This window comes from Grampus griseus, assembly GCF_964374135.1.
Source record: "Grampus griseus genome assembly, chromosome: 1".
NCBI classification, from domain to species: domain Eukaryota; kingdom Metazoa; phylum Chordata; class Mammalia; order Artiodactyla; family Delphinidae; genus Grampus; species Grampus griseus.
The window spans coordinates 50,730,263-50,802,351 of record NC_139017.1 but is presented as its reverse complement, the minus strand read 5'-3'; the positions used below and the strand labels follow the sequence as shown (position 1 = coordinate 50,802,351).

The window sequence follows — 72,089 nt, the reverse complement described above, 5'->3', positions numbered from 1 at the left end:
GTTAGTATTTGAGAGAGCTTTGGAGGCAAGATTAGACATCTCCAAGGGCCAGCATTATACTATCATAAGAATTAATAAATTTAGAGATTATCATACTAAGTGAAGTAAGTCAGACAAAGAAAGACAAATATCATATGATATCACTCGTATGTGGAATCAGAAGAAAAAAATGATACAAATGAACCTAAAAAACAGAAACAGACTCACAGACTTTGAAAACAAACTTATGGTTTGTTTTCAAACCATAAGTGGAAACATGGTGGGGAGAGATAAATTAGGAGTTCGGGATTAACATATACATACCACTATATGTAAAATAGATAATCAACAAGGACCTCCTGCATAGCACAGGGAACTCTACTCAATATTCTGCAATAACCTATATGGGAAAAGTGTCTGAGAAAGAATAGGTATATGTATATGTATAACTGAATCACTTAGCTGTACACCTAAAACTAACATAACACTGTAAACCAACTATACTCCAATATAAAATAAAAATTAAATTTAAAAAAAACAACTTGAAAAAAAACAGAATTAATAAATTAAGTTTAAGCATGGCCAGTGCATTGCACTTAATCATTTGGTTCACATTTCCAGGCAGAAGAAGACCTAGGTTTGGGGACAATTAGGGACAAGTAAGACAGAAGTGCAGCCCTTGTCAAGTGGTAGATTTGTAACAAGTCAGTGTAATAAAATGCTATCTGTGTTGTCACATAAATATATATGGGATAGACAGAGCCCATATAAAGGAGGAGGTCATTGATTCTGGAGGGGAAAAGGGAATTAAGAGAAGTCTCATGGAAGAGGTGACTTCTGAGTCAGGTCTTGACAAATGAGCAAGTACCCATCAAAGGGGGGGCGCAGACGGGGTAGCATCCCAGGCACAGAAAACAGCCCAAGCAAAGCACAAGGACGTTTGGAGAAATCCAAGTTCAGCCTGGCTGAGGAGAACGACTCGAAGAGTCTGTCCTGTATGCACGCTGAGGGTTTTGGACTTCACCCGTTGAGAGGGAATGGGAAGCCACTAAGGGGGCTAAGCAAGGCTATAAATGAATGGCTCCACAGCTCTGTGGAAAATGGCCTGGCGAGGGTCCATAAAAGAGGCAGAGAAGCCCACCAAGGAACTCCTGTAGTGAGCAGTGATAGAGACCAGAGCTAAAAGCAGCTCAGATGTCACCTTCTACGGGAAGCCCTCCGGTCTCCCCAGGTCACGTCAGACCAGCTCACTTGCACTTCCCTGAGCATTGCTCTCCCCATACCCTATTATATTATCAGTTTATATGTCTGTCTGCCTGGCCAACCAGTGAGCTCCATCACAGCAGGAACCAAACCCTGCTCGTCCTTGAATCCTCAGAGCCCAGCACAGGGTGTGAGCATGTGAGTCAATCAGCAAGGGGCAGCAGCAGTAAGACTAGAGCAATGGAGAGGGCAGTGTGGTAAACTTTGAAGAAATCATTCAACTCTTCCGTGCCATGTAAAACCACAATGGTAGTACAGTTCCTGCCTTCTCCAGTGGTACTTCAAGGATGAACTAAGATATAAAAATATGTTGAAGTTAAAAAAGAAAAAATATATATATGTTGAAGTTTGGAGGGTTTTTTGTTTGTTTGGTTTTTTTTGCAGTACATGGGCCTCTCACTGTTGTGGCCTCTCCCATTGCGGAGCACAGGCTCCGGACGCGCATGGCTCACGGGCCCAGCCGCTCCGCGGCATGTGGGATCTTCCCAGACCGGGGCACGAACCCACGTCCCCTGCATCGGCAGGCAGACTCTCAACCACTGCGCCACCAGGGAAGCCGGAAAGTGATGTATTTTAACTACTTCTTTTCTCTCCAAATCCTTAAAACTATGGAAGCATCCTCTTTCACCTCCCTCCAAACACAACGCACATCCATTTTCCCATCTAATAATTGGCTAAGGTTAGATTTAAAAAACTGTTACCTCCCAAGAGATGCGATGTTGCCAAAGGTGTAAAACACTGCGAAGAGGTATAGTCCCTTCCTGGGCACCCAGAGCAGAAGAGTTCCCTGAAAGATAAGGCACAGCGTATCCGCACGTGCGGAACACCCCACCACAGCCACCGAACCAGGAGTGCACAGAGGAACCTTTTCCCCTCCGCGCCCCCCTTACCTCCCTCACCAGTTCCCTTTCCTCCCCCTCCTCTTATCCATGCATTTCAGTGAAGAGCAGAAGAGAAAAGGAGGTAGATGAAAGTGGAAAGATAGCGGGAAGGAACGCAGGGGGAAAAGATGGCGGAGGGGTGGGCGGTCTTACCAGCAGTGAGCAGAGAATTCCTGCAGCAAAACAGGCAATGAAGCCTTTTATTCTGGTGCTCGAGCTTAATGAAGCTGCCTCCACAACCTGAAATATTTAAAAAACTAATTACATACATGTATATGCATATTTAATCACCAAAAACAAAGGACACATACTTAAATTTAGAATTTGTACAGAGAAAGGCAGCAACACAGAATCCTAGTTGTGCATAGCTACAGGAGCCCTCATGATCACTGAATCCGGCCATGAATCTCTTCTCCAGCAGCTGATTAGAGGCTACCGATCCTCTGGTTGGACATCTCCAGAGGTGGAAACTCTGTCTCAAGCACAATGCACTTCACAAACAGTGAAGTGGATTGAAGAGATGGGCTGGTGGGACCCGAGCTGTGTCCCACAGCTATGCTGTGTCTCATCCAGGAGCCCAAAGTTCACGAACCGGTTCGAATTGCCTATGACAGGCCTCGGGGTCGTCCCGTGTCCAAGAAGAAGAAACGCCAGGACTTTGATTTCGCCCAGCAGAAACTGACCGACAAGAACCTGGGGGTCCAGATGCTACAGAAGATGGGCTGGAAGGAGGGCCACGGCCTGGGCTCCTGTGGGAAGGGCATCAGGGAGCCCGTCAGCGTGGGAACTGCCTCGGAAGGGGAGGGGTTGGGTGCCGACAGGCAGGAGCACAAAGAAGACACGTTTGACGTGTTCCGTCAGAGGATGATGCAGATGTACAGACACAAACGGGCCAACAAATAGTTCCAGGGTCTCTTCCATGAGGACGACAGGCATCCGGAAAGGGCTAACTCACCACTTTGGGTGCCTACTGTCTCTGCCTTGTTTCCATCACTGGAAATCATATAGAGAAATTTAGCATTTTTGGTTCTTGGTAAAATCTGTGGCACAAACGGAAGTCCCTTAACTTTATCTTGACAATGTATAGGTATTATCTACTTTCCTACTCCATAATGAACTGCAAAATCGTCCATGGAAATTTAAAGATAACTTCTGGTTTCTTACTCCGTAGGGAATTATAAAATTATCCAACAGATGCTATTGAGTTCGAAAGAGGAGTTAAAGAAAACTGGAAAAATAGTGAATGGAATGATCACTGGGTTCTTTCTTTTGAGTGCACTGTTCTTTATATTACAAAATTTTTAAAGTTTTATTGCTTTAAAGATATGTGCCTTTGTAATAGATTTAGATCTTAGAAAAATTATATTTGAAAAACACATGCATTCCATTTTTCCTAAAGAGTGTTTATTATAAAAAAATCTATCTAGTGCTGTACTGTGTCATGTATGCTATATGTACTTTCTCTTGTTTTTACCACAAAATGATTTGACCACGTTTATGACGAAATCACGGTACTTAGAATAAGATACCGTTAAACCACAAGTCAAATTATGCCAAGGTTGACCTCAGAGACTGTTCCAGAATATTATCCTATGCATAAATGCTCCACCATGTTCTGTTTATTATAAGTAAAATCATCTTCAAATATCTTTGACATTAAGTAAGGACAAACATATTAGTATGGGATATTATGTAGCATGAGACAGTTATATTTCAATTTAGATGATTCAAATTCCATGAGAAGAATGGTCACTTATTACTGTTTTAATAATAGTAAAATATCTTCTTTTTTTTTTTTTTTCCGGTACGCGGGCCTCTCACTGCTGTGGCCTCTCCCGCTGCGGAGCACAGGCTCCGGACGCGCAGGCTCAGCGGCCATGGCTCACGGGCCCCGCCACTCCGCGGCATGTGGGATCTTCCTCGACCAGGGCACGAACCCACGTCCCCTGCATCGGCAGGCGGACTCCCAACCACCGCGCCACCAGGGAAGCCCAGTAAAATATCTTTTGATAACATTTCCACTCTCTCTGATGTGGAAAGATATTAGGTGTGTGAGTACAAATATGGCCATTTTCTCTTGGTCATTTATTAAATTATGTATACTATTTGTTGTTATATATGAAGTAGATATTCAAATACAGAAGCAGAATTAAAGGATCCAGACCAACATAAAGAGCTGACAGAAACCATACATGTGAAAAAAATACAGAAACCTGGAAACGCTGAAATCTAAAAAGGACCCATATTTAAGAAATTTTTGGCTACGCATATGTCAAAGACTGTTACGTCCAATTTTCTGCTGGTTTCACAGCTATTTAGAAGTGTATCGTTTACTGTCCTTAGAATAAGATGTACTTTATTATAATCACCACTCCCCTTTAATTAATTTAATTAGTCTTACATTGTAAATGAGCTTGTTTCCTCAAATTTTAGGTAGATACAATTACTCAGTCTTTGAGTATAGCATGATTGTTTTTTAAAAACTGTAGTTGATTTACAATGTTGTGTTAGTTTCAGTTGTACAGCAAAGTGATTCAGTTATACATGTACGTATTCTTTTTCAGATTCTTTTCCATTATAGGTTGTTATAAGATATTCACTATAGTTCCCTATCCTATACAGTAAGTCCTTGTTGTTTATCTATTTTATATATAGTAGTGTGTATCTGTTAATCCCAAACTCCTAATTTTATCCCTTCCTTCTCCCCCTTTCCCCTTTGGTAACCATAAATTTGTTTTCTATGTCTGAGTCTGTTTCTGTTTTGTAAATAAGTTCATTTGTATCACTTTTTTAGATTCCACATATAAGTGATATCATATATTTGTCTTTGATTACTTCATATGATAATCTCCACATCCATCCATATTGCTGCAAATGGCATTATTTCATTCACTTTTATGGCTAATATTCCATTATATATAATTAATATGTATATTAATATATATATTCCATATAAAATGGAATATATGTGTGTGTGTATATATATATATATATATATATACACACACACATACACCACATCTTCTTTATCCATTCCTCTGTCAATGGACACTTAGGTTACTTCCATATTTTGGCTATTGTAAATAGTGCTGCTATGAACATTGGGGTACATGTACCTTTTCAAACTACAGTTTTCATCTTTTCTGGATACATGCCCAGGAGTGGGATTGCTGGATCATATGATAACTGTATTTTTACTCTTAAAGGAACCTCCATACTGTTCTCCATAGTGGCTGCACCAATTTACACTCCCATCAACAGTGTAGGAAGTTTCCCTTTTCTCCATACCCTCTCCAATGTTTACTGTTTGTAGACTTTTTGATGATGGCCATTCACGCTCTAGGCACGTGGACTTCAGTAGTTGCAGCATGTGGGCTCAGCAGTTGCAGCACACAGGGCCTACAGCACACGGGCTTCAGTAGTTGTGGCATACAGGCTCAGTAGTTGTGGCCTGCGGGCTCTAGAGCGCAGGCTCAGTAGTTGTGGCGCATGGGCTTAGTTGTTCTGCAGCATGTGGGATCTTCCTGGAGCAGGGCTCGAACCCATGTCCCCATGGACACGGCACCCCACGTCTGCAAGACAGCAGACCCTAGAGCAGCCTCAGCCTTTACGGCAGCCTAGGCAGGATAAGGACCACAACTGGAAAGCTGTGAGCTCCCCCAGGCAGGGCCCAGGGAAAGGGGAAAAGACAGGGGTGGCACTCGCGCAGCTGGATCCAAGGGGCACCGTCTCCTAAGTCAACCAGCCAAGCTTCAGGACTCACTGCTCCTGCTGGCCTTTCTGGGACCCGGGAGGGCTCAGGCTCTCATCCTAATCAGGACTCTCAGCCGAGTCTATTCACTCTTGGTGCAGAAGTTGTTCTTCAAGGTGCCAGCATCAGTCAAGTCACCCACATGTGAGACGGATCCTAGTTAAGTAATGACTGCCCTACTCATCCCTCTGTCACCACGCTTAATCCTTCCCAAGAGCAAAGTTCAGAGGAGGCCAAGATTTCCAGAAAAGCCCCACTAAAGCAAGGGAGCCTGTGAGTAACTCCTGAGGATTTCTTCCCCATGTCAAAGATGACAGTCACGTGTCTGCACCAGAGACCTTCCTAGTCTGTCAACCTCATGCAGTGGCCACAGCTGCTCCAAGCTGCACAGGCAGCTGCCAGGGAGACCAAAGGCCTTTCCTCCTGCCCAGCCAAGGCAGGGCAGCCAGGCCCCCTGCATATTCATTCACCCAGGGCTCACCTCAAGTGGCCAGCACAGTCCCCATCTGGCAATGTGGTGACCACACGTGCCCCCAGCTGATGGAGGAAGGCAGTGGTGGCAGAGGTCCCCAGGGTCACTAAACCGGCAACTCCCTCAGCCTTGACTGCTCCCAGCTCAGGGGCCTATTCTCAACCCTGTCTCTAAACTTCCTGTCAAACTAGAAGCTGGAAGACCAGAGGCTTCCTCAGGCGTGGCAGGCTTCACTACAGCATGGCTTCCTCCCCACTCATGAGACAGGTATTCAGGGCAGGTGATCTGCCCCATATGTTCACACATATTGAAAGTGGGGCTCATCACACACACACAGCACTTGCAGAAACATATGGCAACATATGACCCTACACAGAATGGCACGCTCAGGATGGTGACACTCCGGGGGAGTAGGGTGTTAGGAGCTGACAGAGGGGCCACCTGGTCCCACGTTAGGAACCTCTCCCCCAAAATGAGCCCTGTGATGCTCTGTTACCAGTCTTCACTGGCACCCCAGACACTCGGGTTAGACCCCTTCTGACTCACCTGTTCAACCTCCCACAAGGACAGGAGAAAATCGAAAGCCACCACTCTTCCTACTCATGCAAGCACCGAAGAACTTACCTTGCCAAGGTGGAAAACTGAACAGAGCTACGTGGAAGAAGAAAATTGTGGTAGTGGGATTGGACTGGATTCAATCCAATGCTTGCCTGAGCATTACTTGGCATCAACAGAGACATTTTAAAAGATTCACCCGTTTGTTTGATTGTTTTTTGCGGTACGCGGGCCTCTCACTGTCGTGGCCTCTCCCGCTGCGGAGCACAGGCTCCGGACGCGCAGGCTCAGCGGCCATGGCTCACGGGCCCAGCCGCTCCGCGGCATGTGGGATCCTCCCGGACCGGGGCACGAACCCGTGTCCCCTGCATCGGCAGGCGGACTCCCAACCACTGCGCCACCAGGGAAGCCCTCACCCATTTTTTTACAGGATAAGCCACAAGGTTAAGTATCAATTTGACATGGCCTTGGTATCTAGAGCACAAAACAGTCTCAACAGGACAGTGAGATGCCAGCTCTTGTAAAAATTAAAATCACTCGTGATAGGAAGCAGTTCTGGTTTCTGCTTTAAAAAGGAAAGTAACACGCTGGTTCTACATGTCTCTCAAGCTGACTCCCATCCAAATGTCACCCTATTTGCCAAAATGAGGGAGGGGGCGATAACTTTTCATCTACGTGGTTGCAAGTTCTCTCACTAAGTATGCTTAGTCACAGGCCAGAGGAAGATGTTGCTCCACTTCCAGCCGGATCCAGTGAAAGCTAAACACTTCTTTGTGCCAATGTGTGAAAATCAACTCCATTGATGTAAAATAACTCCTTAAATTCATGGTTTCTGGAAACTGTGCTAGCGCACTTTTGGGAAATTAGAGTAGCTGGAATAGCACCTGGATAGAATCTGTAGGCAAAGAGCTCACAGGCTGTCTGACGGGCAGTTATGCACAAGGGTCCCTTTGACTCTGGGATGTGGAGAGAAGAGGGGCTCTTGCCAAAAGAAGAAAAGCTGAGAACTGTTCGGGGAAACAGAGTTGGTAACAGGAAGAAGGTGAGAAAGGAACACTGCCTCATTCCTGTGCTTTCAAACCAGGTACAATTCAGACCCTCCGTGTCCCTGCAATCCTGTAGAGAAAACATAAAGCCCGTAGTTTCAGAAAGAAGCCCATAGAAACTGAATTGAAGATTGAAGGTGGGTTTATGAAGACCAGGTATCAATCACAAAACTCATCAAGAGGCCATCTGTGATTAGACATCACCAGGCAAGTTTTATAATTCCCCAGTTTCATATGTAGGAGAAACAGAACTAGTCATATTTTTATTTTTTGCATTAAAAGAATAATAATTTTTTAACGTCTTTATTGGAATATAATTGCTTTACAGTGTTGTGTTAGCTTCTGCTGTATAACAAAGTGAATCAGCTACATGCATACGTGTAACCCCATATCCCCTCCCTCTTGTGTCTCCCTCCCACCCTCCCTAGCCCACCCCTCTAGGTGGTTGCAAAGCACCCAGCTGACCTCCCTGTGCTATGCAGCTGCTTCCCACTAGCTAACAGGATAACAGTTTTTTAAAGCACTCACTTATGGTGACGTCTGACTGTTTTTATAACTGAATGTGAAGAGACTTTAAGGCCACCAAGTCCAATATCCCCCACAAAACAGAAATTTCACCAGCATCCTCCAGCCTTGCCAGCCTCAAAACCATGGGAAATGTGAGACAATCAAGTCAGTACCAACATTTTCAAGGAGGCCCTGCCCTAATAAGTAAAAACGGAGCCAAAAACAACCCTGAGAGTGAATTCAGCTGGACGCAAAATGCTTCCTGGTTAGTTGCGGACTCAGGAAGTGCCACACAATGATGTAAACAGGAATCTCACACTCAGAGAGAGGACACTGACAGCAGTGTTTTAGAACCAGACAGAAGCACCTAGTCTTTCTAAAATAGGTTCTACATGCCTGAGCTTACAACTCTTTAAAGCCCTTCATTGTGTCCAACACAGGCATTCACTATTTTAGGTAAAAACTAACTCAGCATTTTATGTTTTCAATCTGCACTACATCGTTCACTCCTGAGTGTCTGTCCACTTCATGATGATTTTCTAAATCAAAATATCTGCATCATCCCCGCTCTCCCCACAAGAGTCCACAGGAAGAGAAAGCAACGACCTCTTGAACCCCAGCTGCTCTAAAACCTTATTGACAGTCCGTGCAACAGAAAGCTTTAGATAAGCATGACTGTCAACCACATAAGTTTTCTTAGGCCCAGTCTGAGGTTTGGCTTGTGAGTTCATACAAGAAGCCAGATATCAAAAAACGAGGAACTCATGAAATTATTAGCGAGCCTTGACCAATTAATAAAGGCAACAGATTTAAAAGAAGCCACAGGCTGTTTGGAAATGTCAAAAAAAAGTTAAACTCCAATTTCTAAAACACTCAATGTCTGTAGTGTTGCTTCTTCAAGGTGAAGATTCAGAGAGCAACTTTTAGGGTTCCAAGATTTCATGGTGGGCGTGGAGGTATCAGGGTCACACAAAAGTCAGAATAAAATCAACAACCACAAAAGCGAGTGAAAACAGCATGCTGAGATAGCCACGTGAGACACTGATGACAATCAGAGGAAAAACTTAGGCTCCAACTTGAAAGAAGCCATATTATCTTGTGCAAGAGCTTCATTTTACAGATGAGGAAACTGAGGCCCACGGAATATGCCAAAAAATAAAGAGAAATCTTATTTTATCATTCACGGAGAAAAAAAATAACAAAACTCTAAGCACTAGAAATAGGAAATAAACATCCTGTGTGGCTCTAGAAGATAGGGCATTAATGCCCAAGTTTCAGCTCGACCAAACCTTTCTAAAAAAAACAAACAAGTGTGCAGGCGGCCTCATGAGGTCCTGGGCGCCTACGGAGTCTACGTGAAGTGTGTGCACAGAGAAACAAGATGTGGTCCCAGCCGTCCAGGAGTTCACGGTTTTCCTGGGGGTAGTTTACAGCAAGAGTGCGCACAAGGTCGGGTGCGAGTGTCACACCCCACAGCCTAAACTGGGCAGGAACGCAGCCGGGAGCACCTGGGCACGGCCACCAGCCCCGCCTCGCGGTGGGCAGCGAGGAGGGGCGGTCACCCAGGCCCCCGGCGCAGGCGATCTACCCTAGAGGCCCCAGCCTAGCTCGGCCCTAAAGCCCTTTCCCTGGCCTGCAGGGATGGGGCCGCCGAACGGGAATATCCGCCCTCCCCTTCGCAGATGTTTCTAGGTTTTGCTCCAGCTCGGCCCTCCCTTTGTGGGGGGATGGGACGCGGAAGGCTGAAGGGTGCAGGACAAAAAAGTAAACAGGTGCCGACTGTCCTGTGCAGAGTGTCTGGGCCCTGGTACCTGAGGTGGGGAGTGGGGGGAGCGCGGGGGTCCGGAGCTCTGGAGAGGAGGGGGAAGGAGCAGGGGCAGAGCTGCTTTCCACGAAATCCTGGAAGTCCTGCTTGCCTTTCCTACCAGCCAGCAACAGGCGCCGGCGGAGCTGGGGGCGGGGCTCCGGTGTCACCCGGACCCCCGAGCCCCGGCGCGCTCCCAGGCCCCCCGCCGACCCTCCACCGAGGCGGGGGCGCAGCAGCCTCGGGGCGGAGAGGGCGCGGCCAGGCGGCTGGGCGCCGCGGCGCACTCACCTCTGACAGGCCGCCCCGGTCCTCGGTGTCCTGCCCGCTCAGCACCTTCTTCAGCTTGTCCATGGCGGGCCCGGTCCACCCCGGTTCCAGCCCCCGGCCAGCCGTCTGTTGCTCTGGCTGAGTCGCGGGCTCTTCCGAGTGCTCGGCCCCCGCCGCAGCCAACCACGGCGCGCCCCGCCCAGCTACCTGCCCACCTGGCGGCTGCCTGCGCAGGCGCCCGGCGATCCCGCACCCGCCTCTAGCCTGCGCCTAGCCCGCGTTTAAGGGCTGGTTTTGGTCCGGGAAGGAGGGGCGGGCAGGAAGAGGTTTAAGGTCGACCGAGCGTGGCTAAACCTCAGTTCTGCGTCCGGCGCAGCGTTCCACACCCTAGCCGGCTCCCCTCCCTCCCGGGGCCCTCGCAGGTTCAGTCGACAAACGCAGAGTCCCTAGCACATGCGAGGCACTGCAGAAACAAAGACGGTGAAGCCTGGACCCCCCTCTCCCCGTATCCTACACTCCCTCTGGTGTGGTTGCAGACTTGTAAACAAATGCTGTGGGGAATCCGCGTTCTGATTGTAGTTATACTGGAAACAACTGTTTAAAAATCCCTTGAGGCCAACTGGAGCAAATTCAATCTCTAACAAGCTTTGTGGAAACATTAACAAGAAAAACACTACTGTAGTTCCAACTGAAAATGCATCGAGAGGAATGATTTGGGCAAAAACTTGAGAAACGGGTAGAACTTGGGTTAGGGAGTGGGGAAAGGTATACCAGATCGTTTTGTGTTTCTTGGATGGTTTGTTTTACTGACCTCAAACTGGACTCCAGCGCTAATGATTCTATGTTGGAGAATCCATGTAACCCCCAGGATGGTGCCAGAGACAGGACGTGGGCTCACATCTCAAACTGCTTGCTGGAGAATGTCTGGAATACTAACTTGGAGATTAAATAGGCTTAGAAAAAACAAATCCAAGAGAGGTTACCAGGAACAGCCACTAGAGAATCTTCCTGCACCCTCCTGCACCCCCATACACACACACACACACACACACACACACACACACACACACACACGCGCGCGCGCACAGGAGAATATTTATGAAAGAGTAGGAATCTGTGTCTGAATGGAGAGAATTTAGATGTTACCAAGAACTTGTTAGAAGGTATTATAAATCAACCAAGCAAAGGGATTTGCAAAGGACCCTATACAAGTCAGTCAAATGGCTGTAATTACACCCCTATGTGATTTCATCTTTATGGAAGGCAAATATGCTATGCTTTATAATTTTAATTTACACCTGAAATCTTGAATAACAAATGCCGGTGCTCTTGCCTGGGTGCTCTTTACCCTCTTGTTTCACTCAAGTAAATTCCTACACATCTTTCAAGGCTCTTGAAATATCAGCACAGAGTGGAAAGTCCATCCATAGTGGAGTTAGGAAGATCTGGGAGTTACAACTCTGACACCACCACATACTAGATGTGGGGTATTGAGTTACTTAACCTTTCTGGTCCTCAATTTTCTCATCTGTAAGATGGACATAAATGACCACCTCTGAAAGTTATTGTGGGAAGTAAACATGACAGTATATGTAGAGAGCCTGGAACATGGCAGGCATTCAGTTAGCAACTAATGGAAGCTAGTATTACTCTGCCATGTCCTCTGACGCCTTCTCTAAGCCAACCCACACTGATGTTGCAGTTGCTCTTTCCTCTGTGTTCCCAAAGCACCTTAAACACACCTGTAAGTACTCACCTCACAGTGTTACCTTTATTCATGGTCAAGTCTGTCTCCTCTACGTTGTGAGACCCACCTCACAGTGTCATTCAGTTCTTTACTCCCTGAACCCAGAAAAACACCCACAAAACAGGTGCTCAGAAAATCCACATTGAGTGAGTGAATGAATGAATGAGAAACTTTGTATCTGTCTTTTGCAATTCAGTGAATTGTAGCAGCCAGATTGGCAGATAGGGCAACACTTAAATGACTATGCTACCCAAGTCAGCCGGGAAAGCCTATTTTTGTCAGCAAAGTGAGAACGTTGGGCCGCCCTCCACCTCCACCTCCACTCTGCATTCCTCACAGAAAATGAGATTTTGATCAGAAAGATCATATACCTGTAATCTCACCCCATGCGTAAAATCAGTATTTCTCTTAGGGCTGCGTAGGGATAGACTCCGCTCCTGGCCCATGCTTGCAGGGAAGCCTGCCAATCACAAACACACACAAATGCGTTAAAGAACACACGACTCTTTGGTTACTTGGGACCTGACACTCAGCACCGCGACACCCCCTCTCGTGGATAACACTGCTCAGGTCCCAGGGAACTGCTTCTTCATGTTTCCTGCCCAATGTCCTTGACACAAAAGGTGACAACATCTGAATGCTGTGAAGCTCCTGGGTTGTGCCACTACCTGTGCACACAGAGACTGTTTCAGAGCCAGTAGGATATGAAACAATGCAAGAGCTTAGGTAACAGGAAAAAGACAAGTGCACTTGTCAGATCCCTCCACTAAGATGCCTTGGATGCGATAGATTCTTGTATGAGAAAATACCACCTCCCAGTAGCACCAAGTATACATTTTCTTGTTTCTCTACATGCTCTAATTTAAGGTCCCAGAGGTACGCACAGATTAATGCAGTATCTGCAACATATCACATGGAGGCTGATGAGTATTTTGCAAAATTAAACACTTCACATTACTCTTAAATGTATATATGTAGGTCTAGGCATAACGTATGTGAAACGTGACACTGACTTGACACTGAACACTAGAATCATCAGTAGCTTTTGATAAAAATATTTAATAAGATTTTATTGCATTTTCAAAAAGTCAAGTAAAAAGTTTCAACTTTATTTAAATACTTGGTTTAATTTTTAACATTTGTTAATTATAAATTATATTTCTTCCCTTTAACTTTGAATATTTTAGAAAAATAATTCTTGAAAACATAAAAAGTGACAATTTTATTTGACAATTGAATTTATGTTGTCATGATAATATATTCCAATTTTGTAATAATAATTGGATTCAGTCATCTTTGATATTTTGCCAATTTTCAGTCATATGAAAACTACAGAGAATTCCCTGGCGGTCCAGTGGTTAGAACTGGGAGCTTTCACTGCCAAGGGCACAGGTTCAATCCCTGGTTGGGGAACTAAGATCAACGACAAAAAGAAAACTATAGCTCTACGTGTATTTGTCAATGTAGGAGGATCAAACATAATTTAACAATTGTTTAGCTTGATTTATAGCTTTAAAATATTTAGACAGGGGCTTCCCTGGTGGCACAGTGGTTGGGAGTCCGCCTGCCGATGCAGAGGACGTGGGTTCATGACCCGGTCCGGGAAGATCCCACATGCCGCGGAGCGGCTGGGCCCGTGAGCCATGGCCGCTGAGCCTGTGCGTCCGGAGCCTGTGCTCCGCAACGGGAGAGGCTACAGCAGTGAGAGGCCCGCGTACCGCAAAAAAAAAAAAAAAAAAAAAAAAAAAAATATATATATATATATATATATATATATAAATTTAGACATATGGACTTCCATTTGTACTATTTCCCAGACCCTACAAATCTTAGGGGCACACTTGCCTGTAAGTGGTCCAGTCAAAGGATTTGGGTTGCCTGAGGGGAAATGCTAGATGCGTTCAGATGTAAAAGGACAAGGATTTTCTGTTTTAAATTAGGAGAAAAACAAGCCTGCTATCAAAGTATCAGTGTACAAGCTTTATGTTCAAGCAGTGATGAAATTACCTGAAGCAGGGGATTATAAGTCTTATAACCCAGACAGCCCCACCTACAGCAAAACTCTTAACAGAATTTCAGCCTGAGGAAGACGGGTGAGGTATCTGCATCCAGCAGGATTGGAGCATGGGATCTTACCCCAGGGAAAACCTGGTCAGTCTCCTTTCCCTCCAAGGTCTCTCTACTTTCTCCAAGGCAGCCTCCCTGTCCCCCATTGACTTAACCTCACAGAGTCCTTCAGTCCTTTCACATTTATTGAGCACCTACTACATACCATACACAAGGCCAGGTGCTTGATGTACAAATACAAAACTAAAGAGACATTATCCCTGACTTCAAAGAACTTTAGAGACCAACCTCCTCTCCTGCTGGAAAGAGGAAGGAAGCACTTTGAGTTAATTGCAGGACCCATAAGAAAGAGGGAAGGAGGCAGAATATTAGAATCTGCGCTGGAGCCCAATATAACTAGTTATATCACTATGCAAGTAGTTATGTAATGCTTGAGGAACATTATCTTAAAATATAAGGTATCTTAAAATATCTTAAAACTAACTTCCTCCCCCCTCCTTGTTCTCAAGGTTGCTGATTCATTTTTTTAATTGGTCTGTTATTCAGTTAAAAAACATTTATTGAGTGCTATGTGCCAACGAAGAAATATGCAGTTCCTATTTTCAAAGAGGATAAAGTTACAAATGATGACTTTTTGACCATTTTAGCAGGGAAATGAGGTTTTGACCATTTTAGCAGGGAAATTTTAGCAGGGAAATGAAAAAAGACAAAAGAGAACCCACAGGACATATGTCAGCGCTTATGAAATATTTACTATGCAGTATAGGACAATGTGTCATGTGTATGTGGTGGTATAATCTCCACACTTCTTGGGAAGAATTGTTCTTTTTTCTGTAATTACTGTTGATTTTCTGAAGTGATAATGATAGAAAAAGGCAGGTGTTTTTAAAATATTCTTAGCAGGATTAAATATTTGTGGTCTTCCACAACTCTGTTCATAGCGCCTTGACCTGACGCTTATGTGAGTTATATACGTGATATTACGGTAAAATGGTCAAGATATCAGTTGTCATACTGTGAAAACCATGTCTATGAAATCTGTACGTCTGAGAACCACTGGTCTCATGGATCCCCATCTATAACTAGTTCTTCTCTACCTTCATTTCTTTTTCCCAACCATAAAATAGGTGTTGCCTGCTCTCTGTTTTCTCTCTTTACACATTCACCTTTGGAAAGTTTATTCCTTTCAGGGTTTCAACAACACGTTTCTACAGTGCTTTACAATTTATAAAGATCTTTTACAGCATAAAGTAGTCCCTGGTGTCGGAAGGATATGGGTTTAAATCTAGTTCCTCCTTTTATTAGTTTTGTGACCATGTGTAACCAAACTCAGGTTTGGCTGTTTGCCACTTGAAAGCCGATGCTCAAGAGAAAAGTGTTGGTTGGAAAGGAAAGGTTGCTTTATTCAGGAGGCTGACAACCTGGGGAGAAGGTGGACTCATGTCCAAGAACCAACTTCGAAGATTCTGCTTAACCATGAAAGTTTTTAAAGGGAGAAAGTGGAAGTTAATCACAGTTAATCATTTGGGGAGGGGGTCAGCATCTTCATTATCTTCCACTGTGTGCAGACTTTCTTCTGATTGGTTGGTGGTGAAGTAAGAGGGCAGGGCTCCAGGAATCTGGTGCTCAGCCTGAAGTTAGCATCATCCACCTGGGTGGGGGCCTCAGTTCCTGCAGAAGAACTCAGAGGTATATTTTATGTGTATTCCTTGAGGAGGAACTAGGATCCTTCTTTATCACTGCATTATTGTTTCTTGAGTGCTCCTCCTTTGTTTCTGCATTCCCTCACTTTTCTGATCAACAACTGTTTGAATCTGCCCTTTGGAATTCAGGGAAGGTCTAGGAGGCTGAAGTCTTTTTCCTACAAACAAGAAATGGGGGGACACAGAGAGGATTTGTACCCAGGACAGCCCCACAGAGTCCTGCTTGGTTTCACATGGTCAAGTTATTTCATCTTTCTAAGACTTGATTTCTTCATCTGTAAAAAGAGATAAAAATAATACCTGCTCCCAGGGTTTTATGGGATGTGAATGAGATAATCAGTATAAAATGCTCACCATCTCTTTTCAACAAAAGGTGCCAGGACTACTAGATATTGACATACAAAAGAATGAATTTGAACCCTTTCCTCAAGTCATATATGAAAATCAAGTGAAAATGAATCATAAGCTTAAATTTAAGAGGCAAAACTGCAAGCCCTCACCCCAATTTTGCCTATAAAACTCTTCCCTGAAACCCAACAGGGAGTTCAGGTTTCTTGAGCACAAGACACCCATTATCCTTGCTTGACCTACAGTAAACCTCTCTCTGCTCCACACTCCTCTGTTTTCGTTCGTTTGGCCTCACTGTGCATTGGGCACATGAATTTGCATTTGACAACAAAAGTATACAACTCTTGGGAGAAAATATAGGAATAAATCTTCATGACTTTGGGTTAGGCAAAATCTTTTCTAGATTTGACATCTAAAGCACAAATGACAAAAGAAAAAAAATAGAAAAATTGGACTTGATCAGAATTAATAGCCTTTGTGCTCAACGGACACCAAGAAAGTGGGAAAAAACAAGCCATAGAATGGGAGAAAGGATTTGCAAATCATCTATCTAATAAGGGACTTTTATCTAAGAGGTGTAAAGAACTATTACAACTCAATAATAAAAGGACAACCCAATTTTTTAAATGGGAAAAGGCTCTGTATAGACATTTCTCCCAAAAAGATACACAAATGGCCAATGAGCACATGAAAAGATGTTCAACATCATTAGTCATCAGAGAAATGCAAATCAAAACCACAATGAGATAAAATTTCACATCCACTAGGATAGGTATGATGAGAAAGACGGATAATGATAACAAGTGTCATTGAAGATGTGGACAAATTGGAACCCTCATACACAGGTGGTAGGAATACAAAATAGGGCAGCCACCTTGGAAAACAATTTGGCAATTCCTCAAAAGTTTAAAAATAGAGTTACCACATGACCTAGCAATTCTACTCCCAGGCATATCCTCAAAAAAAGTGAAACCATATGTTTACACAGAAACTTGTACACAAATGTCCACAGCAGCATTATTCATAGTTACAAAAAAGTGGAAACAACCCAAATAAATAAATAAATAAAATGTGATCGATCCATACAATGGAATATTATTCTGCAATAAAAAAGGAATGAAATAATGATACGTGCTACAAAATGGATGAACCTTGAAAACACGCTAAGTGAAAGAAGCCAGACATATAAGATCACATATTACGAAAAGACAGTCCTCGGAATGGGAGAAAATATTTGCAAACAAATCAGCAGACAAAGGATTAATCTCCAAAATATATAAACAGCTCATGTATCTCAATATTAAAAAAAACAAAAAACCCAATCAAACAATGGGCAGAAGACCTAAATAAATATTTCTCCAAAGAAGACATACAGATGGCCAAGAGGTACATGAAAAACTACTCAACATCACTAATCATAAGAGAAATGCAAATCAAAACTACAATGAGGTATCACCTCACACCGGTTAGAATGGGCATCATCAGAAAATCTACAAACAGCAAATGCTTGTCCATTGACAGATGAATGGATAAAGATGTGGTCTATATATACAATGGTATATTACTCAGCCATAAAAAGAAACGAAATTGGATCATTTGTAGAAACGTGGATGGACCTAGAAACTGTCATACAGAGTGAAGTAAGTCAGAAAGAGAAAAACAAATATCGTCTATTAAAGCATATGTGTGGAATCTAGAAAGATGGTACAAATGAACCGTTTACAAGGCAGAAATAGAGATATAGATGTAGAGAACAAATGTATGGACACCAAGAGGGGGGAAAGCTGGGGGGAGGGGGGAATAGGATGAATTGGGAGATTGGGATTGACATGTATACACTAATATGTATAAAATAGATAACTAATAAGAACTTGCTGTATAAAAAATGGATAAACAAAATAAAATTTTTTAAAAAAAGATCACATATTATATGATCTCATTCATATGAAATGTCCAGAATGGGCAAATCCAAAGAGACAAAAAGTAGATAGTAGATTAGTGGTTGCCAGGAGTTGGGGCAGAAGGGAATAGAGAGTGACGGCTAATAGGTACAGAGGTCTTTTGAGGGTGGAAATGTTCTAAAATCAGTTGTGGTGATGGTTGCACAAACTGTGAATATACTAAAATTTAAAAGCTATTGAAGTGTACTCTGAGTGAATTTTGTGGGATATGAATTATATTGCAATAAAGCTGCTTAAAAAATGCTTAGTACAGTGCCTAGTACGTTTCCCAATCCATGAATGTTATTTATTGTACAATGTAGCAGGTGTCCATCCTTATCTCACCCTAAATGTGTCCAAGTTTGAACCCTGAGTATTAGACTCTTAATTTATCTGTGGATACGTGCACATGCGCAAACTGGCCTGTGTACAAGGCAATTCATCCTGGCATTGTCTATAATAGCAAAAGATTGGAAACAACCTAAAAGTCCATCAGTGGGGGGAATAGTTAAATAAATTATGATATACTCAGTCACAAGAATACAAAATAGTCATTAAAGGACTACTAAAAAAAGAATGAGAGGGCTTCCCTGGTGGCGCAGTGGTTGAGAGTCCGCCTGCCGATGCAGGGGACACGGGTTCGTGCCCCAGTCCGGGAAGATCCTACATGCCACGGAGCGGCTAGGCCCGTGAGCCATGGCCGCTGAGTCTGCGCGTCCGGAGCCTGTGCTCCGCAACGGGAGAGGCCACAACAGTGACAGGCCCGCGTACCGCAAAAAAAATAAATAAATAAATAAATAAAAAGAATGAGGGAGTCTTAATATACTGATAATGAAACTCTTTCCAAGATATACTGTTAGGAGAAAAAAATCAAGTCTAAACAGTGTAGGAGAAGATAGATAGATGATGAATACATAGATAGATGATAGACATATGTGTGTATATATATGTATATTTGCTTTTTTTCCTTTGTCTTAGTTTTAATTAACTCTACAATAAATGTATAATCCGACAAAACACAATAAATTTTAATTTTAAGAAAAGATGGTGGGTTTAGAGTCAGATAACAGAATTCCTATATAGACCTGGTGAAAATATTCATCTTAACTCAAGTGATGGCATTCCATCATACTTATAATAAAGAATGGTAGATTAAAGAAGATATATATTTATATATGCATATTTGCTTTTATATGCATGAAATATACCTGGAAGGGCAGAAAAACAAAAACAATAATAAACAAAAGATACTGAGGTTACTCCTTACCTCCAGGGAAGGAATTAAGCGACCATGGGGCAGAGAACCTATCACTATCTTTCACTGACTTTTCAATTATGAAACTTGTGAATGTGCTGCTACTCAATAATAAATATAGACACAAAAGGTCACATATTGTATGATTCCATTTATATGAAATATCCAGAAGAGATAGAGCCATAGAAACAGAAAGCAGATTGGTGGTTGCTAGGAACCGTGGGTGGGGGGGGTGGGAGGCGGGATGGAGAGAAACTGGTTCCTGGGTAAGGGGCTTTACTTGAGAGTGATGAAAATGTTTGGAAACTCAATAGCGGAGGTGGTTGCACAATACTGTGAATGTACTCAATGCAACTGAGCTGTTCACTTTGAAATTGTTAATTTTATGTTATGCAGATTTCACCTCAATCATTTTTTTAAAAAAGAAAGAAAAATGGAGAGGTAGGGGAAAGAGAGAAAGAGAGAGAAAAAAGGAAGGAGGGAGGAAGGGAAGTATGCAGAATTTCCATCTGAGGCAGCTGGCTTGGAGGGGTTTTGTGCAAACAGCCTCTCATGGAGTAGCCTGTTGCTAAGAAAGGAAACGAGGGCGGAAACAATTGACACAGCGACCAGGGAGGTACCGGTGAGAGGACCAGGCACTGGGATCGGCGCCAGAGCACAGCGACGCATGCGTCCTTCTGTCTTCTGGGCCCTCCGCTGTGATGTTCAGTGTGTGTCCTTTAACTACCCGCACAACAGCTGGAATCGGCCGCGGCCTCGACCTCCCACCCTCGAGAGGACTCAGAACACTACACACTCCTTCTTCCCACCCCCTCCTCAGAACCACTCTCCTCCGGCCCCTCTGCGCTTAGGACCACTCCCATCCGGTTGCCTAGTTGGCGGTGGCCCCCATCATGGCCAGGCAACTCCTGCTTTTAAAATTTAACACAAACGGCTGATTCTCCCAGGAGAGTAGGGGTAGCTCCTGCTCCTCTCCAGGGCCTCCCAGAACTTCCCCTCTGCACAAACCTCATTTTGTCATCCTCAGCAGTGACCCACCCTTCCCAAGGTGAGCAAGCCAGCTCTGACACCTCCCCACGAGGGCAAGCAGAAACTCTCAGTGGCTCCCACCCCACGGTTGTCACTCTGCCTGCCTACCAATCTCTCTTGATCCTACCCTTGTACTGTTACTACTCTACCACCTGTCGTTTGAACCTACCCTTATCAGCTCTAATTTATTGGAAGGAAGATTTCCTTCAAGTTTTCTTCTCCCCTCCATTCCCCCTGCTTCCCTCCCAGTCGGGTCCCAGTCACCTCACATGTGGGAAACTGCACTAGCTTCCTAAGTGGCCTCCCTGTCTCTTCCTTGCTTCTACCCCAGATCCCTCCTGCCACCAATGCACGTTTTATCACCTTCAGTTACCGTTTTCATCAGGTCATGCCTCTGACTCCAAAGCCTGCACCTGCTTCCCCCTGTCTTCACCATCAAGTCTGAAGGTCTTACCTGCCACTCAAGGCCCCTTTAAACTTCCCCAAACTGACTTTCCAGTCTGTTCCCCAAGCATAATATTCTGTTGCCCAAACCGTTATGTTCCCCAAACATAATGATTTAAGCATCATGCTCTGCACAATATATAGTGATTGACTTTAAACACTACACATTAAAATTAAAAATGTGGGCTTCCCTGGTGGCGCAGTGGTTGAGAGTCCACCTGCCGATGCAGGGGACACGGGTTCGTGCCCCGGTCCGGGAGGATCCCACATGCCGCGGAGCGGCTGGGCCCGTGAGCCATGGCCGCTGAGCCTGCGCGTCCGGAGCCTGTGCTCTGCAACGGGAGAGGCAAGCACTATTCCTGCTAAGCATTTATCAATTGTACGGTGTCAAGTCATGAGCAGGCTCTGATAGTCTAAGAGAACAATATTACTTGTAGGTGATTTCTGCATTGAAATGTAGCTAAACCATCCCACTAAGAGCCAGGAATTCTTTCAGTGCTGCGCATAAACAATATCTATCTTTTCGTGGACTGGTTCAACAAGTTGATCAGAGGGCACTGGGTGAAATGTGCTCCATCTGATGGTTTTCCAGCCACCTCTGCTCAGGAACCTGATTCCAGAACATTAGTCATCACCAGAATGTGCTTTGTTGAGTCCTACTCATGTGCCAATCAATGTATCATATTTAGTTTACTCCTCTCAACAACCCCAAAAGGTAGATACTATTATCATAATCCAGCTTTCACAGATGAGGAACTTGAGGCTTAGAAAGGGGAATTCACTTGCTCTGGGTTTCTGAGTTCCACATTAATCCGTCTAACTCCTAAGCCCCTCTTCTAACCAAGGCTGCTACCCAGGGTGGGTACAGTGAATTTGCTGTAACTTCCTTCAATCCACTGTTCCACCATGCTATTTCATGTTAGGTTTGATAAATGTCTTCAGAGGGTTCTTTCTGACTGGGTCACTCCACTCCCTGTAGGATCTTTGTAAACCTAAGTGTTGCCCTGCTTAAAATCTCCCACAATGTGGTAAACTGAAAAATGTCCCCTACAAGATATCCATGTCCGAATCACTGGAATCTGGGGATGTCATCTTACATGGCGAAAAAAACTGTGTGTGTGGCAGGGCATGGGGGGATTATGCAGATGTGATTACTTTAAGAATCTTGAGATAGATTATCCTGGTTTATCCAGGTGGGTCCTAAATGCAATCCTTTGTATCCCTAGAAGAAGGAGGCAGAAGATTTGACACAGACAGAAGAGGAGAAGGCAACGTGACCAGAGACTGGAGGGACACAGCCACAAGTCAAGGAATGCCAGAGGCCACCAGAAGCTGGAAGAGGAAAAGAAAGGATTCTCCCCTAGAGCCTCCAGAGGGACGCAGCCCTGCCAACACCTCGATCGGTGCCTTTCTGGCCTCCAGAAGTGTGAGCGAACAAATTTCTGGTGTTTTAAGCCATCAGATTTGTAGTAATTTGTTACAGCGTTCCTAGGAAACGAATGCACATGAGTCCCCACTACCTACAGATAAACTGTGGCTGACTCAGCAGCACATACTTTCCTTTGTGAACTCATTTCTCCCCTTTCTCTGACATGCCTGGGCCCCAAACATAAGAGAAAGTAGTTCCTGAACTCATTGTGTTCCCCACCTTGTCCTCCGGGAAAACACCTGCTCTCTTACCATGCTTGACCCCTTCTCTCTCCCAGCACACAGTACTCCCAAGTCACCTGATTCTTACCTCTATTTTAACACTTAGCACAAAATGCTCTAGTTGTTCGCATGCTGTTTCTTCCATTCACAAAAAGGTCCCTACATGGCATGGACCCTGTCTTATTTGCCTTTGCATCTCCAGCACCAGCACAGCGCAGGAACACGTAGTAAGTGCTCAATGAATGAATAAGTTTAGCACCATAGTAGGTGTTAAGTAACCTACTGCATCATTGCTACTAGCCATTCTTCTCACTCACTGTGCAATGCAGAGGCAACCAGCTCCTCCAGGCTGTGTGATGCACTCCTGCAGAGCCTCTCTGTACGTCTGTCTTGCCGGGGCGGACAAGCAGGCAGCTTTTAGTTGAAATTTCATGTGTGCCTTGTCGAATTGCATCCTCAGCAAGAGCTAAAAGGAAAACAGCTTTTAGAGAGTCTCTAAGAAATCTGTATTCAGGGCACTTTACGGAGGTAGCCCCGAGGGAAGAGAAAACAAGACAGACCTCTGATCCTTAATGCATGAAATTAAGACAGAAACCGTTGGATTTATCCAATGGATTTTCTTTAAAATCACATTCCTGGTGATTTTAAAGAAAAAGGCCTAAAAGACGTTAAGATATCAAGATTGAATGTCTTAATATATCTGGAGAGGAAAAAGGGGGAGAGAGGGAAGGAAAGCCGATTCCTCAGACTGGTTCATCCTAGAGGCTAAAGAAGTGTCTAAGGCAATGTTGGCAAAGCCCATTTAACCACGGGGCAGGTAAGATGTGGTTCTGGTGCATGAATTCTGCCTAAACCAGGTGCATCCCCATCACACTTGTGAGAACCTGGGGCCACTGACTGTGCAAATCCTGAACTTTATTCTTTTGCCCTGGTTTCTTGCTTACCAAGCAGCTTTCTCCATTATAACCTGCCGCTCCCAGGAAGACATCAGACCTCCGAGTGGTCGCAAGTCAGACCTTGAACATCTGAAGCCAAAAGGCTGGACTAGGGAGACCTCCTCAGGGTTATGGCACCCTGTGGGGATTTGTCCGGGCAGCCAGACTTCCCCTCTCCATCCAATGCGTATTCTTGCCTTTTCTTGAATCCTCCACATGAAGTAAATAAGTGAAGTAGAAAAGGAGCCTTGGTGAGCCAATGAGGATAGCGGTTCTTATTCTCTTTTGGTGTCATAGACCTTTTTGAGACTATAATTGCATAGAGCCTCTCTCCCTAGCCCATGTGAAGAAAGTTTGCCTCCAATTCCAGGGGAGTTAACGTAGAGCAAAAGTTCAGCCATTGCTTATGGGTGCCTGGTCGAGAACGCAGGTTTAGCAGGGAAACAGACACCAGCTTTCTTTTGCTACAAGCCCTAGATTGTTTTGCGTGTTCACTTGATTTTAATGGTGGTGTGAGAGTTTAGATATATTTTTTCAAAGTCCCTTTGGGGAGAGGCATGATCATTTAAAGGAGGAAAGAGAACTGAAGAGAAATGGTTTGACGTCCTATCATCACTCTTCGGGGATTCTCACCACCTGGTAGCCCCTTGATCAATTACAACACAGCTGGCTGATAAAGGAACAGTTAAGTGGACAGGGGTCAGAGAAACCATTTCAGTTCAGGAGTGCACAGAACTGGGGATAATAAAAACAAGACTCTTCTCGTCATCACCGCAGGGGAGTAAGTTTGCAATACATGAATTTGGGGTTTTTAGTGAGGGCTGTTGATGCCCCCTTTCATATTCCTTCGCCCACCTGAATCCACTTGCACCTGTGGCAGACATCCTGGCATGCAGATAGCATCTCTTCCCAAGCCCTTTCTTGTGCATGCATGTGTGTGTGTGTGCTGGAGTGTGGCAGTTAAGGGGGGAGCTATCCCCTGGAGCCAGGTCCAGTGGGGTGGGATTATAAATGCCCCAGGCCCCCCTCCTCTGCTGGGACAATCCAAGGCTCGTTCCTTGGGACAAAGCATCTCAGAAGTCTCCAGCAAGAGGTAACCTGCTCATTCATTACACCACATTGTGCCTTGCCTCCCTATCTCCCTTTCTCCACGTTCTCACTTGTTTGTTCTTCCAGAGATCACGTCCCAACTACCTGCATCTTAGTGCTGGTCTCAGGTTATGCTTTGCAGAAAACCCAAACCAGACAGGGGTGATATTTGCTGTAATGAGCTTTTATTTCGGTCTCTGACAGAATCAGGTCTCATGCTCACACAGAGGCCTGTCACTCTAACACTAGTCCAACCTTCAAAGCCACACGGGTGTTTCTCTGCCAGTGCCCTAAATACATCCTGAGTAGGAAACCCCACACACCTAAACATGTTTCCTGGAGATGATACCAGTGCAGGCAGATTTCCCATAAGCACCGCCTGACCTAATAGTTACAGTGCAACTCAGTGAAGCCCCAAAGCAAGAACAGGGCTCACATTGACAGGAGTATTACAGTATGACATCCTAGGGACAACTAAGTGTGTGCCCCTAGCAAAGATTAGGGAAAGCCTTTGATGTTCTGTAAATGCCTGAGGGAGGCTATGTGGTTAAGCAAGTAAGGAAAGAAACTAGATAATTTCTGGTTTTTGGAACCAGTGTTATCTGGAATCTTATTTTGATAGACTTAATAATAATTCTTTACAAAGTTATTGTGAGAAATGGCTGATAAACGAGTATAAAGCATGAGGCTTTCAATCGCTTCACTTACAATAATACCAATTGTTCCACTGGTTATACCCTCTCCTGAATCACCAGTCTGATTACTGGACTATTCCCATAGATGTGACTGTCCCAGCAACACCACAGCTACCAGCCCGATTCTGTGAAGGCAGCTTTGCTGAAAACTCTGTCATTTCTACATTTGCTTTTCACAGTCCAGTCTGGCTTCTAACGTCACTACTCCCCCAAAACTGTATCAAAACCAGCTATACCTCCATGCTGCCATTAGAAACCCCTGTCCCCTTACTAGCTGCCTTGACAGCATTCCCCACGAATGACAACTCCTACCTTTAAATATGCTGCTCTTCCCTTGGCTTCTGCTGCTTTCCCCTGGTTTCATCTACTCACTGGCTGCTCTTTCTCCCGTCTTTGACGTCCAAGGGTTGCTCAGGGATCCCTGCAAGGCCTTCTTCATTTCCTTAAAAAATTCTCAAAGCGATCTCATTCATTGCTATGACTTTAAATGTTATCTATATTAGCGATAACTTTTCTCTCTTTTTAAAAAATATTTATTTATTTATTTGGCTGAGTTGGGTCTTGGTTGTAGCGCGTGGGATCTTTGCTGCAGCAAGCAGGGTCTTTCGCTGCGGTGCACCGGCTTACTCAGGGCATGTGGGATCTTAGTTCCCCGACCAGGGATTGAACCCATGTCCCCTGCATTGGTAGGCGGATTCTTAACCACTGGACCACCAGGGAAGTCCCCACTGAGCTATAGATTTCATTACCCATTAAACTACACATTAAACATTTCCACTTGGACATCTCAAAGGCATTCCAGACCTCACGTGTTCAAACAGAACTTTCATTGCTTTAAATTTGTCTCTCCTTTCTGTCCCCATCACATTGCATAACACCAATATCTCCCTACTTGGTCAAAAAAAAACTTAAACGTCCCCCTTCATTCCTCCATTTCCTCCATTCTTCATGTTGAATTTATCAGAAAACCCAGTGAATTCAACTTTAAAAGTATGTATGTATGTATATATATATAATTTTTTTTTTTTTTTTCAGTACGCGGGCCTCTCACTGTTGTGGTCTCTCCCATTGCAGAGCACAGGCTCCGGACGCGCAGGCTCAGTGGCCATGGTTCATGGGCCCAGCCGCTCCGCGGCATGTGGGATCTTCCTGGACCGGGGCACGAACCCATGTCCCCTGCATCAGCAGGCGGACTCTCAACCACTGTGCCACCAGGGAAGCCCCAAAAGTATATTTTGAGCCCAGTTTTCTTAATAAGCTCTGCTGCAATCCTAGTTCAAATGGCATCACCCCTCACCTGGCCTACTGCTACAGCCTCCTTAATTGATTCTCTGCTTTGCCTCTTCACACCTTCAACCCATCCCCACGTCACAGCTAAAGTGAATGGAAAATATGTCAGATCACTTGCCTCCATACTTAACTTCTCATTGTTTCTCATTGCATCAAAATCTATCCTCCTTACACATGGACTATAAACCCCTAAATGATCTGGCCTTAACCAGTTTCTTTAACCTCACTTTGTGTTCAAGCAACCCAGCTCTGTCCACTTCCCTGAATTTGCCGGTCTTTCCTACCTCAAAGACTTCTCATACTGTTCCTCTCTTAGAAAGCTCTTTCCACTCCCAAACAAATCACATGGCTAAATTATTTTCACCCTTCAGGTTTTAGTTTAAATGCCATGTCCTCAGAATAGTCCCCAGACCAACTCTTCTTGTTTTTTAAATTGCTCCTCAAATTCTTTTTGTTTCTAAATTCATGTTTATTGAGGTATAATTACATATAAGGAAATTCACCCATTTTATGTGTACAATTCAATGAGTTCTGAGAGACCTATATGGTCATGTAACTACCACCGCATAAAAACATGGCATATTCCATCACCTCCCCCAAACTTCCCTCATATCCCTTTGTGTTCAATAATCTCCCTTTCTCTTGCAACCACTGATCTGATTCCTGCCCAGTAAGTTTGCCTTTTCCAGAATGTCATTGTGATGGTTAATTCTATACATCGACTTGTATGGGCCAGACGGGTGCCCAGACATTTGTTCAGACATTACCCTGGGTGTGTCTGTGAGGATGTTTCTGGAAGAGATTAACATTTGAATATGTAGACTGAGTAAAGCCAATTGTCCCCCCTAATGTTGGTGGGCCATATCCAATCAGTTGAAGGCCTAAATAGAACAAAAAGGCTGAATAAAAATGCACTCCTGGCTACCTTGAGCTGGGACAAAGGTCTTTTCCAACCTTTGGACTTGAACTGAAACATGGGCTCTTCTTGGGATTGGCTTTCAGACTGTAATTTACCCCATTGGGTCTCCTTGGTCTCTAGCTTGCTGACTATAGATCTTGGGAGTTTTCAGCCTCCATTATCACATGAGCCAATTTCATATGATAAATCTTTTATACATGTATATATCTCCTATTGGTTCTATTTCTCTGGAGAGCCCTAATACAGCTATATAAATGAAATCATACAGTGCTTAGTCTTTCACGCCTGGCTGCTTTCACTTAGCATAATGGTTTTGAGATTCACCCATGTAGTTGCATGTATTAGTAGTTAGTTCCATTTTATTGCTGAGCAGTAAAGATACACCATAATTTGTTTATCTGGACATTTGGATTGTTTCCAGTTTTTAGCAATTATTAATAAAGTTGTTACAAACATTTGTACATAGGTCTTTGTGTTGACGCATTTTATTTCTCTAGGATTATTGGGTTGAATGGTAAGTGAAAGAAACTGCCGAACTGTTTTCCAAAGTGGTTGAACCATTTCACATTCTCCCTGGCAATGTGTGTGTGAGATTGCAGCTGTTTCACATCTTCACTGCCAATTGGTATTGTCAGATATTAAAAGTTTAGCTATTATAATAGGTGTAGTCATATCTCATTGAAGTTTTCATTTGTATTTGCCTAATAACTGATGAATTTTTAGCATTTTTTTTCTTTTTAGCATCTTTTCATATGCTTATTTACCATCCACAACTTTAAAAATTGGATTGTCTTATTATTGAGTTGAGTTCTTTATATATTCTGGATATAAGTCCTTTATCAAATACATATCTTACAAATATTTTCTTCCAGTATGTGGGTTATCCACTGATATCCTTAACAGTATCTTTCAAAGAGTAGTTTTTCATTTTAATGAAGGCCATTTTATCATTTTTTTCTTTATGTTCAATGCTTTTTGTGTTTTATTGACGAAACATAAAGTCACTAATGCTTTTTGTGTTTATTGAAGAAACCTAAAGTCTAAACCTAAGATCTTTGTTTACCTCCACAACTTTCTTCATTTTAGGTTTTACATTGAGGTCTATGATTTAATATTTGTACATGGTGTGAAATAAGGTTCAAAAAAAAATTTTTTTTGCATTTGGATGTCTAATTGTTCCAGTGCATTTGTTGAAAAGACTATAATTTCATATAAAATAAACAAGGACCTACTGTATAGCACAGAGAACTATACTCAATATTTTGTATATTGAGTATACAATATAAGGGTAAAAAATCTAAAAAAGTATATATGTATGTATGTGTATATATATACATACATATATAACTGAATCACTTTGCTGTACACCTTGAACTAACACAACATAGTAAATCAACTATACTTCAATAAAAATATTCTTAATGTTAAAAAAAAAAAGACTAACGTTTCTCCACTGAATTACCTTGGCATTTTTGTTCAAGGTAGATCTTTAGGTCTCTTTCTTACTATTCTGTTCCATTCATCTGTATGTCTATGCTAAAACAATTGTCATGTGGTCTTGACTATTGTAGCTCTAAATGTTGAAATCAGGTAATCTGAGTGCTCCAACTTTATTCTTTTCCAAAATTGTTTTGGCTGTTCTAGATTCTTTGGATTTCCACACATATTAGAATCATCTTAAAAAATGTCTAATGAAAAAGCCGCCTAGGATTTTGAATGGGATTACATTGATTCTGTAGGCCAATCTGGGGAGAACTGGCATATTAACATCTTGAGTCTTTCATTCTATGATCATGGTATTTGTCTCCCTTTACTTCTTTCTCTCATCAGAGGTTATTTGGGTATTTTCCAGATATCTGTTACTGGTTTTTACTAGTTTAATTCTGTTATGGTCAGAGAACATAATTCACAAGATTTCAAGTGTTTTATTTATTGAGGTTTTATGGCCTAGAATATTCTCTATCTTGGTGAACGTTCTAGATGCACTTGAAAACAATGTGCATTCTACTGTTGTGTGAATTTCATGCCCATCTCCCAGTGGTAGACTTCTCTTTTTGCTATCCATATAGTATCCTGGGCCCAGGTTTTTCTGTTCCTCCTCCAAGGTCAGAGGTTACTTGCTTATACTCCTTCTCCAGCAGTAATGGTTCTTCGTGGCCTGAAGGCAGAGCATTTCCTATTCCTCCTCCCAGAAGCAGATGGGTTTTGCTTTTATTCCTCCCCCAGAAATAATGGATTTTGCTGGGGTCCTGGGGGGTGATATTTGTTGCTCTTCCCCCAGCAGCTTAAGTCTTTTGCATCCTTCAAAAGAGGGGTCTAGGACAAATGGGCAGGGTTTCATACCTATCCCTAAGCAGGAGCCAATTACCTCCTGCATGCTTGAACCACTGACAGGGACTTTCTGGTCCCCTGCCCTGCCCCAGTGTTTCTTGTGAGCACTGGGGTAGGCCCCAGGGAAAGAACCTGTGTGAGTGTATGAAGTCCTCTTACTTGAGACTCTCAGCTCTTCCAAACTGACAACTAGCCCATAGTAAGCCTTTCAGAATTTATTAAAATTTTAGTTAATTTTTTTCTTACCTGCTTGTACGTACAGTGGCCACCTGTTTCTCTCATGCTCTAAGATGAAATGATTGGTAGTTTCCACCTCTTGTTGGAGGGCTTATCACTCTTTGGGATTTAGTTTACTTTGCTTTGCAACCTCAGCTGTCTGATATGCTCAAGAAAAACTGTAATTGTATAGATTACCCAGATTTTTCTCCTGGGTAAGTTAGGAGTGACATTCTCTTGAGGCTTTATACATGCTTTTCCAGGTAGAACTCTACTTCTACCAAAGGTGATTTTGTTATTCTCTTTAAAGTCAGTATTATTTCTGTCATTGCAATTACTAAAATTTGTAATTATTTTTACTTTGTCTCCTCCATTAGACTTTAACTCCATGAAGACATATAATACAGTCATCCCTCAGTATCCACAGAGGATTGACTCCAGTCCCCTCCCCCCACCAAAATCTGAGGATACTCAAGTCCCTTATATAAGATGATGTATTTGCATATAACCTACACACATCCTCCCATATACTTTAAATCATCTCTAAATTACTTACAATACCTAATAAAACGTAAAGGCTATGCAGATAGGTGTAAATACAATGTAAATGCTATGTAGATAGCTGCCGGGTACACCGCAAATTCAAGTTTTGCTTTTTGGAATTTTTTTTCTTTTTTTTTTTTTTTTGCCACGCCGCGGGGCATGCAGGATCTTAGTTCCCCTACCAGGGATTGAACCTGTGCCCCTTGTATTGGGAGCACGGAGTCTTAACCACTGGACCACCAGGGAAGCCCCGTGGAATTTTTTTTTCAATATTTCAATCCATGATTGGTTGAATCCGCAGATGCAGAAACTGAGGATACAGAGGGCCAACTGAATCATCTCTTCATTACTGTAACCCCTGTACCTAGCACCATATTGGACAGTACTTAAAACTAAATGGAATGATACATACCACAAGTATTTATATTTTCAAAAACAGAAAGCATTAGCCTATCATAGAGAAAACAATGGCTAATTAAAACATCCATAGAAGTACTGGGTTGGCCAAAAATTTCATTTGGGTTTTTCCATAAGATGTTACGGAAAAACCCAAATGAACTTTTTGGCCAACCCACACTAGGGGACAGACAGAGAGGAAGAACAAGAGCCCAGTAGCTAAACTGGAGGATTATATTCTGGACTATCTGTTAGATTTTCATTTATAATCTGTCTGGAGAATCTGGCTATAATGTTGACCAAGTTCAAAACATAAAGCACAAACAAGAAAGGTATACCAAACCATTTTTTAATTAAGCTTCAAGAAAAACGAAATTAAATGAAATAGCAAAACACAGATGGGTAATTACTTATTGTTTATTCTCCTCTTACAAAAAGACACTTGGAACAAATAAATATAAAATGGTATATGTCTTGTTTAGCAATGGGCAAATATAAGTTTTCTTGGCATTCTCCACAGGAATAAACTAATGAAGCTTTCAAAAGTACACTCATCCTATCCACCTTCCACCTTCTTCTATAAAACAGTCAATTCTACAATTTTTAACAACGGATTCTCAAAATAAGTAATTTAAGACTGACTCAGGGACTAAGACATCTGAATCAAGTTAAAAATATATGTGTAATATGATGCTGCCCAGAAACCTCTAATTCAACTAATAAATATTATTACAGTTTTTCATTTTTTAATAATTTGTATGACTAAAGAGTCTGTTCTGTTCAAATCTGCATGGCAAATAAAATAAACAGAAAGCAGAGTACAATATATACACTTTTCTGTCCTAAGGGAAAACATTAAGTACCGGTATACTTAACATACAGTGAACATGCCATGTATTTTCTCAAAGCCAACAAAATCCTGATTTCCTATCCCTTGAAGGTGATGTAGCAGAGAGCAAACAAATACCCAAATCATTTGTGACCAAATTTAGCTAATAAAATTAGCTAAAAAAACAATATACACAACAACACACCAGAGTCTGAGTAATGATGAATATCCAACTGTATTTGTTTCACTAAAATTTATCTTCAGGCTAATACCTGAAGAGTTTTGCTAATACTTACAATTAAATATTCTTCTTTAATGATTTATGTATCAAGTGGAAATATGTACAATAGCTGTTTCAAACAAGAAAAAAAGGGGGTAATTCTTTTCCCCTGCCCTTTAAATAAAATATTTTTTTAAATCCATTTAAAGTAATTTCTTACTTGGTGCTTTATAACCACTTGCTACCATTTTAAAAGGAGACCATTTTAAAAGGCAGAAAAGAATATAAAATGTTTAAAGGGTCACCATCAAAATAACCAAATGAATTTCAAATTTACTTTTGTAAACTTTCTGTACTACCTAGATCTTGTACTAATTAATTACACTTTATTGGATTCCCTGTAATGTTAAAAACATGAATCTTTTTTTTTTTTTGGCCATGCTGCACGGCTTGCTGGATCTTAGGTCCTTGACCAGGGATTGAACCCAGGCCCTTGGCAGTGAAAGCGTGGAGTCCTAACCATTGGACTGCCAGGGAATTCCCAAAAACATGAATTTAAAAAAGGAAAAACTGGCTTTTAGATTTTAAAATAAGCCCCTTCCTCCTCCACAGCTACCCTTCAAATATTTTAAGCAGAAAATTAATCTGGTTGCTTCAGAGGCTGATGTAATTTTTGCTTAAAACAATCCATATTAACACTTCAAACCTTTTAGGACCAATATCAAATTCAATATCCAAAAGATTTATTCACTCTGAGGGTGCGTGGAAGCTGGAAGTAAAAAACGTCAGTACAAATAGAACCACACATAAGAAAAAGCACCTAAAGATGGAGGAGAGACAGCTCTGACATCCTGTCAGTGGCAAACCATGATTGTGTGTTTCCATGGACATAACACCTTAAGTTCTCCAAAAACCTAGTTTATTTGTTTCTATGTCTGAAACGTTCTTTAAACTTCAAAAGCCAATTAAAATTTAGGAGGGTAATTTTTTTTTTTAATTTCTGGGTACAGATCATTTGAGATCAATTTCCTAGGAGGCAAGTCATGACTCTCCAGAAGTGTGAATAAACATCAAAAAACCCAAGGTAAAGAGCCACTACATCAACGTGAACAATTAGGAATCATATGAAAGTCAAAAGGTGTTACGATTCACTGATTTAAAGTAACTTCCTCGTGGTAGAAGATAGTGTTTCATGATAGATACAGGTTATGGCCACTGCTTCTGAGAGATACACACATCACCCCCTACTGGTGAGACCCCACTTTGTGACAATTTAGAAATCTGAATTTAACTCCAGAAGATATAAATTTCTGGAATATGAATTTGAAGACAGAGAGTACAACAGCAGTTGAGTGGAAACTGCCTGCGACACTCTTTTATTTATTTATTTTTCCTTTAAGGCTACAGAAAATCTGCACATAGACAAGGCAATTAATTCTCATAATAAAAATACCCCCTCCAAATAGCCCCAAGGTCTCCAGTCGGATTCCACGGTCAGTATATGTTGTAATAAATTCTATTCCACAGGTGTACATTCTTTTGAGTCTGCAGGGTTAGGATCAATTCTTTCTGGAAATATTAGCTTCTCACAAACTGCCTCCTTTATCGGCAAATACTGTGATATTTCATTAGGTTCCGTGAAGAGGGAAGGTGAAACATGCTAGGAAATACATAAATCATATTAGCATATATTAAATTACTGCACTGATAGTTTTGAAAATGCTTTCGTTCAAGCATTCCTAAAGCATGCCAATTTTAAAATGAGATGCCATATATATATAGAGAGAGAGAGAGAGAGAGAGAGAGAGAGAGAGAGAGAGCGCGCATCATCAGGTGTTCCTAATAATATCAGGTATCTCTTGTTACTGACTCAGCTCTGTTACTAGATGGTTTCCTCAAAGATCATAGGAATATATCATTTATAATGCTCCCATAAATGTTCTAAGAATTTAATACATCTTAATCTAATCCCTTTTTCCTGTTATTTTTGTACCTTGAAAGCACTAGCCTTCAGTTAGATGCCAATATGTGGTCTACAAGAGACCCTATGTAACTTTTCTAACCTATGTATATTCTATATATAGACAGAAATAAACATTAAGAGTGAATAAAAAAATCAAGTTAGCAGGAAGGTATCAATTTCTAAACAACCCATTATCAAATGCTATAGACTTGTAGAAACCCTTTACAAGTCCCAGGGGAGCAAAAAAAAGCAGGGGAGATTATGCCCCCAAAAGTAAGTCATGGAAAGAACATCCTATTGCAGCTCCACCACCAACTAGCTATGTGACTTGGAGTCACACCTCTGGGTCTCAGTTTTTCCAAAATAAAATGTGGAAATTGGATTGGACGATGGTTAAGGTACCTAACAACTCTAACTGTAATTGAGGTAAGTTCCAGAAAAAATACACTCCAATAGGATTTCTCCTATAGAGCCCTATTAGGTAAATGAATGGATTTAGGGATGTAGATTTGGTGGATGGGTGGGGCATGGGGGAATACCATACTTAAAATAAAACATTAAAATTTAACTTCTAAAAACTGATATTTAAATACTGTACCATTAAATTAGCAATTTTGCTCTCTCGTGATGTATATTCTCGTAACATGTAGGTCTTGTCAGCCTATGTTTAAAAATCAAAAAAATTGCAATAAATTTATTTATATTGATTAACAAAATCCTATTAAACAGAACTGCCCACATTTTAGAACAGGTTGTGAAAGTACCATTAAGTCTGATAAGAACATCTAATTCTACAGTGAGATAACTAATTCAAGAATTCTGAATTCTGAATTCCAATCTCTGTAAATCACATTAATATCTGATACGCATATGTAAACAGATTTAATAATTATCATGTAAGAAAAACACAAGCAAAGGTTTTACTTTGAAAGAAAATGTGTATGTTTGTAAATGAGATATGCAAGAGATTTTAATATTACTTCAAGTTTGGAACTACATCTTTTCCTTAAGCTATATTACCATCTACCTACATAACTGTGGCTACTTTTATGTTCCTCCCCAAAAAAGTTTAAACAAGTTTTATTCTTTCCCATTCCTAATAAATTCTTATCAAATTGTTTATTTACAGCCACTTTTTTGGTACTTCAGTTTTCCCATTTAAGACTTTTTAAAATGAGGTTTTAGAAAGCAATTTATTACAATTTGTTTTTTTGGTAAAACATTATTTAATAAAAGAAAAATCACAAGATTATGCTCCCTTAAAGTTTCAATCTTTTATATCAACAAAACAGATTAATGCTCATTGTTAAAAAAAAATCAAATACTATAAACGTATAGAGTATAAATCATCAGCAATCACAATCTCCACAGATAACACTATCCTTAACATTTAGAAATCTCTACATAAAATCTCATATAGATTCATACTTGCATCTTAAAAGTCAACATTAATATGCGCATCTTTCCAAATCAGTTAAACAACTTTCTGCCATTAATTTTAATGGTTGCATATTTTTCTACTATATGGACTGTAAAAAATTAATAAACAGAAACCTCAATTAAATAGATTTGGGAGACTAGAATGGGGAGCTCTCATACCCAGCAATCATAGCAGAGCCCAACAGAAAAAAGAAAGACTCCTCTTATTTCCTGGCAAGGACTCAACCAATGGAAAGTCATGGATTCTCTGTTTACTGTAGCACTCCCATTTTCCTTTTCCTCTCTATAAAAGCATTCTCCTTCCCTTGCCGTGTGGGGACTTGCACATGGCTCACCATGGTTACAGACCTGAATTGCAATTTTCTGCTGATCCCGAATAATTCCAACTCTGCTGGAGAAATATCTGGCAGTCTATTTGTTGTAGGCCAACAGGATATAAATGGCCATTTAACCAATGCTCATTCAATGGGCATTATAGCGCCTTCCTTCTTTCCTTTTAGCTATTATAAACAATAGCATTGCCATGAATATTTTATATATACAACTCTATACAGCTGCCTGATTAATATTTGTGGGTTACTGTATGTAAGAATCTTTTGAGGATAAATTCTGAAAAAAAAATCAATATCGTTGAGTTAAAGTATAAGCATTTCTAAAAATTTAGATTTCATTTTTTCTGAGGGAGTAAAGTATAGCTTATTTTTAGTACTTTACTATTACTTTTAAAAAGAAAAAGATCCATCACAGTGACCATGTTATTTCAAAAGAAAAAGAAAGTGCAGGATTTAGGAAAATACCAATCCAATCACATCCTACTGGGCTTAAATTCCAGTTCTGCCACCTATTAACTGTATAACTTGGGCAAGTTCCTTAATCTCTCTTTGCCTTAGTTGCCTCAGCTGTAAAACAGAGATAATAATAGCATCTATTTCATAGGGTTGTTAGGAGAGTTAACTATTACTACGATTACCCTGACTGATACTGCTGGTTTCTTCTTTCATTCGTCATTCTATGTGATCACAAATATGACGTTAAAAATTCATTCAAAAAGGATAGGCTGCTATAAAGCTACAAGAAGAATTTTCATGACTCAATTTAAGCCTCCCCCCTAGTTTCTTCACTTATTTTTTTAAAAACTTCATATGTTAACAGTTCCTTGAAATGGAGCACAGAGCTTTCAAATATTAAAACAACTATCAAAATAATTGTATAATACAAATTTCTGGAGGCCATGAGATTGGTATTTCTAATATCAGGACATTACATAAACAACACATACTACAAAAATGTAAGAGTTAAGGGACAGTTTTCTTAAAGAGATTAAGTTTAAGAGGTTTTTAAAAAGCATCAGACTCCCCTTTACCAGGGAGTGTCTTTTGGAAAACATGTTCAACTCGTAGAACTTTTGGAAAAGAAGATTTAATGTTTCGATAACTGTGCAGTCAACAGTGAATATGACACACCCAATCTTAAAGGTTAGACAAATAGCCATATAATATAAAGCACTACTGAATTTCAAACTGTCAGACTGACAACGTAACAACATGAACAAGCTCAACGTCAATTAGTACTTTCATTAAATGAGAATAGATACCTCATGGTAAAGTCTCGTGTCATTCATCCTAATAAGCACCCCATCAATTCTCAAGAAAAACCGCAACAGCAAGAAAAAGCTAGAAGGCATCACTCTCTGGAAAAGAAAAACGTAAAAAGTGTTTTATGAAAATTAAATATTTTATTACTTTGCTGAAAAAAAAAACATTTTTAAGACATCGGAGGAAGGCTGAATTAGCCCTATATAAAACTCTCTGAACTAGAGGTTCTTTGCCCTAGCGCCAACCAAGGCTCAAAACTTTGTTTATACTACGTAACATACTGGTTTCAGTTTCCTACAATAGAAAAATATTTTTTCTAGGTCAAAAGATAATGAGATTAAAAAGATTTAAAACTCACCTAAATAATGTGAAAAAAATAATTGTACTTATAGTAAATGTCAATACCAGTAACATCAAAATGAAAGAACAACCTAGTTCTTTGCTGCTACTCATCTTTTATTAACTTTACATAAAGACAAGAGGGCTTTAATGGTATGCTCTAATTCAGTGCAACCAATTAAGTACTATTTCATACTGCCAAAGTCTGGTTTATGAGATCATTATAACACGTTCTTAACATCTTTGATCTGTGTCACATCCATGTATTTCTATTTTCCAAGTATTACCACTGAAGAAAGTCAGAGTTAGTGGAGAGTGGGTCCTGGTGGCAGGGAGGGAGGGGATGGATGAGGTGTGGGGTCTTCAGGTCTTTCCAAAGAATATCCCTCATGGGAGTGCTGTCAGAAACACGGCTACCCCTGTTTCTCCCCTTCAATCTACAGCCTGCAAAACATCCACAACTCAACAAAAGTATACCTCTGCCCAACTCAACAGGACACTGGAGAATTCCACACATCTGTATATCTAAAGGTGGGTGGACTGGAACACATGGAGGAGGCGGAACCAAGGGAACAGTGAAGTCGGTGCCTGCAATCCCAGCCCTATGACCAAGACGGATGAGCCCACAGCTTCAGAAAACCCAGTAGCAGCAGGAGAACCAGCACACATGACTTTGGTCTCCCAACTGTGGGAGTGCCCGTGGCCACAGGTAACTGGGAAGCAGTGGCAGTGGGGCCTGGGACCCTGTCCCTCCCACAGCCCTGGCCCCCCATCCACAGTAGCAGAACCCTTATGACACTCAACATGGTGGAGGAGCCTGCACAACCCTGCTCCCCTCCAATTATCCTCCTCTTCCCGCAGAGCCTGTGTCTCAGGGGATCCCAGACACAAGGGAAGAGCCTACCATCCTCATGACATAGCAGCTCCGGCAGAAGCAAAGCAGCAACTACCCCAGAGGCACAAGAAGTGACAAAGAAGGCATGGAGCCACACCTCTTACAAAGACAGTGGGGGCTGGAAAGTGCCAATTCTCAAAAATAACCAGAGGTAGCACAGATAAGAGAAACCAAAAGCTTGTGTTACAGCACCACCTACCAAAAAACAAAAGAAAGCACTCTCACTTCTAACCTGTCATTTAACTTCAAATGCACAAGCAGAGGAACATTTCATTAAGCACCATGAAGAACCACAGTAATACTATACGACAAAAAGAAAATGACAAATCTCCAGAAACCAAACTTAAAAGTCACAGAATATTTCAATCTAACTGATAGAGAATTCAAAGTAGCTATCATGAAGAAACTGAACGAGATACAAGAAAACTCAGACAGGCAGTTTAATGAGCTCAGAAATAAAATTAATGAGCAGAAGGAATACTTTACCAAGAAGACTGAAACTCTAAAAGACCAAACAGAAGTTCTGGAGCTGAAGAACTCAATAAACAACATGAAGAATGCATTAGAAGACACTGGAAATAGAGCACAGCATATGGAAGAGCGTATTAGTGAGCTCAATGGTAGAAATCTAGAGATGATACAAGTAGAAAAGGAAAGAGAAATAAGATATTTTAAAAATGAGAAAATTCTACAAGAGCTCTGTGATTCTTTTAGGAACTGGATAATGGGTATCTTAAAAGAAGAAGAGACGGAGAAGGGAGCAGAGAGATTATTTAAAGAAAGAACAGCAGAGAACTTCCCAAACCTGGAGAAGTAACTGGACATACAAGTCCATGAAGCTCAGAGAACACCTAACCACCTCAATGCAAAAGACCTTCTCCAAGACATAATATTAAAACTGTTGAAAGTCAATGACAAAGACAGAATTTTAAAGACAGCCATGGAAAAAAGGATAGTAACTACAAAGGATCTCCCATTAGGCTATCAGCAGATCTCTCAGCAGAAACCCTACATGCCAATAGGGAGTGGAATGACATTCTCAAAATATTGAAAGACAAAAATTGTCACCCAAGAATACTCTATCCAGCAAAGTTGTCATTCAGATATAAAGGAGAAATACTTTCCCAGACAAACAAATGATGAGGAAGTTCATCAACACTAGATGAACCTGCCTTATAAGAGATGTTAAAAGGAGCTCTTTTACTAGAAACAAAACAGCAAAAATACACAAAACTTTGAGCAAGGTGATAAATAGACAGAACCAGAGAATTGCAACTGTTTATCAGAATAGGTTGTAAAGAAAGCAGAAAAATAACTATCGCTATCTCAGTTTGGTAACAAACTCACAACATGAAAAAGGATAATTTGAGACAACAAAAACATAAAAAGGGAAGAGGAAAAGGACAGAATTTATACAGGTAAAAGAAGGTGAGATGCTATCGGCAGGAAAAGGACTATTTTCTCTAGGAGAGGTTTAATAAAAACCTCAGGGTAACCACAAAACATAAACATAGAGCAGAGATACAGAACAGAAAGAAGAGGAATTTGAGAAAGGTTTAATAGAGAATCACCAACACAAAATGGCAAACAGAAACACAGGGGAAAACAATAGAAATATAGAGCAACCAGAACACAAAAGATAAAGTGGCAGGACTAAATCCTCATCTATCAATAATCACACTAAATGTAAATGGATTGAATTCACCAATTGAATGACAGAGAGTGGCTAGATGGGTTAAAAAACAAGACCCAACTATATGCTGCCTCCAGGAGACACCACTTAGCTCTAAAGAGATATACAGGCTAAAAGTAAAGGAATGGAAGATAGTCGATGCAAACAGAGCCAAAAGAAAGCAGAGGTATCCATGCTCATATCAGACAAAATAGACTTCAAGCCAAAAAGGTCAACAGGAGACAAAAATGGACAGTATCTAACCATAAAGTGGACAATTCATCAAGAAGATATAACGGTGATTAACATGTATGTACCTAACAGATAAGTACCAAAATATATGAAACAATTAACAGACCTAAAGGGAGAAATTGGCAGCAACACTAATAATAGCAGGGGACTTTAACACCCCTACTATTAGCGGCCTTAAATAAAACATTAGAGTAGATGGATTTGATAGAATTGTACAGAACACTCCATCCAAATGCAGCAGAATACACATTCTTCTCAAGTACACATGGAATTTTCTCAAGGATAGAACATACGTTGGGACACAAAACAAGTCTCAATAAATTTAAGAAGACAAATCAAGCATCTTTTCCAACCACAACAGAATGAAACTACAAATCAACTATAAGAATAAAACTGGAAAAATCACAAATATGTATAGACTGAACAACATACTACTGAAATATTACTATTAGATCAATGAAGAAATCAAAGGAGAAATCAAAAATTACCTGAAGACAAATAAAAATGAAAATACAACATACCAAGATCTACAGGATACAGCAAAAGTAGTACTAAGAGGGAAATTTATAGCAATACAGACCTACCTCAAGAAAAAAGAAAAATCTCAGCAATCTAACCTTACACCTAAAGGAGCTAGAAAAAGAAAAACAAATAAAGCCCAGAGTTAGTAGAAGGAAGGAAGTAATAGAGACAAGATTGGGCACATTCAGGGTGGTATGGCTGTAGACGGAAGGAAGTAATAAAGAGCAGAGCAGAAATAAATGAAATAAAAACTAAAAAGATAATAGAAAAGATCAATGAAACTAGGAGCTGGTTCTTTGAAAAGACAAACAAAATTGACAAACCGTTAGCTAGACTCACTAAGAAAAAGAAAGAGAAGGCCCTGATGAATCAAATCAGGAACGAAAGAGGAGAAATAACAATGGACACCACAAAAATACAAAGGATTATAACAGAATATTATGAACAGCTATACACTAACAAATAGGACACCTAAAAGAAATAGACAAATTTTTAGAATCATACAAACTTCCAAGACTGAATCGTGAAGAAATAGAAAATGTGAATAGACCAGTCACTAGTACAGAGATGGAAACAGTAATCAAAAAGCTCCCAAAAAACAAAATGTCCAGGACGAGACAACTTCACAGCTAAATTCTATCAAATATTCAAAGAAGGGGCTTCCCTGGGGCGCAGTGGTTGAGAGTCCACCTGCCAATGCAGGGGACACGGGTTCGTGCCCTGGTCCAGGAAGATCCCACATGCCACGGAGCGGCTAGGCCCATGAGCCACGGCTGCTGAGCCTGCGCGTCCGGAGCCTGTGCTCCGCAACAGGAGAGGCCACAACAGTGAGAGGCCTGCGTACCGCAAAAAAAAAAAAAAAAAAAAAAAATTCAAAGAAGATTTAATATCTATCCTTCTCAAACTATTCCAAAAAACTGAAAAGAAGGGAACACTTCCTAACTCATTTTTCAAGGTCAACATCATGCTGATACCAAAACCAGACAAAGACACTACAAAGAAAGAAAATTACAGGCCAATAACTCTGATAAACATAAATGAAAAAATCCTCATCAAAATATTAGCAAAATGAAATCAACAATACAGCAAAAGGATCATACACCATGATCAAGTGGGATTTATTCCAGGGATGCAAGGATGGTTCAATATATGCAAATCAATCAATGTGATACACCATATTAACAGAATGAAGGAAAAAACCATATGATCATCTCAATAGATGCAGAAAAAGTATTTGACAAGATTCAACACCCATTTATGGTTAAAAAAAAAAAAAACTCTCAAAAAAGTGGATAGCAAAGGGACGTACCTCAACATAAGAAAAGCCATATATGACGAACCCACAGTTAACATCATACTCAATGGTGAAAAATTGAAAGCTATCCCTCTAAGATCAGGAAAAAACAAGGATACCCACTCTCACCATTCTTATTCAACATAGTACTGGAAGTCCTAGCCAGAGCAATTAGGCAAGAAAAATAAATAAAAGGCATCCAAATTGGAAAGACAAAAAGTAAAACTGTCACTATCTGCAGTTGACATGATTTTATATACAGAAAACTCTAAAGACTACATACACACACACACACAAAAAAACTATTAGAAATAATAAATGAACACAGCAAAGTTGCTGTGTTCAATATACAAAAATCTGTTGCATTTCTATGTGCTAATAATGAGCTGGCAGAGAAATTAAGAAAACAATCCCATTTACAATCACAACAAAAAGAATAAAATACAACTTGTCAAAATTTCCTTATTACAGGGCTTCCCTGGTGGCTCAGTGGTTGAGAGTCCGCCTGCCGATGCAGGGGACACGGGTTCATGCCCCAGTCCGGGAAGATCCCACATGCCGCAGAGCAGCTAGGCCCGTGAGCCATGGCCGCTGAGCCTGTGCGTCCGGAGCCTGTGCTCCACAATGGGAGAGGCCACAACAGTGAGAGGCCCGCGTACCACAAAAAAAAAAAAGTCCTTATTACATAAAGCAATCTACAGATTCAATGCAAGCCCTATCAAAAGCCCAAGGACATTTTTCATAGAAATAGAACAAAAAATTCTAAAATTTATATGGATCCACAAAAGACCCTGAATAGCCAAAGCAATCCTGAGAAAAAAGAACAAAGCTGGAGGTATCATGCTCCCTCTTTTCAAACTATATTTCAAAGCTATAATAATCAAAACAGCATGGTATTGGCAGAAAAACAGATATATGAATCAATGGAACAGAACTGAGAGCCCAGAAATAAACTTACACATATATGAATCAATGGAACAGAACTGAGAGCCCAAAAATAAACCTACACATATATGGACAATATATGACTAAGGAGCAAAAAATAAACAATGGAGAAAGGACAGTCTTGCCAATAAATGGTTCTGGGAAAACTGGACAGTCACATACAAAAAAAAAAAAAGAAAAGAAAAGAAACTACAGTACTATCTCACACCATCACAAAAATTAACTCAAAATGGATTAAAGACTTGAATGTAAAACCTGAAACCATTAAATTCCTAGAAGAAAACATACGCAGTATGCTCTTTGACATTGGTCTTAGTAATATCTTTCTAGATATGTCTCCTCAGGCAAGGGAAACAAAAGTAAAAATAAACAAATGGGATTACATCAAACTAAAAAGCTTCTGTACAGCAAAGGAAACTATCAATAAAACAAAGACATCGAATGGAAGAAGATATTTGTAAATAATATATCTGATAAAGGGTATAATATTCAAAATATATAAAGACCTCGTAAAACTCAACAACCAAAAAACCAGACAATCCAGTTAAAAGATGGGCAGAGGAGATGAACAGACATTTTTCCAAGAAGACATACAGATGGCCAATAGGCACATAAAAAGATGTTCAACATCACTAATTATTACAGAAAAGCAAATCAAAACCACAGTACAATGAGAAATCACCTCACACCTGTCAGAATAGGTATTATAAAAAAGATAAGAAATAACTGTTGGCAAGGATATGGAGAAAAGGGAAGAGTCGTACACTATTGATGGGAATTTAAATTGGTGCAGTAACTATGCAAGACAGTATGGAGATTCCTCAAAAAATTAAGAATAGAACTACCATATTAACCAGCTATCCCACGTCTGGGTATCATCTAAAGAATATGAAAACACTACTCTGAAAAGATATCTGCACCCTCGTGTTCACTGTAGCATTATTTACAATAGCCAAGATATGGAAACAACTTAAATGCCCATTAACAGATGAATGGATAAAGAAGATGTGGTATATATATAGAATGGAATACTACTCAGCCATAAAAATAGATGAAAGCTTGCCATCTGCAATAACATGATGCACACTGAGGGTATTATGCTACATAAAATAAGTCAGATGGAGAAAGACAAATACAGCATGATTTCACTCATATGTGTAATATAAAAAATAAACAAACAAAAACAAAGTAAGTGAATAAACCAAACAAACAAAAACAAACACATAGATACAGATAACAGAGTAGTGGTTACCAGAGGGGAAGGGGTTGGGGGGAGGGCAAAATGGGTAAAGGGGAATCAACTGTATGGTGACGAATGAAAAATAAATTTTTGGTGATAAGCATGTTGTAAAGTATGCAGAAGTAGAAATACAATGTTGTCCACATAAAGCTTATATAATGTTATAAATCATTGTTACATCAATAAAAAAATTAAATTTTTTTAAAGACTGACATAAATTGGTGTGTGACAAGTACATATTAATTCATTACTGAATTCTGTCTAATCATCAGGGAAATGCAAATCAAAACCACAGTGAGATACCACCTCACACCTGTCAGAATGACTATCATCAAAAAGAACACAAATAACAAATGTTGCCAAGAATGAGGAGAAAAGGGAGCCCTCGTACACTGTTGCTGGGAATGTAAATTGGTGTAGCCACTGTGGAAAACTGTATGGAGGTTTCTCAAAAAACTAAAAATAGAACTACCATATGACCCAGCAATTCCACTCCTGGGTTTATACCCAAAAAAACCCAAAAACACTAATTTGAAAAAATACATGCACTCCAGGGAATTCCCTGGTGGTCCAGTGGTTAAGACTTCGCCTTCCGATGCAGGGGGTGCAGGTTTGATCCCTGGTCGGGGAGCTAAGATCCCACATGCCTCGCGACCAAAAAAACAAAACACAAAACAGAAGCAATATTGTAATAAAGTCAATAAAGACTTTAAATATAGTCCACACCAAAAAAACTTTATAAAAAAAGAAAAAGAAAAAATACATGCGCTCCAATGTTCATAGCAGCATTGTTTACAATTGCTTAGATATGGAAGCAACCAAAGTTTCCATCAACAGATGACTGCATAAAGAAGATATGGTAATATATATACAATGGAGTACTACTCAGCCATAAAAAAGAATGAAATTTTGCCATTTGCAGCAACAAGGATGGACTTGGAGTGCATTATGGTATGCACTCCATACCATTATGGTATGGTGAAATAAATCAGACAGAAAAAGACAACTGCCATATGATATCACTTACATGTGGAATTTAAAAAATACAACAAACTAGTGAATGTAACAAAAAGGAAGCTGACTCACAGATGTAGAGAACAAACCAGTGGTTATCAGTGGGGAGAAGGGATGGTGGGGGGAACACAGGGGTAGAGTATTAAGAGGTACAAACTATTAGGTATAAAGTAAGCTACAAGGATATACTGTACAACACGGGGAATATAGCCAATATTTTATAATAACTATAAATGGAGTATAACCTTTAAAAATTGTGAATCACTATATTGTATACCTGTAACTTATATAATATTGTACATCAACTATACTTCAATAAATTTTTTTTAAATAAAAGAGAATTGTGTCTACTTTTGAACATATTTGAAGTTTTATAATGAAGGATTAGTAAAAAAAAAAAAGAATACATTTGACCATTTACTAAATAAATACTATTGTCTACTAAGTGTCAAGTTCTTATTATAGTAGGTCTTGGATCTATACAAATGAAATACAATCTCAATTCTCAAGAAGTTTATCAAAGAGGGAAACAGTCAGACAGACAAAATGATGTGGTAGCTGCTATAACAGAGGTACACACAAGGTTCAATAAGCACTCAAAGAAATAAGTAGCTAAGCCTGCTGAAGAAAATCAGAGAAGGCAATCTTTGAGCTGACCATGAAAAGAAAAGCTGGGGTGGGAAGAAGAATTCTAGAAAGAGGAAATAGTACGTACCAAAAAAAGAAAAAAAGTACTGGGGCATGAAATAGTAAGATACATTCAGGGAACTGCTTGTAATTCCAGATAAGCACAGGGCAATGTTAATGAAGAAAGAAGAAATAACAAGGATAACCCAGTAACCAAAGTAGCTTTACTGCCCGGAGAGTCACCAGCCACAGGCCAACCTCTCCTGCCCTAGGACCTTTCAATACCCTGTTCCCTGACTTGGAGCTGTTCTCCTGGCTAACGCTTACTTGTCCTTCAGATCTCAGAATAAATGTCACTTCTACGAGGAGGCCTTTCCTACTGTTTCATAATCACAGAGATTTCTTGTTATTCTCTCTCATAGTTCTCCATCACAAATGAATGAACATACCTGTAACCGTATTCATTTATGTGTTTACTTGCTTAAGGCCTCTCTCCTCCACTTGGCTGTAGGCTCCACAACAGTGGGAATACCTGCTTTGTTCATCATTGTGTCCCTATTGCCTAAAAAAGTTGCTAGCACACAGCAGGTGCTCATTAACTATTGGCTGAATGAAATAGAGGCTAGAAGCTCTTTGATGGAGAAAAGGCTCTGAGTCAAACTGTATTCTGCAGGTTAACAACAACAGACTTAAAAGCAAGACTTACGGTAATGAAGAGCTAGAGGAAGAACCTGACTTATGATAACTTAGTATCACAACAAATTGAGAAGCACATCATTAGCACTGACAGAGTGCTGTTTGTAATTATTGGAAAGACTTATTTGCAACATTTCTTCAGATTTCAAAATCAATTATTAACAGTCATACTGGACATAACACGTGAAGCAAGTTGAAGTATCGTTTCAGCATGGCACAATGGGGAGACTAAGAATAAGGGACCAAGTTCTAGTCCCAATTCTACAATTCAGCTGTATATTTTAAGGCAGTAGTTCTCTCCAAGGAGACGTTTGGAAATTTGAGGGTGTTTTTCGTTGTCACAAAGATGAGCAGCCAATACTAGCAATTAGCAGTTAAAGACCAGAGACATCAGATGTTCTGTAGTACCCAGGATGATCCTTTACAACAAAGTCCAATTCTGCATCCCACAAAACCGTCAAATATCTCACCTGGCATTTATGTGGGTGAAAAAAAACCTGATTTATAATTATCTGACGTTTGAACCTAATTCCATTTTACATATAAATATAAAATTCACTCAATTTCCAGGAAGGCAATTACCTTGTAAATCAAGGGAAGATTATACTTTGTTTTATTTGACACTTCACTAAGAGTTGTTCACCACTTTGAAAAATTACATCACTGATGACAGTCCCGATTGTGTTATCTGAGTCACTGACTGATACCTGGCATATCTGTCAGCCTACACTTGTAGCTGTCACATTCACAGTGATTTAGTATGCAAATATAAGTATCTGACTACTTATACAGTCATACTATGCATTTACATATTGAAATTCCTATCATTTTACTCTAAATCAATTTTTAAATTTCCCTTTTATCTTATAATTAGAACATTATGTTGATTTATTAGAAAGAAGGTGGCTTATGTTATCTATGAATTTCTTTCAGGTTAGTAAAAGGTAGAGGGTGCTTAAAGTATTTGGTTAAAAAAAAAAAATGGAGCAATGGGTCCGATAAGGTTGAGAACAACCAACTTAGAGCAAGTTTCTGAACCACCCAAAGTCTTCTCTTTCACCTACAAAGATAAGGGATGTAAAGAAACAATCTCTTGGGCCCTGTGTCTGTAAAATATGACAATTCTATGGGACTACGCGTCCAATAAAAGCTACCTCTGTACAAGCATTGTAGAATTCTCTGTACACAGAGATGAAAGATATGTCACTGCCCAGTATACTTGGACTCTAAATAAAACATGGGAGAAGGCAGACAATGTTCACTCTTGACTCTACTCAGCATGGAATTAACCACTAGCTGTTAAAACCATTACAGAACATCACAGTGCTGCCAGTATTTGGTAGATAGGAAATTAATTTTCTTTGAAAGTTAAAAACGAACATTAGCACAAAAAGAGCTTCTCTTTAAGTCTCTGTTAGAGCACAGCCCTACAAGCTGTAAGCCCTAACAAGAAAGTAGGTTAAGACACAAAATCCTAATCTAAAAACAAACATTGCTGAGAGAAGCTAATTTAGAAATACAAAAGAAAATTAATTTCTGAAACAAATATCTCCTAATTAGATATAGGTAATGCCACTCACACAAAGTTATCAAAACTCATAATAAACTCAATGAAGCAAATCCAAAATATCCCAGGCCTCATGGTGCACAGAGCTCTAAATCCACTCTTTCTCACTAGGGAACTGTACCACAAAGAAATTATGATTATTTTTTTAATAAAAGTTGTCTGGGTTGAAATTTGAAGGTGGAAAACACACTTTAAAACCTGAAACAGTTAAATAAATTAAGAGAATCTAAAAGGCTCAATCCAACAATATCAAGAATCTAAAGTACGTTATTTTGTTTATTTAAGCATCTTCCACATTTCAACAGCATTTTTCAGAGTGTTTTATAGTTATTATGGAAACTGGAAAAACAAACATTCATAATCAACTACTTTGCAGTTCTAATAACTTTTTAGCCGTCCTCCGGCCAAGGTTAAAACACCAAATAAAAGCAATGTATCTATTCTTTGTCCTATAGTGTTAAAAAAACAACTAAATCTCTAATGTGCCTAGGAATTCTGATAAAACTCCAGGTTTAGGAATCACTGGCATAGAGGCTGACTTAACTGCATCCTGTTCTCCCTTCCTCCTATCACTATGGAAGAAGCATCTCTCTCTCTTAAGGCTAGTCCTTCTACTGATGATCTAGATCCTAAAAGATTATGAACAAAGACAGAGAGACAAACGTATCCATTGTATGACTGATGTAGGGCAAGTTACTTAATATTTCTGAAAATAAGAATAAGTATTCACTGCATAGAATTTTCAGGAGGATTAAATCAGATAATATAGATAATTATCTAGCATGGTATCTGTGAGATAATAGAGAATCATACACTGGTCTCTACCCCTGGTTTCTGAAATAGGACTTCTGAAACCCTTATAAATCCCTAACCGATAAGAGCACTAGAAGCAAGCAGCTTTTGTTCCAATGAGGTGACTCTGGGTGGGCTCCTGGATGGGAGCTGGTACCCAGAAAGGCCAAGCCATGATTATAAGCTCGGAATTTCCAGGCCCACCTCCACTCTCCAGAGAAGGGAGAGGGGCTAGAAATGGAATTACTAATTGATCATGCCTATGTGAAGAAGCCTCCATAAAATCCCAGTGGCGTGCGATTCAAAGAGCTTCCAGGCTGGTGAACACACCCACATACTGGAAGGACAATGCACCTCTACTCCACAGGGACAGATGCTCCTAGGCTTAGGACCTTCCCAGACTTCACCCTATGTATCTCTTCATCCGTATTCTTTAACACAGCCGTCCCCAACCTTCTGGCACCAGGGACCAGTTTCGTCGAAGACAATTTTTCCACGGACCGGTGCGGGGGGCGGGGGGATGGTTTGGGGATGATTCAAGCGCATTACATTTATAATGCACTTTATTTCTATTATCATTACATTGTAATATATGATGAAATAATTATACAACTCACCATAATGCAGAATCAGTGGGAGCCCTGAGCTTGTTCTCACTTGCCACTCACTGATAGGGTTTTGATATGAGCCTGCAAACAATTGATTTATTATGGTCTCTGGGCAGTCAGACCTCTCTGCTAATGATAATCTGTATTTGCAGTCACTCCCCAGCGCTAGCATCACCATCTCAACTCCACCTCAGATCATCAGGCATTAGATTCTCATAAGGAGCGTGCAACCTAGATCCCTTGCGTGCGCAGTTCACAGTAGGGTTCGCGCTCCTATGAGAATCTAATGCCATCGCTGATCTGACAGGAGGCGGAGCTCAGGTGGTAATGTGAGCAATGGGGAGTGGCTGTAAATACAGATGAAGCTTCTCTCACTCACCCGCCCCTCACCTCCTGCCGTGCAGCCCGGATGGGGACCCCCGCTTTAATATTTTCTTTAATAAACCGGTAAACATAAGTGTTTCCCTGAGTTCTATGATCTGTTCTAGCAAATAATCAAATCCAAAAGGAGAATGTCATGGGAATCTCCAATTTGTAGCCAAGTCCAACGGAGATTGTGGGTAACCTGGGACCTACTACCTGCTATTGGCATCTGGAGGGAGGGCAGTCTCATGGGACTGAGTGGGACCTGACGTTATTTCCACGTAGATAATGTCAGAACTGGATTAAATTGTAGGACATCCAACTGGTGTCACAGAATTGCTTGGTGCTGGGAAAAAACTCACACATCTGGTGTCAGAAGTGTTGTGAGTGGGATAGTAGTGTGAGAGTAAAGGAGAAACACAGGAGAAGACTGGAGTTTTTCCAATGAGTCTCACATACAGCAAAGGCTCAAAGCCTTCCTCTTCCTCCCATACTCATCCTCAGAAACCTCACTCCAGCCATTTCCACCCCTTTCTCTACAAGTCTACAAGTGAGTCCTTCCTGTACCTAAACATGCTAAAGTCTTCCCCATATTCAAACACAAACACACACGTTCCTCTGTCAACCTCATGTTCTCTCTTAGCTATATCTATTTCCCCTCCTATATCAGTAAGCTTTAGGAAAGTTTGGTCTTTATCTACACTTTGTCTCCACCTCCACATCTTTTATTTACCCCCTAAGTATGTAACTTACCTTGATCTTGCCACAGTGAAGAACAATATCCTAATTGCTAAAACCAATAAACAAATGTTTTAGTCTAGCAGACCCCATCCCATTCTAAGCTTATTAAGATCTCTTTTCAGCATACTGACCTCCACGCCAACCTTGAGAAGTTCCACTCCCTTCGATTCCCAGGCACCACATTCCTGGTTTCTCACCTACATCCATATTTACCAGCCTAATCTTTGCTTCTATAGGAAAGAACTTCATTTGTCCATACCCTATTGCCTCTAAGCCAGAAATTATCGCATTTATTTTATTTACAGCAATATCTGTTACATTCTGAGAAAGAAACCAACCCAGAAAGGAAATTCACTATTCTAATGAAATCCTTCCAGGCATTCTTAAAATGGAACCCTATCACATACTTTTTAAGAGTTACACTAGGTAAGAAGAAAGCATTTTAAGATGATGTTATGCTTCAGCTTGAGACTTACTATTTATTCTGATACACACATAATACATTTATGCCCATACCCTCTCCAACTCCTTCAGCTGCAAAAAACAAGTGCTCCCTACATACCTACTCACTTGTATACACTGTAGACTATCTACCCACTCGGATACAAATGCACATCCAGATATGCAAACTCATAATGAACATTCAACATAGTCAATTCCGTAGGTAGGCAGACAAGTGGAAAGGTACATGACTGGATGAGCTGGAGAATGAACAAATCTAAATGACAAGAGATAAACTGGGGGAAAACTATAAGTGAACAAGGAACAATCATCTAATGCTAGAATAATGATATATGTTAGATGGTACAAAGAAAACTTTGTCACTAATTAGTGTCACAACCTTAGATAAACTAACATTTTGGGCCTCATCTACAGAGGCTAGACTAAATGATTCTCTAAAAATTCATTACAATTCCAAAATCCTATGATTCTACAGAAAAACTCAGCTTAAAACACACTTATTGCTGCTTTTGACTTATTGTTTTCATTCTTTATTATTATTTAAATCACAGTATCCATAATCGTGCTCCAAGAACAATGTTTGATGCTGGGGTCCTTGTCTTTGGCAGTCGTTATGATAAGTGCTATAATAGAGGGGTTAAAAAAAAAGTAAAAAGGGCTTCCCTGGTGGTGCAGTGGTCGAGAGTCCGCCTGCCGATGAGGGGACACAGGTTCGTGCCCCGATCTGGGAAGATCCCACATGCCGCGGAGCGGCTGGGCCCGTGAGCCATGGCCGCTGAGCCTGCGCATCCGGAGCCTGTGCTCCGCAACGAGAGAGGCCATAACAGTGAGAGGCCCGCATACCGCAAAAAAAAAAAAAAAAAAAAAAAAGTACCATATAGGAGTATGGTAAAGGGATATTTGACTCTGCCTAGGGGAGCTGTGGAAGGCCTTATAGAGGAGGTGATATTTTAGCTGGATCTTAAGGATAAGGCATTTAATAAAAAGTTTCAGTTGAAGTTTCTCTGGAAAGTGTTAGAAACCCAATTATAACCTAATAGTAAACAAATAGGGGGTCTATTTATTATTCTTTTTTAGCATCTTCCACCAATAACACTGTTAATGGAAGTAGTCTGTCCTCCACTGGTAGAAAAGAATACAAAAAAAAAAAAGAAGGAATTAACACTTGTCATTTCTGTTTTCCACTTCCATGCTGGAGACTAAAGTGTATTTTAACAGGGCACTGAAAATCTGACACATGGGTGACTTTTTAAAATGACATCCAGGGGCTTCCCTGGTGGCTAGGAATGCATCTGCCAATGCAGGGGACACGGGTTCGAGCCCTGGCCCAACAAGATCCCACCTGCCACAGAGCAACTAAGCCCGTGCACCACAACTACTGAAGCCCGCACGCCTAGAGCCCGTTCTCCGCAACAAGAGAAGCCACCGCAATGAGAAGCCCACGCACCGCAACGAAGAGTAGCCCCTGCTCAACGCAACTACAGAAAGCCTGCGTTCAGCAACAAAGACCCAATGCAGCCAAAGATAAAAAAATAAAATAAAATAATTTAAAAAATAAATAAATAAAATAAAATGACACCCACTGTGCTGTCTGCAGATCCTTTCAATTATCATTTTTAATTCAGAAATGTGAAAATTGAGTCACAGTTTTCATTTAAATTAAATAATAAACAAACAGCAAAGTAGCCAGACAGGTCTACAAAAAAATGATTTGCTAAAGTCTTAACAATATACAAAATATACAGAATACAATATATAAAATATGTAAGATTTCGTGAATTTTATGATGGATATTAACAAGATGTATTCTAGACCCAAGTGAAACTTTGCATGACATCACGTTAAGATGGTATGATTTCAAGTTAGTCTTGTATTTCTGACCAATGGTAAAAATGGAAGAAGTTAATTTTAAACACATCCACAATACTCACAATTTTCACACTCAGGCTTGAAACTCCATGATCATGAAGTTCATCCTCAAACAGGAGAACTTCTTCAAAAAACTTAATCTGTTCCCTGGCTTTCAATTTCTCTGTATCTATATGATCTGTTGTAGGTACAACCTAAAAGAAAAAATATAAGAAGGGGCACATAAAAAAAAAAAAATTTAGACAGCTTTCCTACCAGTATTTTCTGCATAGCCAGAACACCCGGTTCTAAATTTGGGTGTTATCAGTAGACACGAAAAACGAGATACAAGCCTTGTCCCTGAAAAACCTAAGATGTCTGATATTATAGCTTCACAACACAAAGAGTCAAAATTCATCGTCTTTCATATGAAAATCATTAAACAGAACACATTAAAATCAAGTGCTCTATTGTGGCTATGAGAAAATTAACCATCTGAAAATTAGTCAATGTGATGAACTACTACTATCATAGAAGTTCAAAGCAGTTTTGTGCCATAAAAGTCTACTTTTACGACATTTATTTGGAACTTAAAAAATTTTTTTCCCATTAGAATGATCGTATATATTTTAGATCCACAAATCTACAAACAAAGGTGCTTTAAATTCTGAGGTAAATAAGAACTTTCAGAGAAATTCTAAGGGAAACTCGTAGCATTCCAAAGGGCTGTAGAGGATACCAGCTATTTTTTCCAAAGTATTATTTTGTAGCCCCCGGACACAAACATACATAACCCAACAAAAGCACCAACAATCTCAAGGCAGGTCACGTCAGTAGCTCACTAAATCCAAGTGTCTCCTAATAGTAACACGAAAGTATGATTTGTGATACCATTCTTTACTACATTCAATTTCACTACAAAATGTTCAGCTTTTCAATTCTTTGACATAGTTGTAACATAAATAAACACAACAATGCTTGTCAAACCATAAGAATTCAGTAAATGGTAGCTATTATTTTACTTTACTTAGCAGCTATGACTAGGTCATTTGTTTGACTCATGCATAGAATTAAGAAATGAAGAGTAGTTTCAGAAAACTGGACAAGAATTAGAAAAATATGATACGGATGTCCAAGAGATTACATAGATTTTGTGGGAAAATGATCTTAGGGAGTATTAAGTGATGCAGAGGGGGAAAAGGTTGCTATGAAAGAAACTAGCAGTTTGTATGTGATTCCCAAGAGGTGAAAAAAATGTCCATAGTTCTTCCATGTTTACCTACAGATAACATTTTAGCCCTCTGCAATTTTATTCCAACATGAGACCACACGTGAAGGTGAAATTCGGAATGGGGAAGGAACGTGAGGGATAGGGATAGGGCAGCATATATAATCAGTCCCTTGCATCACTTGCATGTTTGTGATCTATTTAAGACCAACGTTGGTGCCTCTAGGATTCCCTAAGAGCATAAAACTTTAGTTACTATTAAATAAACACAACTTCTAAATTCCTTACTTTTTAATTAGTTTTAGTTCAAAGGAACACATCTGAAAATCCTCCTTGTAGATACATCTGACTTCCAAAAAATTAATCATTACATGAATTTTCTCATTAGTAAATGGCTACTTCACTAATATTTCATATATGCCTTCAGTAAGTGATTGGTGAACATGAATCCATCAGTTTTGCCAGTTACTTGTTCTTATAAAATGTTTGAAAGAGAAAGACAAAAAATAATTAGATAACACATGGATTAGGGAAATTCAATATATTTATCTATATACTATCTTCTTCATTCATAAGGACAAATATGTTTAAAACTTTGTATTTCTCTGCCTTTTCTCTTCCTCAACTCCACTTATCTCCTCCCTGAACGCAAGCATCTGAAAAGAAAAGGTAAAACAGCTACACTTAAGACATATGGAACATTTCTGGCTTCTGGTATTGTCAAAATAAGTAACCTGGACAAACCCTCTTGCTGAAGACAATTTAAAAAGCTGGATGAAAAAACAAAAACTTCTTAAAAGCATTATACGGTCAAGGCACTAAAGAATGACTGGACTGATATCTGGAAGAGGACTGGAGCCCAGAAAAGTGAAACTGAGCCTACGGTTTTCCAGCTTTGGCCTTGAGGCATCAGCAATGACTGGACAGAGGAGAGGCTGAGCTCTGCTGGTGCCATAATTGCTCAGTATTCACTAAGGGCAGAGGCCTTGGAGAATTCCTTGCCCTGCTCCCAATTTTGGGATAACATCTCAAAGTGCTATGCTGGCTGCAGAGCTTCTTATATTACACGCCCAGTAAACCTCAAACGCTGGCCCCATACCAGAGGTTAGCAAACTAAGACTTCCAAGCCAATGTGGGCTGCCACCTATTTTTGTATGAACTGCAAGCTGAGAATCCTTTTTACATTTTTGAAATGACTGGGGGAAATTTTTTCTTAAGAATATTTCATGTCACATAAAAATTATATGAAATTCAAATTTCCATGTCCATAAATAAAATTTTACTGAGAAACAGCTATACCCATTCGTTTGCATATTGTCTATGTCTGCTTTCGACTACAGCAGCACAGCTGAGTAACTGCAACATAAACTCTATGGTCCTCAAAGCCTGCAATACTTACTATCTGGTCCTTTACAGAAACCGTTTGCAAACCTATGCCCTTGACTATGAATGCCGTCAGCTGCCCACCAGAAATAAACAAAAATCTTCTGTGGAGGAAAAACAGGATTCAAAGAAAAATAAGAAAGCATATTAGGAGTCTAGACACCATAAATCGGAACCAACAGAAATAACAAGACAATAAAAGACACTGCGGACTCTAGATGTTGAAAATATGAGGCCCAAACTGTAAAACAACAATGCACACTAGTTTCAAGGAAATAAAAGCTAAGGTTGAAAATTTCAAAAGATACTAGGAAATATTTTTTTAAAAGAACTATGATCGGGAAGGGTCCTGCTTGGAGGTGCTCACAATGTTCTATTTCTTTTCCTGGGTGGTTGCATTTTTCAGTTCATTAAACTCTACCTTCATGTTTTATGGACTTTTCTAAGTTATTCCACAATCTTTAAAAAGCTTAAAAAACATACGGAGCACTACAAATATTCTTGATACATTACAAGAAAAATAAGTCCTGGTCACATCTTTCAAGTGGAACCTCCCTCACATCAGATGGAGGCTTATAATAAGGAAATTACTTGACATAAATATTTTTAAATTTATCATATAGTTAATTAACAGCAGATGCTAAGAACCCTATGTTAAATTCCCTTTTTGAAAACTGTTGAAAGTTGTGTGTGTGTGTGTGTGTGTGTGTGTGTGTGTATACATCCCATTAGGAACATACAGTGAAACTGCTATGTTTTACAATGATTTTTCTTTTTTTAAAAAATGGAGACATAACTCCCATACTATACAATTTACCCTTTTAAAGTGTACAATTCAGTGGTTTTTAGTATATTCACAAGACTGTGCAGTCACCACTATTATCTAATCCAGAACATATCATCACCCCAAAAAGAAACTGCCATACCCATTAGCAGTCACTCTCCATTCCTCACGTCCCCCAGCCCCTGGAAGCCAATACTCTAATTTCTGTTTCTATAGATTTGTTTGTTCAGCAAATCATTCTGGAATCATATACATGTACCCTTGTGTCTCGCTTCTTTCACTTAGCATACTGTTTCCAAGGTTGTAGCATGTATCAGTGTTTCCTTTCCCTTTTCAGGACTAAATAATATTCCACTGTCTAGATATACCAGTTCTGTTTATCCACTGATGAACATCTGGGTGGTTTTCACATTTTAGCTATTATGAGTAATGCAGCTATGCATATTCATGTACAGGTTTTTATGTGGATATACAGTTTTCAATTCTCTTGAGTGTACACTTAGGAGTGGAATTGCTGGGTTACATGGCAATCATGTTTAACTTTTTTTCTAATTGCTGGCCAAAAAAAAAAAAAGGCATAACAAGAAATCCACCATCTTAACCATATTTAAGTGTACAGTTCAGTAGTGTAAATTATATTCACATTGTTGTAAGATGGATCTCTAAAACTTTTTCATCTTGCAAAACTAAAACAGTATCAGAATTGTTAACCCATACCTCTGAGGAAAACAACTATCAACAAGCATACAGTACTCATATGCAGTTCTTTTTGCCTTTTGTCTTATAAACTCCATTCATTTCCAATGTTTATGTCAGCACATTCCTGCCCTAAAGTTACTTTTAAAAGCTCAAGATATTAAAGATGATATACAAATGACCAACAAGCATAGTGATGTTCAACATCACTAGCCATTAGGGAAATGCAAATCAAAACCTCTCATACACTGCTGGTGGGAATGTAAAATGCTACAGCCGCTATGGAAAACAGTACAGGGGTTCCTCCAAAAATTAAAAAAAATTACCATATGATCCAGCAATTCCACTTCTGGGTATATACCCCCCAAAAAAATGAAAGCAGAATTTTGAAGAGATATTTGCACACCTATGTTCACAGCAGCACTATTCACAATAGCCAAGAGGTAGAAGCAACCCAAATGCTCACTGACAAATGAATGGAAAAACAAAATGTGGTATATACATACAATGGAATATTACTCAGCCCTAAAAAGGATGGGAAGTCTGACACATGCCACAACATGGATAAACCCTGAGGACATTATGCTAAGTGATATAAGCCAGTCACAAAAAGACAAATAATGTATGATTCCACTTATATGAGGCATCTAGAATAGTCAAATTCACAGAAACAGAAAGTAGAAAGGTGACTGCCAGGTGCTGGGAGAAGGAAGAAATGGGGAGTTGCTGTTCAATAAGTATAGAGTTTCAGTTTTTCAAGATGAAGAAGTTCTGGAGATTAGTTGCACAACAACATGAATATACTTAACAGTATTTAATACACTTAGAAATAACTATGATAGTAGATTTTATGTTACATATTTTTTTACCACAATGAAAAGAAAAGGAAAAAAGAAAGCTCAAGATACTGAATCGCACTAAGTTGGGCAAATGTTCCAATGTGCTTAAAAAAAAAAAAGCTTTTTAAAATGCATGAACACTAAGCATGTTTTATTCCTAAAAAGCAGTATCAATAGAAGAGGCAGTCTTCTACTTATATTTTCCTGCATATTCAATTTATTTATTTAATAAGAAAACAGCCAAACGTTGATAGGTTACTATAGGCCAGGTACATATTAGGCATTTGACCTGTCTTCTCATAACATTCTCATACCACAGTCTGAGAGAAGTGCCTATGGTAGCCCAGACAACAAATGACAAGGCTGGATATGAATCCAGCCAGGTCAGTACAACTCTGTGACTGGCTCTCTCCTCTTACACCATGCTACAACTCAGAGTAATAGGCTTAACAACCTAAAGAGTGAGAAATCATTAAACACACACACACACACACACACACACACACACACACACCAACAGGCCCCAGCAACTAAAAACCAACAATTTAAGGGCAAAGGAAAGGCTTCATTCTAATGCCTCATTCTCTGATATTCTTACTGTACACATAAAATACCTTCTCCCACACAGGCAAACACTTCCTATACATACCAGGGCTTCTGAATAGTATTTTAAGGAAGAGCTGAAGGATTAAATAATTTAAAATCTCAAATAATATTACAGGTCAAAAAATCCTTAGGTATTAAAACAAAGTTAAAAGTAAAAAATGTTCCTATGAAAGTGATCTTCCACATATAACAAATGTGCTTAACAAGAAGCTCTAACATCAGTGTTATGTTACTAAGAGACACATACTTTAAGATCTTGAACCCATTTCTTCGTCTACAAAATAAGGATAAAAATGCCTATCCTACAAGACTATTTTGAGAATTAAGCAACAAAGTCCTAACAATTTTACCTGGAAAATAGTCACTCTATTTTTTAAGGCAATAAAGGAACACATTCATCAACTCTGTTTAGACCATAAAGCAAGGGTAAATACTATTTAGACAATATAGCTACTTTTACTCTTGGTATTTCAATAATATTAACTTAGTTGCCTTGACATTTGAGATATGATGTTATCATAATAATAGCAGCTGCCATTTATTAACATCTTATTGTGTTAACAGACACTGTGCCATAAACACTTAATACATGTTATCTTATTTACTACCTCACAACTGATATTATCCCTAGTTTACCAAAGTGAGAACTAAGGCTTAGCAAAGATTAAATTGCTTTTCCAAGCTGTTAAGTGATGGTGCTGGGATTTGAACTCAGGTTTGCCAAAGCCTGAGCTCCTTACCACTAGTGAGTGTTTGATCACACTGACATTTGTCAGCAACACCTTAGAACAAATTACATGACAGGCTGATGTGCCAATAAAGGGTACTGAGCACATGTCTTTCACCTCCTACTACTCTCTCACTCCCTGTCTCTACTGCCGTGGATCTTGCTCCTTGATCACAGCTAATGCTACTTCATAGCCTCCAGGAGGCTTTTGTAAGTCAGCCCGCAAAGTAAGTCATCATCATTATCGCATTGGGTTAAAACAAGCTCTCGTTTCCTCACTCCTTGAAATGAAATATCAAAAGGCCTACACACTTTGCAAAGTTTTTCAATCAGGAGTGAAAAGAGAGAATATTAATCTATGAAGTATTAATGGACTAGAAAAACCTTCCTCCCCCATTAGACTGTAATGGAAGGATTTTTTTCTCTGTTCCCTGCAGTATCCATGGCTCTATGTAGCTAAGCTCCCAATATGAGGCCTACCAATTCCACCGTCCTGGTGTCATTTACCACGAAGTGAATCTCTTCCTAAGCAGGACTTACACAGATGCAACTTAACATTAATATAGAGATTTAGAATTCACTGGGAATTTTCCCTTAGATTTATCTTATATCTGCTGTGAGGTAGATATTTCTGTTTATCCAATTTACTGATAAAACAAAACCAGTCAGATTAAATAACTTGCTTGAAGTCACACCAGGTTCACACACAGTGTAGGCAAACAATAATCCAAGCTGTCTGACCAAAATTTCTATCTGCCCACATATCTGTTCATCTGTAAAACTGTAAGCTACTAGCTAGCAGGTTCTGCCTAAATCACCTAATACATTACACCAAGAACAGACACATTTTAATGCTTCTTGATAGCGATAATGATAACATTAAGGCAGTCTGCCATTGCTACCAACCACATTTTTAGCAAAAATTGTTCCCCTATGGCTTTCTTTTATTTTGTGCTGATAATCAACAAGCAAAATCCCTTTACATTAGGTTCTGAAGCCTCGCACAATAGAAAGTAAAGTAGCAGCATAAAATAACTCATTACTAGAAAGTTCTAACACTGAAACTGTCCAAGGCAATCAATGACTCATAAAAGCAAAAAATAAGATTTACCTTTAGCTTAAGTGATTCTCCAAGTAACGTTCCCTTATAATCTGTTGTATAGGTCCAGTCATACGGCTTAATAACCTCCTTCGAGTGCTCACCCTCCGTCCTCAAACACCAAAATGAGAAGGGTCAGTCAGTGATGTAGAATATAGATCATGTGTCTTCATTTATCACACCCAATTACATTCTACAGATAATATAAAATACCCTACTAAATACATATGCTTGTCATAATTCACTAACACAAGATCTGTCTTAGTTTTTCTGCACATTTATTGTTATTTAACTTGTCATGTACTGATAATGTAGTCTCTCCAATTAATCTGTACACCGCCTGAGGACATGGTTTAAAGGCTTATACTTTTTTCAAAGAACTTAGTACATAATAGGCACAAAGTAAATAACTGCTGATTTGATTATGAAAGAAAATACATTTTTCTTAATTTCAGTGCTCCTCAAATTTTCAACGCAAATCATAAGTAAACACTGTTCTTCAAAACTAGGAACATTAAAGTACACAGTGTAATGCCTCTTCACTAAAGAACACTGAAAGCTCAAAAAAGTAAACCCTACATAGCTCAGCTCAATTGTAATTCAATTTAATTCAAGAAGTGTTCAAGAGCAGGGTAATTAAACTCCATTTTATGGATGAGAAAAATGAACTCTAGAATGATTCAACTATCAGATTTAATAATAGTACTAGCCATTCTAATAAAATACACATATCACAACTGAATATTTTTTCAACTCTTTTCTGTTTTGTTTAACCCATAACTACCCAGATTCTCACCTGCTTTCCTGCCACTCTTCAGCGCAGGCTACTTTAAGCATTCCTTGGTAGTTGTTCACACATCTTAATGCATCTGTAGCATTGAACTCAATCCCAAAGCCAGAGCCATGCTGGATTCTTAAAACGTTGTCTCCAAACATCATTTCAGGGAGAGATGGCATGTGCAATTCATCAGCTAACCTATGTATAACCAAAAGTCAGCAGGATTATTTTATATCACTGTTGGCACTTTTGCTTCCTTCTGATCCCCACAGAATACCTTCTACTCCTAAATGAGTTAAATAATACATGATTTAATAAAATAATATATTTGTAAAGTCTATAAGGGGTTTCATCATCCATTCTCTCTGTGTATATCTTTTTGGCACTGTATTAGGTAGTGGGCTAAATTAGACAGATAATAAATATACAAATAAATACACAATATAATGTCAGCTAGTAACAAGTGATATACAAAAATTAAAGCAAGGTGATGGGGGAGGCACTGTTTTAGGTAGGATGATCAGAGATCACATCTGAGACACTTGAATTTGCGCCTCAAAACTACCCTGTGGGGCTTCCCTGGTGGCGCAGTGGTTGAGAGTCCGCCTGCCGATGCAGGGGACGCGGGTTCATGTCCCGGTCCGCGAGGATCCCACATGCCGCGGAGCGGCTGCGCCCGTGAGCCATGGCCACTGAGCCTGCGTGTCCAGAGCCTGTAGCTTCGCAACGGGAGAGGCCACAACAGTGAGAGCCCCGCGTACCGCAAAAAACAAAACAAAACAAACAAAAAAAAACTACCCTGTGAGCTAAGAAAGGCTCAGAGAGTTTAAGCAGCTAACTCAAATCACAGAGCCAGTTAAGTGGTAACACCAGGCCTATTTCCACTATATAAGACTGCTTTTAAAGACCTGGACCTCATCTAGCTAGCCTCATTACATAAGAAAGTTATATTAGACATACTATAAGACCAGGATCACAAATTATGAACCCACAGATGTGTTTTGATTAGCCTACACAATATATTTTTTAATATTTGAAATAACTGGCAAAATTATTGAGGTGCCAATAAAAATTGAGAGATTTTTGAGAAATCTGGACTTCTAGTTTCTCTTAAAAAAAAAAACACTTGGCAACATTGGACCTGTATTTCCATGTGACACCAACTGGCTGGAGCTGAGTGGAGGTTGCCCCCTTCAAGTGGGGCATAGGCTCTCTGGTTCACCAGTCTCCTTGGCCCTTTAAAAGCTGAGTCTGTGACCCCTGTTATAAAGACTTTTAAGTGGCTACTCGTTACTTCTGAAAAAAGTAGGTCAATGTATAGGTTACCATGCCTTATGACCCCAACCCCTGAGTGACAACCAGGACTGTCAATTTAGGGATGAAAGTTTTGCTTCTCAACCAAAGGCAATTATCTATGGGCTGGCAGGAACCCCTGAATTTTAGCCTGAGAACTCTGCCCGAAACACTCATGCTGAATTGAATAACGGCCAATTAAACTTACTCTGATCCCTCTTTTTATAAGTCTGAATGACAGTTAAATGAAGCACAGACTAAGAGACATGGCATGACACAGAACCATGAGGTAGAGAAGAAGGGAGAGTGAAATTTTTAAGTAATAGCAAGAGAAGCAGATAGAGCAAAGTAGAGACTGAGAAATAAGGGTGACAAGAAGATTAGAGACATCTATAGTTGGGGCCACAAGAACTGCTGTTCATTTTCTGAGCTAATTCCGTGTTTAGTTATTTCCTCATGTATTATTAAATTCTCATCACTTGAGGCAACACGGGGGTGGGCAGTGGACGGGAGTCTCTGTTCCTTACAACCTGAAAGCACAACTAACACAGAGGTTCCATGGAAGTGATTTTCTGGTTATCTTATGTACCAATTTTTTTCTGTTAATACTGATTTTGGAAAATTTTCATAATGTATTGTACACGTCTCTTTGTTTTAAAACAAAACATATAAAATGTTATTTTACCTTTTCTTGCTGACCAGAGATCATCATATTTTTTTTTTTTTAGTGGTACGCGGGCCTCTCACTGTTGTGGCCTCTCCCGTTGTGGAGCACAGGCTCCGGACGCACAGGCTCAGCGGCCATGGCTCACGGGCCCAGCCGCTCCGCGGCATGTGGGATCTTCCTGGACCGGGGCACGAACCTGTGTCCCCTGCATCGGCAGGCGGACTCTCAACCACTGCGCCACCAGGGAAGCCCGAGATCATCATATTTAACAATCTTGTAAGACAATGTCCTCAAGTTCAATTGAGTGTGTATACCTCTAGCTACTCTAGAATGTAGGTATCTGCCCCTGAAGCAACCTCATCCCTTTTTATTTGGTTTCTTATCTATCAAAGGATGGAAAATCAAACAATCATACTCCTTAAAATTGCATAATGAATAAAAAGAGAACATGAAAAATGCTAACAATTCATTTATTAGGGCAAAGTGACTATATGGAACTCTTTTCCTTCCTTACATTTCCAATATGGTTACAATTATAAAGTATGCAATAGAGTCAAAAGTGTAAATATGCTCTGAATGAAGTTCTAACGGATCCTGAACAAAGCACAGAATTTTAGTGCAAGTGTTATATGATAGCTACTTTAGCAGAACCGAAGGCTTTTTCTTTTTTAAGACTTCTGGATTTTTGAACAGCTACATAGTTATACTTGTTAGGTAAAGTAAAATAATGCTATATTAAAGAATATATTCTGACATAAAACTAACAAAGGATCTATGCATATCCCAAGACCACAATTACTCTCTTTCCAACTGCTTTAAATCTATTTCCAATCAGACACACCAATCAAGTCTTGTATATATATTAAAAACAAACAAGCAAAAAACCTTGCATAAACAAATTAAAATACTTAAGCCTTAAATGGAAAAAATATTGATTCTTATTATAAACATCTACTTCATTCCTGGATCATCAAAGCCTCACCACTTTCAAGAATAAAGACGGGTTCTAATTCCACCATGACTGCCCAGGAGAGGACTTAATGCACCACAGTCCCATGTTTCCATAAGCTTCCTATCTCTGGTGAACGTTTTGTTCTTACACAACAATTATATTAATTTTGGCTATGAAGAAAAGATAGCAATTAAAGATCCTGTTTCTTGTAGGAAAACACCTTCGCCAGTAAAATTCTCTACTTGTTGCAAGCTTTAAAAAAAAAGCAAAAGCACCCACTGAGGGAAACAAGCACTTGCTCACTTGATTTTCAGAAGAACTGTATCAATTTACATTCCACCCTGAGGCAAAAATTAAGAAAAAAGTACCAAGAACTTAATCAAATTTATATTCTTTGACCCAAAATATCAGCTTTGGGAAATCTGTAATATAGAAATAATCCCCAATGTAGGAAAAAAAAATTATACACATTAATACTCATAATCATCTTATTTTTAATAGAAAATACTCTAATTATAAAGAAATAAATGGTTATGTAAACTATAGTATATCTATATGATGAAATATTATGGAACCATTAAAAATACTTAAAGGGAGAATATAATGGAGAAAAATGCTTATGATACAATAGTAAAGAAAAAACAGGCACACTGTATGTTTATTTTATCTCTGTGTTTATGTATATGTGCACATATCAGTGATCTAACCTTTTAAGTTGTCCATCTTTAGTATGATGTCTAATAACATTAATTTTTCACCATAAATTTAAGTGAAATTTATTCTTTTGCTATTAGGAAATAGAAAATATTAAATACTAGAGAGATCAACATTCCCATGCAAATGTCCATAGACATATGAATGGATAGAGAAAACGTGGTTTAAAAAAAACAAAAAAATAAGAAAAGAAAATGTGTTTTACACATACAATGGAATACTATGCAGCCTTTAAAAAGAAGGAAATTCTGCAATTTGTGACAACATGGATGACACCTGAGGACATTATGCTAAGTAAAATAAACCAGTCAAGTAGTAAAGTTTTAACGACTTTACTGGATAATGCATACCAAACATGAACTAATATAAGATGTGATTCTCTGGATTTTTCCCAATGTATCTGGAAAAATCTGGTAGTCCTATGAAATATTCCAGTCATATATGTAAAAGAATCACTGCCACTAACTTACACTTCTTCAAATGTCCTAAATTCCGAGTATCTTAAACACATGCCAAACACAGAGTATCTTAACCCCATTTCTAATGTCAAGCTTCACCATTAACAAATAGGTAGGACAATTTATAAGGCAAGGAAGACAGGAAGCCTCTATGGGATTAAGATGCCTCAATTCATTAAAGGAAGTTTCGTTAATCCAAAATTTCCCCTAATTCATTTATATAGCACCCAAGAGGTTTCTATACCCTAGGGCAAGGCATCACAGAAAAATTTAGGATGGGAGCAGATAAACCTTTCTTTTGTGAAGGAAAAAGGACTAAGTATACTCAGGCAGAGCTGTTTTAGAAATAATAAACAAGGAGATTAAAGATCTGGAATTTGATTCCCTTAGAACTCTCCATGCATCCAGCACCTCTTAGGGAGTCTGTAAGTAAATTATATGGGTAACCGCAATTTGAAGCTGACTGCTTTATATACCACAATTATATATATGGTGCAATACGTAACAGAGAAAGTTATATGGAGAGGAAAACTCAGAGAGTAACTCAGTCTGTGGTGGGATGAAGGGAATTTTTTCCCTTTCTTTTCTGTATTTTCTCAATTTTTCTTAGTGACTCTTTAAGAATGTTACTTTTTTTTTTTTTTTTTTCAATTAGGAAGCTAAACATCCTTTCATGACTCTCTTCTCTTCCCTGGTCACTTCCCTCTGCCTAAATCTTAAAATGTCAGTGCTCCCTAGGGTTCCATCTCATGACCTTTTCCTTTTCTTCTGGATAACTTCTAGATGATCTTAATTCACTCCCAAGGCTTCAGGTATCAACTATAAGCTGATGATTCCCAAACCTAAATCCATGGACAAGTCATCTTTTTTAAGCTCCAAAATAAACGCCTAAGACACCTCCACTTTATAACCCACACACAACACATATTTCAACAAAACTAAACTCATCCTCTATCCAACACCTGCCCCCAATCTGCTCCTCCTCCTGGGTTTCTCACCTTGTCCAATGGCAATGAAATCTTGCCAAGGGTATAGATTCCTCCTTCTTCCTTCCTCCTCCTATCAAGTGGCCATCAAATTCAGGCACTTAATCTTCTAAAACCTCTCCTCTCACCCCTTCTAACCGGTTTCCTTACCCAGTCCTGCAGCCCACCAACCTATCCTCCACATCACCTCCAGAGAAATCTTTCAGAGTGTACATCTGATAATGTCGATCCTTTGTATAAAATGGCACCCGGTAGTAGTCATATAAAATTCGAAACTCCTGAGCCTGGCATAAAAGTTCTATCAGTGGTATCTCCACTGCCCAGGGCCCTACCTGCCTCTGGCTTCTCACTACAGTACTCCCCCTCTGATACCTCACACTCCAATCACACAAAAACAGTCCTTCATGGCTCCCACTCTCTCTGACCCACCGGCTTGCCACGTGCCCCCGGACCCCGCCCCACCCCCCGACTTTGTCAAGATTCAGTTCAGGCATCACAAACGCATCACAGCTGTCACTCTCCCTGGCCTTACACAGGCCCCCAAGCCCCACCCCATCCCACCGACTTTATCAAGATTCAGTTCAGGCATCCCAATTTCCCGGATGCCTTGTTCCCTTAAACAATCTCAAATAACCCTGCATATACACCTATATCAATTCACACTGTATTATAATCGTCTGTCTCTCTCACAAGACTGTAAATTCCTCGAGGAAGACGCTGTCTTTCATCTTCTGTATCTCACGTGCCTGGCACGGCCCCTGACATGCTAAAAACCAAGCATATATATCATCCCCGTTATCAACCCCTAAGAAAACAGGTCATATCCACCCAGAAAGAAATAATCTAAAGGTGGCGCAGGCTGCGTCAGGTAGAGACCTACGGGAGGGGAAAGTCCACCGCAACAATCATGCTCTGCTCAAATCCAGGCGGAGTGACAATTTCACGAAGGCAGCGCCTGGCGGCCCGAACCGAAGGACAGGAGGTGGAGACAGGAATATTTCCTGGTGGTGTCAATTCAAAGGTTCCGTCCGGAGGGACCCGAGCCTCCGCCCCCCAGAGAAGGGCTGGGGCTCCGCCGAGTTCGCCCTGCCTCCCGCCCAGGCCCAGCTCCCCAGCTCGCGCCCGAATCCCAGCCCCGGAGCCTCACTTCTCCACATCCGCTGACTTCATGATGTGGGTCTTGGACGCCGTCAGCTTCCAGGGCCCAAAGGAGAAGTCCTGGTGGCTACTCTGGAAGCCGTGGATCATCATGGCCGCAGCGGGGCCCGCGTGGGCCACACGGAACAGGCTGGAGCAGCGGCGGCAGCGGCGGCGGCGGCGACCGACACCGGTCCCTCCGCCTCCCCCCGACCCAGCCCCCTCGGCTTCCGAGCCGTTACCATGCCCGGCCCCACCCCGCCCCCTGCCGGCCTACCCGGACGCAGGCCCTCCTTTCCGCCTTCTTCTCCGCCCCTCGGGTTTTGCTTCCGGGACCAGTTGCCAAGGTTGCGTGACCTACGTCTTACGTCACGACGCACCTGAAAAGAGGGGAAAAACTGCTGAGGGGCGAGGCTCTGGCAGCAGGGGGTGTGGTCAGGGACGCACCGCCCCCTGAACTCACTGGTTGGCGTCGTCTTGGGGCATTTCAAGGAAGGTCAGTGTTGGAAAAGGCGAATACAACGTAATGCTAGACGACTTTGCAAAGCAGGGAATTACCTCTCGTGTTGGCGAATTGGTGTAGAGAGGAAATGCCCTACATTTTTCCGTTGAGGACAAAATTTTAAAGTCACTTAGAATTTAGGAGTTTCAGCATCAAGTGCTGCATGACAAGTGGACATCTAGCTACTATGGACTAAGACTCCTATCAAAAATTTCATCCTTCAAGGCTTCCCTGGTGGCGCAGTGGTTGAGAGTCCGCCTGCCGATGCAGGGGACACGGGTTCGTGCCCCTGTCCGGGAAGATCCCACGTGCCGCGGAGCGGCTGGGCCCGTGAGCCATGGCCACTGAGCCTGTGCATCCGGAGTCTGTGCTCCGCAACAGGAGAGGCCACAACAGTGAGAGGCCCGCGTACCGCAAAAAAAAAAAAAAAAAAATAGAGGCTTACTATCTCTAAATAGCCTGTGCCCTTTAATGATTAGAGCTTAGGTTGAGGTAAAACCTGCTTCCTTGTTACTTACATTATTTGAACTTGGTCTTGCCCTCTGGGGCATCATAGAACAGGCATATTCCCTCTTCTTCATGACTGTTCTTGTTCTTATTTTAAAACAACTTTTACACCTTTCCCTTGTCTTTTAATTCATCCATTTACTTATATATCTACCTATACATCCATTCACCTGTCTGCTTATTTAGTCAATGAATATTTACATTTCTAAGGTCTGAAGCACAGTACTTGGAGAAAAGCATTAAAATGAAAAATACGAATATGCTATGACATTCCCCAGCCTCAAGCAACTTTGTTCATCTGTGCCACATGCTAAGCATATTAGATACATAAGACATTGTCTATAATTTCAAGTATGAGATCAATTGCACTCAAGTATAAGTAACAAAGTAATACAAACAATACCATGTGACATCTGGGCAATAAAATGGTATGTGTACATGGACATGGTACAGGAGGCAAGAGTAATTAACTCTCTCTGTATAGGTTAGGAATGATTCACAAAGAAGATGATGCCAGAGCAAGATTTTAAAGAAAAGATAAACGGTTTCACCAGGAGGAGACAGTCCACTTCATGGACAAGAAACAGCAGGTGCATAGGCATGGAAGCATAGAGCAGCACAGAATAAGTAAGGAGTAAGAAGTCGTTGAGAACAACTGGAACCTAAACTTTTATGTATGTAGGAGGATGTAGGGGATGAGGTAGGTGTGGGCCAAATCAGGAGGGAACTTAATGCTGTGCTAAAGAACTTGGGATTTCTTCCAATGGATGATTAGGGGTCATTGCCTAGATGAGCAACCTTGATGGCCTAAACTTGTGTCTTCAAAGCCAGATACACACACATACACCAGGGTATGTACCAAATGCACTGGAATGGAGGAAGAAAATATTTATATTTATCTCATCTTTTTTGAATTCTATTTCTGTGTATGTTTCATAATGTACATAATAAATCATATATTCACATGGCTTTTATTTATAAACAAATATTGGGATACATGCTCGGTTTTTTACAGATATTGATGGCAAGTGATCAAAAGACTTTGTGGGGCTTCCCTGGTGGCGCAGTGGTTGAGACTCCGCCTGCCGATGCAGGGGACACGGGTTCGTGACCTGGTCCGGGAGGATCCCACATGCGGCGGAGCGGCTGGGCCCGTGGGCCATGGCCGCTGAGCCTGGGCGTCCGGAGCCTGTGCTCTGCAATGGGAGAGGCCACAACAGTGAGAGGCCCGTGTACTGCAAAAAAAAAAAAAAAAAGACTTTGTGGACCATTGGTCTAATTGAAGGGCGTAGTAGAGGGGTTAGAGAGGACATATATGGGAGAGGAGTAGGGGACTGACTGAATGTAAGGGGAGAAATATCCAGTCTGTGGTCTGGAGATCACAAAGCCATAATCAGGGTATTGTTCAACTGGTCTCTGTATTCTGTAATGACGAGGAGGAACAGGGACCACCAAGAGAAAATACATGGCCATATGAAAAGAGAGAAGAAAACAGGATTCTCTGAAGAAGAGCCAGTGGAAAGGAAGTTTCAGATCTGTCTGAACTTCCTTTGTTCCCCCTCATGTGACAGTTCATATGGTGCACATTGGCAGTGAATGCTAATACCTGCATGTGGGGTCACTTCTGAATGAATGATCGTGATTTTTAAAGAGAATCAGTATTGTTCAAATTTGTATACTGCATCAGTTATAAATTGATTTAACTGTCTCTTCTATCTCAGAATGATTTCTTTCTGCACTATAGAATGGCATGCAGAAAGACTGATCTTGAAATTGCTAATAATTTGGCCAAATTGCCCATCCTCAAGGCTACCCAGCTTCTCCTTCCTTCAAGGAGTTCAGGATCTGTGAACTGACTCAGATCTGAGAGTTAGGGGAGGGCTCTGGCTCCCATGGTGACACCATCCAAGTTGGGGTTCTTTTTGGTTTTGTTTTTTAACTATACTCAGGGTTGTGTTTGTAATATCGATCAAGTAGAACCTTAATGATCTGCCCATCTATTTCTGACCCAGGGACCCATCAACAATTGCCCCTCCCCAAGATCTCTGTGGGTCAATTCATTCTGATGATCACTTTGTCCTTGCTGCCTATTGTACTTGCCGTATTCACATTGCCTCTGGTCAATTAAATGCTCCTCTTAGGCTTTTGCCATCTTGGACATTCCAACATCTCTATGGAAATCAAGGAGTCTATTCCAGTGGAACATCTCCCACCTCTATCCCTGCACTACAGAAGTAAGCCATCGAAGCACTTTCCAAGGACGGTGGTCCCCCTTTCACCATTGCATTTCTTGGTGAAGAACGTGTCCTCTAATCCTCGCAGGGAACATAATTAGGAGGTGGATGAGCAGGTAACATGTGAGAAATTCACTCCCACATTCTTATCACCCTATGTTTTTGCTTTACTTCTACATTAAGCCAAAGAAAATCTGTATCTCTAGTTCTGTCATCATCGGTCATGGCTGCGTTCAGGTTTCAGTCAGCCTACTGAGCAAACGAGTCCCAGCTGTTCACACCAGCCCTGAATGGACATATCAACGCATTCAGCTCACTCTAAAATTACATTCCTCCCGCGCTGGATCAGCATCCTCGGATTTTATTCCTACACTTGTTTCCTGGGACTTTGCCAATATAAATTAGCAAAATATTGCAATTTTCTTGCTGTTTATGAATTCTAGATTTGACTTTGCAACTTGTTCTCTGGATATGCTGAGAATGAGTATAGTTAAGGATCTAGAGGGAATGAGAAGTGCTAGGTGTGGGGCACAGAGAGAACTGGAACCCTTTTGCAAATTACCTGCCTCAGATGAGGTCATCCTAGAGTTTTCAAGCAAGGCAGGGCTATCTCATCTGAGAGAGGAAGAGGGGCTGGGGATTGCAGGATCAGAGTACTTGAAGTTTTCCATAATCTGAATAGTCCAACTCTAAATTTCCCACTTCTGGTTTAATAAATGTCCTAAAGTCACATAGGCAACCTGCACACGGGCAAATTGAATCTGTGTTCATAGTCAGCTACCACCTGCAGGACCGTCACTGAAGCTAATTTTTTTTTTCTTTCGGTACGCGAGCCTCTCGCTGTTGTGGCCTCTCCCGTTGCGGAGCACAGGCTCCGGACGCACAGGCTCAGCGGCCATGGCTCACGGGCCCGGCCGCTCCGCGGCATGTGGGATCTTCCCGGACCGGGGCACGAACCCGTGTCCCCTGCGTCGGCAGGTGGACTCTCAACCTCTGCGCCACCAGGGAAGCCCCCACTGCGCCACCAGGGAAGCCCCATGTGCACTCTTTATTCGTGGTAAATAGAACCTCGAAAACTCTGAATAATAATAATAATAATAAAAAAGACATGGAGATAATCTTCTTATGTGAGCTCCGTGAAGGCAGACTTTGTCTACTTCCCCTTAGTAAACCAGCCACCCCGAGGGTGCTTAGGAGATATCAGATGTGTGAAAGAAGGGCTGAGCAAGATAAATGCCTCGGGAGTTCAGAGAAAAGAAGGCTGCCCGGTGGTCAGGGAAGACAAAAATGCTTACATTAGGACTTGAAGGACAAAGTACGATTCAAACAGCAGAGGAAGGAAAAATTACTCCAAATGCTGAAGCATCATGTCCAGAGGCCAAGAGCTAGGAATGCTCAAAAGAATGAGAAAAGGGGCAATAAAAATGGCCAGTGATGGGCTGTTCTGGAC

The 72,089-nt window shown here is 40.4% G+C and overlaps 2 protein-coding genes across 2 annotated transcripts in view; both read right to left on the bottom strand.

Moving 5' to 3' along the window:
* The window catches only part of SFT2D2 (SFT2 domain containing 2), a 23,564-nt gene extending 12,893 nt beyond the window's left edge, over positions 1-10,671 (bottom strand). Inside the window, exons 1-3 of the mRNA XM_082656940.1 lie at positions 10,550-10,671; positions 2,277-2,363; positions 1,944-2,029 (exon numbers count right to left, since the gene is read on the bottom strand). Coding sequence (XP_082513066.1) covers positions 1,944-2,029; positions 2,277-2,363; positions 10,550-10,612 — 236 coding nt within the window. The 5' untranslated portion in view covers positions 10,613-10,671. The remainder of the gene's footprint in view (positions 1-1,943; positions 2,030-2,276; positions 2,364-10,549) is intronic.
* A 20,855-nt stretch (positions 10,672-31,526) lies between these two features.
* Positions 31,527-67,649, bottom strand: TIPRL (TOR signaling pathway regulator). The gene is made up of 7 exons (XM_082658638.1): positions 67,407-67,649; positions 61,208-61,387; positions 60,424-60,523; positions 53,133-53,264; positions 37,172-37,267; positions 34,736-34,798; positions 31,527-33,834 (listed from the first exon to the last, which is right to left on the bottom strand). Exons 1-7 carry the CDS (start codon positions 67,508-67,510, stop codon positions 33,691-33,693), a joined length of 819 nt encoding a protein of 272 aa, XP_082514764.1. The 5' UTR covers positions 67,511-67,649; the 3' UTR covers positions 31,527-33,690.
* Positions 67,650-72,089: the final 4,440 nt, after the last annotated feature.

What these genes read in the sequence shown, in the direction of transcription:
- TIPRL (XM_082658638.1), bottom strand. Translation starts at nt 67,510, where the DNA reads ATGATGATCCACGGCTTCCAGAGTAGCCACCAGGACTTCTCCTTTGGG. An exon ending in ACACGAGACTTTACCATGAG is followed by an intron (nt 34,799 to 37,171) that starts GTATCTATTCTC and finishes TTTTAAACATAG; the next exon opens with GCTGACAAGACCTACATGTT. An exon ending in GCAAAATTGCTAATTTAATG is followed by an intron (nt 33,835 to 34,735) that starts GTACAGTATTTA and finishes TGTATTTCCTAG; the next exon opens with CATGTTTCACCTTCCCTCTT.